We start from the raw sequence: 70,639 nt of genomic DNA on the forward strand, positions 1-70,639 counted from the left end.
AGTCCTCCCCCCCAGGACACAGAGACTCCCCCAAGACACAGCTTCCACCCCCAGGACACAGACTTCCCCCCCTCCCCCGACCAGGACACAGATTCCCACCCCCACAGAACACAGAGTCCTCCCCCGCAGGACACAGAGACTCCCCTCCCCCAGGACAGAATCCCCTTCCCCCTACCCCAGGAAACAGAGTCCCCCCAGGACACAGAGACCTTCCCCCCAGGATACAGAGTTCCCCCCACCACCACCCAGGACACAAGACTCCCCCCCCAGTACACAGGAGTCCTCCCCCCAGGACACAGAGTTCCCCCCAGATGTCAGAGTCCACCCCCAGGACACAGAGGCCCCCCCCAGGACACAGAGTCCCCCACAGAGTTCCTGCCTAGATCACAGAGTCCACCCCCAGGACACAGAGTCCACCCTCAGGACACATAGTCCCCCCAGATCACACAGTCCTTCTCCCAGATCACAGAGTCCCCTCCCCCAGGACACAGAGTCCCCCACGGAGTTCCCCTCTAGATCACAGAGTCCACCCGCAGGACACAGAGTCCCCCCAGATCACAGAGTCCTTCTCCAAGATCACAGAGTCTCCCCCCTAGATCACAGAGTCCCCCCACCAGGACTCAGAGTCCCCCAGGACACAGTTCCCACCCAGGACACAGAATCCACCCAGGACACAGAGTCTTCCCAGAACCCAGAGTCCCCCAGGACACAGAGTCCCCCCTAGGGCACACAGCCCCCTGTTGCCCCCTGACAGAGACTCCCCTGGAGGGGCATCAGGCTGCGGGTCAGTGTGGTGTTGGGGCTGCGGTGGCCGTGTCTCAAGTGTGGGCAGGGCTGCCGCCCAGAGGTCTGTGCTGGAAGTCAGGGCAGACCCCTGAGAACAGGAGGGAGGCGAGTGGCTCTGAGCCTCGGGCCTGAGTCCAGGGAGAGGGCTGTCGAGGCCCTGCGTTTCCAATGATGATAAGCATGTCTCTGCAGCTGGAATAAAGCACTCGGGCCGGAAGAAACGTCAAGAGCACAGCTTCATGTTTAAAATCTTCAGTATGAGCTGTTACACACGATGACGTGGAATAGGACAGTGTGAGGGGGCAGAGGCCAAGGTTGCAGACTCCGTCTCACTGACATCCGCAAAGAGGGGAGCGCAATGCTTTAAATGAAGGGCTGAGCCCTCCGGGAAGGGTGTTGGGCGGAGACAAAGGTGGGGTGACAGTGAGTTCCACACACAGACACACACAGGGAGACACAATAGGAGCTGGCACGGGCTTCCAGCCACAGTGGGTCTCACGTTTGAGTCCTGAGATCAAAAGGACGCAGTCATCCCTTGGGGACCACGGGCTGTGGGCAAAGCCAGCCGAGCTGGCAGAGCAGGCGGAGCCCAGCTCACGGATTCTCCCACAGGCTCTCCTGTAACCTTCCCACTGATGGATGTCAGAGCTCTGAGATAGGAAGGGAAAGTCCTGCTGAATGAAGGATCTTTACTCCTTTGGTTTCCATCAAGGCACAGATAGAAGCAAGTTTCTTACTTTAACTTCTGGGGAAGTCTCTGTCTGGGTGCCCGGGGACACACACATGGGGGATTCTCTGAACTGAGTGGGGGAAGAACATGTTCTTCATGATTCTATGAGAATTCTTCATTTCTTGTCTAGTTTAATGTTATTTTAAAATAGTGCTTGTGGTATAATCATTCTTTTTCTTGAGATCTTGCTACCAGATTTAAAAAATCTGCTGCTACGAGCCAAGATAATTTGCTCATGTAATTGTTTTTGAAACAGATCTTATGCAAGACATTTTGTGCTGGTGAAGCTGAGCTGTGTATCTGCTGACTTGTGGCCAGGTACCAAGAAGGACCCCAGCTGATGAGCAAAGTTGCACCCTTGCCAGGGCCTGGATTTCAGGCCATGTGGCCATCCTCATGACTCAGAGGAGGTGGGACTCGATGCTTGTGGGCGGAGGGGCTGGCGGGGTGCCGACTCTCCGCTGCTGAGATAAGCAGTTCCTCTCTGGCTGGCAACATGTGTCCCTAGTCCCCGGGGAGGGGGCCCAGCTTCCTCTCCAGAGGCCCCCCTCCTCCTGCCCCGTTGCTTGAAGGCTGTTCCCTGGAAGAAGCGCTGTCTACCCTGGGCTTCTGCTGCAGAAAACACTGGGTCTTCAATCTGGAGAAGGGACAAAGGGACTGACGGAGGCCAGGGAGGCGCCCGCAGACCCATCTCAGCTTGTGATATTCCACGTTCTTGGAGCCGTGAATCCAGCAAAAGTCGGGGCGGGGGGGGAAGATATTTTAATCAGAATCACCATCAGGTTAAAAACAATGTTCTCAAGTATGGCCACAGTGTGCTTGAAGTCGGTGGCTGGTAGGAACTTGTAAGAAAAAGAAACTGGTTCCTGTTTTCTTTTTCTTATAACTCAGCAGTGAGGACCGTGTAGGCCGCTGTTGACCAGAAATAAATGTCTAACTTGGATTTTGCACAATTGGGCCCTGCTCCACAGCACACTGCCTGCCCACTGGCTAGCCCGAGTCCTGCAAGCACAGCAGAGGGGTGCCGACCTGAGATGGCTACGGGGTCCCTCCAGGCCTGCCCTGGGAACCTGCTGGTTTGCAGGACCCCTGGTTAGCCAGCAGCCTCTCTTACTGCCTGTTCACTGTATTCCAGAACAAAAGCGCATCTAGTTTCTTTTTTTTTTCCTGGGGCATTTTATTCTTTTATTCCTTCTGCTTCCCCTCTTTCTTTCTCTTGTTTTTACAATCTCCTTGTAATGACTAATTGGCAGTGTTTCCCGGCTTTTTTTATGTTTCTCTTGCTCTGGTTACAAGTCGTACTAACCCAGCAGTATCCACAGGGACCAATAGACAGCCAACATTCCCAGTGATATACTGCGCTCCCTGTTCTTTAAAGTGTAGCACATTTACAGGGAAATGCACACGGCGCGGGGGCCCACTCCCGGGGTCGCTGGCGTTACGCTCGAGGTCCCCGCTCAACGCCCCGTGGGTGCGCCCCCTCCCCTCACAGCCCCTCCCTTCGCGCCCCCTCCCTTCGCCTCCCCCAGCTCCCCCTTTCCGCTCACCCGCTCTCCTGCGACCTCTCCCCGCATGGCCCCTCCCCGCGCGCACTCCTTCCCCATGCAACCACCTCCTAGCGCCCCCTCCCTGCGACCCCTCCCCGCGCGCCCCCTCCCCGTGCGCCCCCGCGGTCCCTCCTCCGCGCGCCGCGGTCCCTCCTCCTCTCGCCGCCTCTGTGCGCCCGCGGGGCCGCCTCGGTGCCCGTTTACTGCGCGCGGCAGCCACTCTGGAGCCGGCGCACATCTGGATGGAGTCAGGCCCAGCGCCCGGGCCGGCGCCCAGCCAGTCCCCACCCGCTGGATTTCCTGATGTAAACAGAGCAAGAACACAGCAACTCTGCTGAATGTGTCACGCGGCGCTCTTTATCTGCTTGGGGTCAAGACGGCGACTTAGAAAAACAGAAGCGTTGCTTTGAATTTAAACAGCTAAGAGCCAGAGCCTAGACTGGTCTGCAGGGGGGAGGGCGAAGGCCTCCAGACCCACCTCCCGCTTTTGTGCCTACTTGTTCCACTTTATGGTAATTTGGGGGCTAATTTCATTATCTACAGCCGAATTGGAAACAAGATGCTGTTTCTGCTAATGGTGCTGAAGGCGTGTATGACTTTCTGTGCAGTGGGTAGAACCTTCCACCCCGCTGCCCCCAGCCGCCCCCGCCGCTCTCAAAGCGCGTTATGACGCTGATTCTCGCAGCCGGAAGCCTCCTGCCCTGTTTCTGAGAGGGCCGCATCGCTCTCTGTCACCGAGCGCCGGCCAGGAGCGCCTTTCCTTCCTGGGTTCCCAGAAGGGCCCAGGCCGGGGCTGGAGGGTAGACTTCCAACCCCGCTCGGCGGGTGGACGTGCTTCCTTGGCCGGTTCTGGCCCGGTGGTCTGCGCTCGGGTGCCTGGCTGGCCCTCGTCTTTCCCTGGAGCTGGTGGTTCCTTCTCTCCTCTGGCAGGGAATAAGGGCTTAAGGATTTGGGGTTCTGAATATTCATCAGCTAGAAACCAGCCAGTTATAAACCAAAAGTCATTTTGAAAAGATGGTAAAGAGGGAAAATAGAAAATGATGGCGGAGCTTGTGTTGTTTTCACCAACAATTAACACGAAGTGTAGGCGGTTTCCACCTCAGTCCCAAACTGTTTCACCGCCGGGCCTGGAGATCTGGCCGGGGGCGTTGTCCTGGCCAGGGTTCCCTGGCCCCGAAGCCGGGACCTTTTTTTTTTTTTCAAACGTCCTTAAGTGGAACATAGAAGGAGCTGCGCTTGTCTGAGGGTAGGCTTGGCGGTGGGGATGGGGCAGGCTGACTGGGGCCGGTAGCGTTTCCGCAGAGCAGCTTCCGGGGGAATTTTGTCTAAACGTTTGAGGTCAATGGGCCCAGGCGGTGGCTGGACGTCAGGGCGGTGGCTGGACGTCAGGGCGCTGGAATGTTGAGGAGCCTCGGATGCATCACAGTGCTTTGAATAGGCTACCAGGGCACTGTTTCCTCCCACAGACTGTATCTTGATGAATTTGCCAGAAATTGGGCCAAGACTCACAGAGAAGACCGAGGTCCAATTTGGCAAGTTGGCTGTTAGTGGCTCTGCTTGGTGGTTTGGTTAAGAAGATGGAGCCAAAACCCAGAGTGAGAATGAGGTTCCTTTAGAGCCGCCAAAGGCAGACGTAAGGTTTGTCTGATTCGCCCCACCCTGTGCTCTCTTTACCTGTTGAAACGTTGATGGCAGGATTCTGCAGTGGCTTCCTGTGATGGAGGGGTCCTGCCTTTCAGAGGTCTGGCCGCGAGTGCGGGACTTCTCAGTTTATTCATAAAACAATTGCTTCTCCCTTTTCACACATAAGATTTTTACCGAAGTTTCAGGGGACAGACAGGAGGTTCCAAAGAGAAGAGACCAGCGTGGCCCCTCTCTTGCTTACTTATTCCAGCCTCAGTTTGCCCATCTCTAACGGATAAGGAAATCTCCTCCAGGTTAGCGGATGTTACCGTCGGTGATGCGTGTGAGGTCACTGCCTGTTAACCAGGGTTACTACACATGGGTTTGTAAGAAAGGCTTTTATGTTGCAGTTGGGTTTAGTGGTTCTGAATTTTTGTTAGTTCCTATTTATTATAGACACGAGGACTTGGGAAGACTTTCTGACCTTACGTCCTCCATTCCACACACTCACCTTGTGTTTTCCAGGAGCTCCTTGATTTAATGATGGAACAAAGCATTTGAAATCAGGAGCGCACCACATTTTCCTGCTGTGCTCAGGGGCCAGCAGGAACCTGTGTGTGTGTGTGTGTGTGCGCACGTGTGTGTGCACAACACTGGCCCTATCACAGCTGTTTTACTTTAATTGAAACTTTTATTAAGGAGGCTGCAGATTCACATGTGGTTGAGAGGGCTGTGTACTCTTTACCCAGTTTCCCCCAATGGTAACATTTTGCAAAGCCACGGAAGGATGCTCAGCCAGGACATTGATATTGACACAACTCACTCACCTCAATCCGGTGACTTGCACTCAGTGTGTGTCTATTTGTTCCACACATAGCTGTATCCATGTGTGGGTCGTGTGGGCACCACTGCAGTCCAGACACTAAAACAGTTCCACCAACACAGGGTCCCTCTGTGGCCTTTTGTGGCCACATGCCCCCCTCCTCCCGTCCCAGTTCTTGGCAACCACCAATCTGTCCTCTGTTTCTAAAATTCTACCCTATGCATGGTCCTTTGGGGACTGTTTTTCTTGCTTAGCATAATTCTTTGGAGATTCATCCAAATTGTTACACGTATTAGTAGTTTGTTCCTTTTTATTGCTGAAAAGTATTCCGTGGTATGACTTTTCTGCAGTTTTTATCCATTCACCTGCTGAATGACATCTGGGCTGATTCTAGTTTTAGGCTATTACAGGTAAACCTGCCATATTATTTGTGTACAGGTTTCTGTGTGAATGTTAGTTTTCATTTCTCTGCTACAAATGTCCAAAAGGACCATTGATGATTTGTATGGTAGTTTAATGCTTAGTTTCAAAGAAACTGCCAAATTGTCCTCAAGACTGGCTGTGCCATTTTACCTTCCAGCCAGCAATGTATGAATGACCCAGTTTCTCCACATCCTGTGCCAACTGTTGAGTGTTCTCATAAGTGTATAGTGGCCTCATTAAGGCTTAAATGTTCATTTCCTTAATGCTCAATGATGTTGACTATTTTTCCCTCATGCTTGTTTGCCATGTATGTATGTTCTTCAGTGAAATATCACTATGCTTCATGCTCATTTTCCGATTGCATTGTTATTTTTTTTACTGTTAAGTTTTGAAAGTTCTTTCCATATTCTAGATACTGGTCCTTTGTCGCATGCTGGATTTGCCAACACCTCTTCTCCATCTGTAGCTCATCTTTTCATTCTCTTCACATAGACTTTCACAGAGCAAAAGGTTTTAATTTTGATGAGGTCCAATGTATCGGATTTTCCTTGTATGGGAGTGCTTTTGGTGTCAAGTCTAAGAACTCGTTGTTTAACCTTCGAGACTGAGGATTTCTTCTGCGTCCTTTTTATGAAAGGTTTGTAGTTGTACATTTTACACTCAAGCCTATGACCTAGTTTGAATTAACTTATATATAAGACGTGTAGGGTGAGTCCCCTCCCCTCCTGTCCAGTTTCATCAGAACCACTTCTTGAGAAGGCTTGCTTCCTTCTCGGAGTCACTTCTGCACCTTTGTCAAACCTCAGCTGAGAATATTTATCTGGCTGTTTCTGGGCTCTTCTGTTCCTTAGATCCATGTATCTGTCTTACTGTCTCCCAATAGGACTCTTTGTGATTACTGTAGCTGTGTTATATGACTTGACGTCAGATTAACTGTTTCCTCCCACCTTACTCTTCTTTTTCAAGTGATTTTACGTTTGTGCCTTTCCATAACAATTTTAGAATTAACTTGTCTATCTACAAAAAGTGTTGCTAAATTTGGATAGGAATTGAGTTAAACCTATAGATTCATTTGGGACTTGACATTTTTATGATGTTGAATTTTCCAGTCCATGAATGTGGTATGCCACAATGTTTGTTTGTCTTCTTTCATTAGCACTTTGTTTCATTAGCATACACGTTGTAATTTTTAGCGTACACTTTCTGTACATGTTTTGTTACATGTATATAAAAGTATTATGTTTTCTTTGTAGTGATTACAAATGGTTATTTGTTTTGAATTTAGTAATTTAATGTTCATTGTTAGTATGTAGAAATGTTATTGATTTTTGTGAGCTGATCTTGTATCTTGTGACCTTGCTATACTTACTTTTTGCTTCTATGATTTTTTTTTTGTAGATTCTTTTGGACTTCTACAATAGACAATCATGTCATCTACAAATATAGTTTAACTTCTTCCTAATATCTTTTATTTTCCTTGCCACTGCAGTGGCAGAACTTCCAGTGCCATATTGAATGACAGAGGTAGAGCCTTGCCTTGTTCTTGATTTTAGTGGGAAAGCACACATCCTTTCACCATGAAGAATGATCGTAGCTGTAGATGCTAGATGCTCTTTGTCAAGTTGAGATCATTTCCCTCTCTTGCTGATTTCCCTTTATTATTATTTTTTTTTTATCATAAATGAGTGTAGTGTGTTTGTTGCTCTGTTGTGTCTAGCTCTTTGTGATGCCACAGACTATAGCGTACCAAACTCCTCTGTCCCTGGGATTCTCCAGGCAAAGATACTGGAGTGGGTTGCCATTCCCTTCTCCAGGGGATCTTCCTGAGCCAGGGATCGAAAGTGGGTCTCCTGCATTGCAGGCAGATTTTTTACCATCTGAGCCACCAGGGAAGCCCTAAATGAGTGTAATGTTTTATCAAATGCTTTCTCTGCATCAAATAATAGGATTGTTTTCTTTTGCTTTTTGATGTAGAGGAACTAAAAAGCCTCTTGATGAAAGTGAAAGAGGAGAGTGAAAAAGTTGACTTAAAGCTCAACATTCAGAAAACTAAGATCATGGCATCTGGTCCCATCACTTCATGGGAAATAGATGGGGAAACAGTGGAAACAGTGTCAGACTTTATTTTTCTGGGCTCCAAAATCACTGCAGATGGTGATTTCAGCCGTGAAAGTAAAAGACGCTTACTCCTTGGAAGGAAAGTTATGACCAACCTAGATAGCATATTCAAAAGCAGAGACATTGCTTTGCCAACAAAGGTCCATCTAGTCAAGGCTATGGTTTTTCCAGTGGTCATGTATGGATGTGAGAGTTGGACTGTGAAGAAGGCTGAGCGCCGAAGAATTGATGCTTTTGAACTGTGGTGTTGGAGAAGACTCTTGAGAATCCCTTGGACTGCAAGGAGATCCAACCAGTCCATTCTGAAGGAGATCAGCCCTGGGATTTCTTTGGAAGGAATGATGCTAAAGCTGAAACTCCAGTACTTTGGCCACCTCATGCGAAGACTCTGATGCCGGGAGGGATTGGGGGCAAGAGGAGAAGGGGACGACAGAGGATGAGATGGCTGGATGGCATTGCTGCCTCGATGGACATGAGTCTGAGTGAACTCCGGGAGTTGGTGATGGACAGGGAGGCCTGGCGTGCTGCGATTCATGGGGTCGCAAAGAGTCGGACATGACTGAGTGTCTGAACTGAACTGAACTGATGGTAGAATATATTGATTGATTTTCAAATACTGACTAGCCTTGCATATTTGGAATAATCCCAGTTGGTCACTTTGTATCGTTCTTTCTATACACTATTGGATTTAATTTACTAATATTTCTGAGGATTTTGTGTCTAGGTTCATTATTTATATTGATCGATAGTCTTATATCACTGTCTTTGTCTAGTTTTGGTTTCAAGATAGTACTGACATCAGAAAATGAGTTGGAAGTGTTTCTTCCTTTTTCATTATCTGGAAGAGATTATATAAGATTAGTTTTAAACTTTTCTCTTGTAATTTTCTTTGATCTGAAGTCTACATTATTAGCTATTAATAGAGTTATTACTCCTTATTTTTTTAAAAAATAATGTTTATATATTTATTTCCGTATTTTTTGCTTTCAACATGCCTGTGTCATTACATAAGAAGAGAGATTGTTTTGGTAAAAGCAATGTACATTTGGAGCATGTTTATTTTTCCAGTCTGTTAATCTGTATCTTTTGATTAATGTATTTGGACAATTTGCATTTAAGGTGGTTTCCTGGTATGTTAGTGCTTAAAAGGACTGTTTTATTATTTGTTTTCTCCAGCTCTTGATCCTGTATTTCTTTGCATTTTTCCTGGTACATTAGCACTATTTTAGGATTCCCAAAGTGATTTATCATTATTTTAGTGTGTGTCTAAAGGTTTTGTAGTGGCTGCTCTGGGTACCCAGATATACATATGTGACTTGTAACACTTAACTGGTATCAATGTTTTACTGTTTTCAGGAGTGAAAACTTCACATCCATTTAGTTGCTTTTTCCTTCCTTGCTTTTAAATAATTTGCTCTTATGAATTAGAACGTGTTATGATTTCTGGTTTATCATTGAATGTAACTGATAAAACTTGAGAGCAGGATAGTCTGTTGTGTGTGCCCATTTCTAATCTTTCTGTTGCTCCTTCTTCCTTCCCAGTTCTTCCTTCTATCATTCCCTGTCTGCTTGAAGGAGCTTGTTTAGTAGATCTGTAAGGGTAGGCCTGTTGTTCAGTTGCTAAGTCAGGTCTGACTGTTTTCGACCCCCTGGACTACTATTAACTGATTCATGAATGTTTCCCTTTCTGCGAAGTTTGTTTGAACTTGGTACCGTGCTTGCCTGTTTAGCATCCAGGCTTTTTTCATAGAGGCAAAAACATGCTTCTGGGTGGGTGCCTTTACTTTCATATTACAGCTCTGTTTTAATTTAATGGCCCGACACCCCGGGGCTATGATGGTTGTGTTACCTGCACTTCCCAACAATGTCGATGTTCAGAGAAGATTAACTGGAAATTTGCTGTGAGTTTCAATCTATTGTTTCAAAAGAAATTCATGTTTACAGCAAATTGCTTTTAAAAAGTCACTGATGAAATTCCTATTTGCCATTCAGGGAAAGACCTGAAGAAAAATTAGTGCATTGTGTTAAGAATTACCTTTTGCGGTGTCTACTGAACAGCTGTTAGGATAGAATTCATTTTGCCTCCCCAGTTTTTACTTTAGTATTAATTTTCAGTTATACAAGAGTCTTGAAGCAGATGATGCTTTTGGTTAAGCAATTCATGGGTCAGTGACCTGTTAAGTAATTTGTCTCTGAATCTTCAGTTACTTCAGTAACATTTCTGCCAATTCTGAGAAGGCTATTTAAACCAGTTAGTTTTTCTCTGAACTATCAGACTTAAAATTGCTGTAAATGAATGTTGCTTTTTACTCATATGAATGGAACCTGCCTTAAAACCCTCAACTGGTATCCACAATGTGATGTCCTGCGCGCGTGCACAGGACTCCAGACAGTGTCTCTATAAATGTGTTTTATTTTAAAAAAGCTGGAGACTTTTTCACTTATGGAGTTGTTTCCATGTTGTTACTGAAAGAAAATTCAGAGTAAGGCATTTCTTGAAAAACTAATGCTGGAACTGTATTAGTGATTTAGATAACTTCCCAAATAACTCAAAATGTTTTACAATATTTCTTTACCTGACTTTTTTTCCCACTAGAAAAATCAAGGCCATTGATCCTACAGAGAGACACCTCAGAGATCTCATGGGTTTGGTTCTAGGCGTCCCAATGAAGCAAATACCACGATACAATGAGGCACCCACGTGTTTCGGTTTCCCAGTGAATATAAAAGTTGTTTATTCTATATTGTAGTCTATTAAGTGTGCAACACTAGTACATCTGAAAGAACAATGTGTGTAGCTTAATTTAAACATACCTTCTTGGTAAAAAATGCTCACCATGAGCTGACAATACAGAGTGGCTGTAAATCTTCAATTTGGAAAAAACATAGCATCTTCCTTCGAGGCACAAAGAAAGTGCACTCGTGGTTCTTTCGTCCAGGTGGGACACGCCCATAACCTGGACATTCCATCCCGGTGGTGCAGACACACCGCGGTGAATTTCAGAGACACAGGAGAACCAGGAAAAGCGATTTAGGGCTGGCTGTCTAATGGTACTGCACGGTGGCTGCTGTGAGAGGCTTAGTCGGCCAGACAAGAGGCCTGAGGTCAGATTAGAGATGGAAGACATGTGTATTAACTTGGCCTTGAGGCCCCAGACAATGAGGAAGAGGTCCCATGGGTCAATTTCTGGGTGTATCTCTGTCAAAAGATATTTTTCATGAAAAGGTGAAAGCAAGATTCTCGTAGTGATGTAAACATCAACCCGAGTTGAAGATTTTGTCTTACTCTTTAACCACTGAGGGAACCAGGCAGGTGTTAAAAATGGTCCAAAGGAAAGGTGAAAAGCACAAGTTTATTTGGAGTAAGTTTGTGTAGGCAAAACTGATTTTTCTGCAGGAACAGTGAACTCTACTGAAATTCCACAGGACAGCTGCAGTTTGCATACCCACCCTTCTCCGCAGTTTATGAAGAGATGTAAAATAGCTGGCTGACAGCAAGCCAGGTGAAAAGTCAGGCTGTTTGGAGGGGTGTGCTGTGGACTTGCAGCGTTGTCATCAAAGAACATTTTTTCCTCTCGTGTCTGGGTTCATTCTGCTGGTCTACACTCAACCTGCCCCCCGCCCCCGCTCCGCCCTGCCAAAAAAAAAGTGAATTGAACCAGAGAAGGGAGCACAAGACAATCCTTCTGCTCCCTGGGAACAAACCAAACGAGTGAATATACATATTACATTGGAATGTGAGTTACAGTGGAGTGGGCATTCCGTTCTCAGTTATGCCATTTTATTGCTCTGCCAGCGAGACTCTTTCAAGCCCAGTGAGTGACTGAATGAATCCTGCCTGGTGCAGGAAGATAGAATCTGCCAATCAGAAAGTAACAAAGAAGTAGATAAAAGAAAGTGAGGGACTGAACTGAAAAGACAGTAACAGAAGTAGATAAGAGTCACAACGTCACATCCTGCAGAAGAAGAGTATGGACCACAGTATCTTTTCACTCGCCTTCTGATTGCAGAGTCTTCCTCCCTCCTCTCAGAACAGTGTCCTGCTGGCCCCTGTGGACGGTGGGGGAGGTGGACGCCCGCAGTGGAGGAAGGGACTTCACACCCTGGCTTTGCTGCCAACAAGCCACGAGTCTGGGCAACTGGCGGCTCGCTAAAGGCAGGTCAGACGGGTCATCTCTGAAAGGGGGCGTGTTCTGCCCCTCTGGTGAGGATTCAGAATGTCTTTCCTAAGCACCAGTGAAAACTAAACAAGGCCACAGATGTAAAGCTTGGACATGAGATGCCCGGTAGATGATGTCAGGGCCTCCTGGTTGGTGGTGTTACTGGTGACTCAGCGGCTTCCCACAGGGCCTGCGGCCGGGAGGAGAGAGGATGCTCATCCCACCCCTCCCACGGGTGCCCCGCTGTACCTGAGCAGGGGACGGGGAAGGGCCCTTGGGGGTCTGTTTGGGACCATTTACTGGAGGAAGATGTGGCCCGCCTGTTGGTGACCGAAGCCTTGTAAACACTCCTGCAGCCCGGGAGATGGGGGAACGTGTGACTCCTGGAGTCTCCCTGTTGTCACGATGAGATGACGTGTCGGTTTCATTTCAGACTCTTCTGAAGGAGACTGAGCCGAACATTCAGGGCCTGCAGGCTGGTGGAAAGGTGAGTGGGGCAACCCTGGCTTCCCTGCATCCATAGAACTCAGGGTAGAGTCTCGTGGCCAAGCTCGGAGAAGCCCCGGGCGGCTGAGAACAAGCCTCCTGCTCATCCCGGCCTGGCTCGGCGAGCTCCGGGGGAGGCAGAAGGGCAGCTGGTCCTCGGGGTGTCCCTGGGGAGCTGGCAACACTCCTGTTTCAATGTGTACCCCCAAGGCTTGGGGCCAAACCTAAGGAGGAAGAGCTTCTCCCCTTTGGCCTCAGCCCAGCCTGTGGTCAGAGATGTTGCTCCTGGTGTGAAGGACACACAGCCGTGGTTTCTGGACCTGGTGGCCTTGGGCTGAGGGCTGATGCGAGAGTAGGGGTGCCTGGGCTGGCAAGGCGGGCAGAGCCCCGTGTCTATCCAGAAGGAGGGCTGTGCCAGCGAGGCAACCCTGGATTTAAACTCGGGGACCAAGGTCCAGCTGTGGCCACCTGCTTGAGTGTCCTTTCTAGTGAACCCTGCCCTGCATGCTTGGCCATTCTCTCTGTGGTTTCCTTGTGTGTGGAGGGGGTTGACATCGGGAAAGATTGAAGGCAAAAGGAGAAGCGGGTGGCACAGCATGAGATGTTTAGATAGCATCACTAACTCAATGAACATGAATTTGAACAAACTCCAAGAGACAGTGGAGGAGAGAGGAGCCTAGCATGCTGCAGTCCATGGGATTGCAAAGGGTTGGACATGACTTTGTGACTGAGCAACAACAACAACAGCTGAGACAGTGAACCGAGCCCGGTGAGCATGCGAGTCCTGGGTGTGGACCGAGCCCCTCACTGCCTGACCCCACTGAAACAAGGAATTAGGGGGGAAATTTGTGAAATTACCTGGCACTGAGCAAGTGCTCAATGGAATTGAATTAATTTTTTTGACTTTGCCAATGCCCAGTGTTGATATGAGTTCTTCTAGAAATTCAGTTCTGAATTCCTAATAAATAGGACGTTTATCATTTTATCTATTGTATTGTTGTCCAGTTGCCCAGTTGTGTCCAACTCTGCAAGCCTGTGGACTGCAGCATGCCAGGCTTCCCTGTCCCCCACTATCGGAGTTTGCCCAGGTTCATGTCCGTTGCATCGGTGATGCCATCCAGCCATCTCACCTATCATATTATTTGTAAATTACTAACAACCAGTTCTTCCTTGAGAACCTCTGCCCACGCTCTGCCGAGACACAGAGCTGGAACCGGCACGACTTTGTGTTCCTCCTGATTGCAGAGCATGGTTTTATTTTTCCAGGAATGTCTTGCTCAAGCAAATGGCCTGACTGTTCCTCCTGGGAACTTCCGTGGAAGCATCCACACTCACACCGAGAGTCAGGCATCGCTCACTGAAAAGTCTGGTTCTCTGGACTGTGCAGTCAGGGTCCTCACCGGCCCTGCTCCCCCAGCCTCAGCTCTGGCCTGTCAGCTGGTCGAGTCTGCGGCATTTGGAGCAGGTATGATGTACTCTCCACATGCTGGATGGTTCAGAGAAGTTGCAAGATCTAGAATTTGAAAAAGTCTGGATTTTGCATTTTACATCTTAAACTATTGTTGCAATTCTGGATTAAGATTTATATATTTGAAAATATTTCAGCTTCTTGAGCTCCTTCTAAAGTAAGTGCGGCATTTTTTTCAAAGTTCAACATACACCTATTCTGTTTTTTAAGAAGTAGCCTCTAGCCGTTGACTGGCCACTGACGGATGAATCCCTCATGGTCTGTAGTCCTCACAGCCCCTGACGGGGTGTTGTCTTCAGTCGCACCTGGAGACCCTGCCCTCTGGACAAAGGCCTCCCTGGACAGGACGGGCCAGCCCTCCCATCTCCTCTGCCTCCTCCACAGACACGTCCTGGGCCCGGGTCTCCAGGGGCTGTGGGCTGCCAGCCCTGGGCAGTCAGAAGCTCTATGGGCTGGTCGGGGTCTCCTCTCCTGACCTCCAACGGCCCCCTTGCTGGCACCCCATCTTCCTGGTGGCGGTGAGAGGCTGTGAGCCTCAGCTCCCGAAGGGAGGGAGGGCACCGTCTCCTCTTTGCGAGCGTTCTCAGGCTTCGCGAGGCTTTCTCAGAAGCTCTGTGGCTGCGGCCCTTTCTTGGGCCAGCGGCCTCGGGCAGGGTGTGCAGGTGTCCCGTGTCCCCTGCCTGGAGTCAGGAAGTTTCCCTCAGGAGGTCCTCAGCGAGGTCGCCCAGTCCTTCTCCTTGTGGCTTCTCTCAGAGAAACGCTGCATTTTGGTGCCAGAGAACCTCTGCTGGTTCCTCTGGGTGCCCCGGGGAGGGGGGACTGAGATCCTGGGTGTCCGCCTGAGGTGACCTGGTTTTGGGAAATGCATTCAGCTCCCGCTCAAGTGGCCTTTCTTACAACCGTGAAGGCATCCATGTGCCCTTCCTGCCTCTCTGTCTGTCTCTCTGACTCTGTCTTTCTCTGCTCTGTCTCTGTCTGCTTCTCTCTCTGTCTTGCTGTTCTCTCTCTGTCTCTGTCTCCCGTTCATCTCTGTCTCCGTGCTTCCGGAGCCGTGTGCCCTGGAGGCAGTTATCAGGAGCTCTGCTCAAGGACATCTGAGTCTTAGGAAAGCAGGCCCTTCTCACCCATCCAGAGCCTCATCTGGGTCACATAACTTTTCGTTGGGCCTTGGCCAGAGATCACTTTTATTGGGAATAAGTTATTACTGCTAAGTACTGCTTTCCTAATCCTTCTGGATATTTAAGAATCTTCATCAGAAGCAAGTGGGCACTAGTAACTTTTGGTCTTTTCTAAATAAAATAACTTTGTCCAGGTGTAGCAAGTATTTATTTCAATATCAGGACAAGCTTTCATTGTGTTATTTACAATTCACTTATTTGCAGGTGATGGCTGGCAGGGGCGTGTTACTAAGTCATGTATGGAAAATGTCCCCATGTTTCGGGACAGAGGTGATTTCCACACTCTGGGTGGCAGAGTCAGGAGTTTGGAGATGGGGTGCCCCCAGTGGTCCTCCCTGGGCTCCAGGGGGTGTGATTTGGGGCCATGTGAGTAAACCAGGTGTGACCGTATATCGCAGAGGGTGTGTCCACCCAGCGAAAACAAATCTCTGTTTTGGGAACATCCTAAGTTATAGAAATCCCGTGACATTGAAAGAGAATAAAAATTCTTTAAAAATCTTAAATTGAAATATATTTCTTCCAAATAACATCTTGCATGATATCATCTAAACATTTTGGTTCAGGTTGTTCTTTGTGATGGAATTAACTTTATATTTTAAAATTAGTGGTTTTCTCTGGATCCCCTTCTTCCAGGTCATGGTATCATCGCTTTGATTTCTGTAGAATTTCAGAATTTCTAAGAATCTTCATTTCAGATCCAGGAGTTCTAGTTTCCTTCTTATAGAACAAAACAGCATTTGATAGACTTTTAAAGAATCTACTACTCATGGGATTCTCCAGGAAAGCATACTGGAGTGGGCTGCCATTTCCTACTCCAGGGGAACTTCCCCACCCAGGGATTGAACCCACGCCTCTTGTACCTCCTGCATTGGCAGGTGGGCTCTTTACCACTGAGCCTCCTGGGAAGCCCCTTGTCCTCACAAGCACATTCTTCTACCTTGAGTTACGTAGCTGGGTTGGAGGATGCAGAACCCCCAGGCCTGCTGTGCCCAGGGGTCACCCCTTCAGGGTAGGGTCAGAGGCCTGTCTGCTTTCCTCCCACCCCCGGGAGATTAGATTTGGTGTCTGGCCAAATCGTTGGCTAGAAATCTTGAACAACAGGGCCTTTGCACTAACTGCCAAGTGTGTGGTCTTCCCAGCAAATTTTAATGGACTTAACATGACTCTCACACCCCAGATGCCCTGCTGAGAGGAGAGTCTGGTTCATCAGTGGACACGTTGAATCAGAGGGGCTCTTTCAGCAGCCTTGGTTCATCAGCACACGTGTGGGGTCAGATGCAGCAAGACTGAGCAGTCTTGGCAGTGAAAGTGAAAGTCTCTCAGTCGTGTCTGACTCTGTGACCCCATGGACTTTACTGTCCATGGAATTCTCCAGGCCAGAATACTGGAGTGGGTTGCCTTTATCTTCTCCAGGGGATCTTCCCAACCCAGGGATCGAACCCAGGTCTCCTGCATTACAGGCAGATTCTTAACCAACTGAGCCACAAAAGCGTGGAGTTGGAGGTCTGACAATGCTGGGTGCTGGGATCTGCTGTGGTCTCTTCCCTTCGAGAGGCACTCCCACCCCCCACCCGCCCTGGGGACCACAGGCTGAACTTCCTGGGCTGTGCCCTGCACAGGGGAAGAAAGGCCAAGAGAGGCCAACCTGGCTGCCCTAAGCGCTGTCCCCCGTTGGTGGCCAGTGGCTCTCTGGGCGGGGCTGGCACCTGGAAATCCGAGGACGGCCAGGCGGGTGCGGCCGGGACTTCTGTCTGGGAGGACACAGCAATGGGTGTGACTTTCGGGCTCTGGACAGAGCAGAGAGAGGAGAGCGTGGCGGGCAGGAGCTCAGGACCAAACGGGAAGGAAGGATGTGCTTGTCAGCCCCCCTTGCAGTATGGACTGCATCTGTGCGTCTGAGCAGGGGGCTGACAAACAGCCCATTGTGCCAGGATGGGGTTAAGTCACCCGGGCAGCTGACTCGGCTTCAGCTTGGAAATGGCATTTCTCACCTCCTCCACACTGGTCTTTTCAGTTGCTTGCCAAGTTGAAGGGGGGAAAAAAATCCCTTAATTCTGGTTAGAAGTGTTTCAAACGTTACATAAAGAGGCACTTGGCTGGTTAACTGGCTCAGTTCTGCCTGGGTTTCGTCTCAGGAAGCATTTAAGCTCACTCCCCAGGACTGCACCCCTAGTAAACACCCTGCTTTAAGGGCCCTCCGCACACGTAGGCTCATTGTTCCTCCTGAGAACCACCAGTTTATAAAAATCACAAACACATTGTGTTTGCTGGAATATCCTAGTCTATGTTTGAAAAGGTGTAATACATTCCAGTTTGAAAACTCAAGTTCTCTAAGATGCTTCTTTTCCTGTAGGTTCTGCACTTTGGCCTCAAGAGAGGCTCAGTCACGTGGGCACGTGGAGAGCCAGCTTGCCCACGTGGTGTGGCACTCTGCATCTGATACATTAGGGGTTTTCATTCATCAGTGAAATTAGGAAATACCGTGACACTTTCTAATGTTCTCACTAGCTCACTTTTTTTTTTTTTTTTTTTTGCTGCATATTTATAATCGTGTAGACAGGACAAGTTCCAGTCTCCACTAACCACCTAGAGAGGATGTTGAGATTTTAAGCTGTAGAAGTTGCTCTTGGTTTAGCCAGGTTCTTGCAGTCAGAGGCAGTGCTGTGTGCCCTGTTCTGATGGGCTCAGGGGGTGTCATGGCCATGGGTCTCTGTGCTTGGTGGTGGGAACACAGCTCCACACCTGGTCTCAGAGCACAGGTGAAGATGTTCTCCCCGTCATGGGGGTAGTCCCTGGGGACAAGGTGCTGGGGTGAACCCGGCCGTGTTGGGGGTCCTCTTCAGCCACTGGTGCTTCGAGTTTGGAGTAGAACCTGCTCCCTGGTGGGCAGGTGGTGCCATGCAGGATTGTTGTGAAAATCCAGTTCCTTCTGATATTCCTCTCCCTCCCCTCCCCTCCCTCTCCCCTCTTCTCCTCCTCTCCTCTCCCTCTTTCCTCCCCTCCCCCTCCTCTTCCCCTCACCCTCCCATTCAGGAGTTTATTCTAACTCATTTTCTTGCTCTTTCATTTCAGGCATGATTTGTTTCCTTAGGAATTCCTTCTATAGTACTTGGAGCTTTGTGGATAAAGCACCAGTCAGAGCCGCCCTGTGGAAATGGAGCAAAGGTAATTAAAGACACACGAGTGTGCGCTCTTTCCTTTGGAGACTGAGTCCTGCAGGCCCTGCTCTAGATCTGTGTGCTCGGCTGTGACGTGGGATGTTAGCGGAGGCACTGCAGGGCCTTCAGAGTGTCGGGTCTGGGCTGGGCCTGGGTGGGTGGATGGACCCCCGCACCGGTGTCCTGTCAGTTCAGATGAACTGTTCAGTCCTGGTCCCAGATCCCGGCTCTTCAAAGCCCAGGGTCGGGTTACGTTTTATAAGAAGAAAGTCAGATTCAAAGACTGGCAGAAGATAACCTAGTCTTAACTCAGAGACACTCACAGACGTGCTTTTGATATTTATGTGCTGTATTTTCACAGCACTTTCTATAGGTCGGGACTTAAACCTGGGAGGGTTCCCGCTTGAGCCAGCCTGGATTCCATCCGGTCACAGGCTTAGTCTCTTGGCCTCAGGGTCCACGGCCGGGACCCTCAGCTTGGAGCCCAGCCCTCATGGGAGCCGCTGCAGGGCCTGTGAGCTAGGCCCTCTGGGTAGAGGCATCTGACGTGCTGCCTTCACTGAGCCTCTGGCCCAGCCACTTCACCGTGGACAGGACACTGTGCTGTGGTCCCAGGGTTCCCAGGGTGCACCTTGTCCAGTTCGAAGGTCCAGACTGCAGCCTACCCTGTCCCTTTGGATCCCTGAGCATGCAGCGGGCCTGGACCCTGTTGTCTGGCTTCTTCCTGAGAAGCCCAGGCGTTTCCCAGAGCACTTGCTGTGAGGAGCTGCCCCACTTGGGCGGCCTTGAGCTGGGCACAGAGCTGGGGAGGCCTGGGCGAGGGAGGGGCCAGGCAGCCTGCCGAACCCCTCCTCCTGCAGGCCCAGCCGGGCTCTGATGTCCATGGGGACGCTGCCCCCCTCCCCCAACCCCCGCCCTCATTAGGGAAATGACTGTTTTCCTTGCATTCCAGGCTCTGCCGTTCATGTGAGCCTTTGGGAATCTGTGGGGACAGTGGCAGATGGGGCTGAGGGCGGGGGGAGGAGAGTTGAGGGAGTAAGTAAGTGTCAAGGAATTCATTGTCTGCGCTCCACCTGTTGCTGCTCTGGTCCCAATCAACCTGCTCGCCAGGCTGGAGCCAGCGGACATCTGGAAACACTGCTCTGTTTATAAACTTGGCATGGAGCAGCGCTCGCGGCCTGACCTCCCACACGAATCTGGAAACAATTAGAGAAGATGATAGGCAGGCCCAAGAACGCTCCAGGGAGGAGGAGCCTGCAGGGGAGGGGTGCCCGGGGAACCCGCGGGGGGTGCGGGAACCGTCCTCGGGTGTGAGGAGCTGGGGTCTGGGAGGGAGGCCCGGGTAGGGGAAGGGCGCCCGGGGAGGGGGTAGGGAGCCAGGGTGGGTGAGGGGGCCAGAGATCTGGTGGGGGAGTGGGGTACGGGGAGAAACGAGGGTTGGGGAGACCTTGGGAGGCCTGGACTCCAGGGAGGTCTGGATGGGACCCCGGGTAGGGTGTTTGCAGCCCCAAGCGGCACCCCCACCCTGGCCCCCAGCCTGCCCTCACTGTGAGCTCAGGACCAGTCCATCATGGACACAGAGAATCCAGGCCTTTCTGGTCCCTGTAAGAAAAACATCACACAGTCTCAGCTCATTTTTTTTAGTTTCGGAAACACATTCTTGAAAAGCACTTTTTAACCACAGGAAGTTTAAGCAATGTGCCATTTTCCCGCAGAAAAACTAAGAGATACTTGAAGTGCAGGGGGCAGTTCTCTAAACAGGGCAACCCTGGCGGCCCGGTGCTGGGCCCTGTGGGGTTGGACCCTGTGGCACTGGGCCCTGGCAGACAGATGAGTGCCTCGCTCTGAGCTCCAGAGCCAATTTAAGCCAGAGTCTGCAGCCGCAGGAGGTGAATGAGTCTCGTCCTCTTCACTCAAGAAACACTTTTTTCTCTTTCTCCGCAGAGTTGAAATGTGATTCCCAACCTGGAGTGGATGCTCTTTTCACGCTCAGCTAGGTCTCTAACTCCTGAAATATTAATCTGTAAGAGCTGCTGGCAAACCAATCATTGGCACAATTAACAAGCTCCTGGTTGGCCACATAGCCTTGAGGAAGGGAGGTCCCAGGGGTGGGGGTCAGCTGAGCCACTGGGAAGGTGGCCTCCCCCAGGCCTTGGTCCCACTCTGCCTGGTCTCCAGGATCAACCCGAGTGTGTTTGCTAAGATTTCTGAAAGTTGCTCCAGCCACGATCACACGTCACGTGTCAGCTCACATCCGGGCACTCTCTACTCTCTGAGCACAGAACTTCGAGGCCCAGCCTGGTCCCACCATCCACCCCCTGCGCCTTTCTTCTTTGCATACATGTGTCCTTTATACTCCCTGCTTCTTATGCACTGGTTTCCATTTAGGACATAGGACAAGTACCATCCAGGGACGTGAAAAATCCAGCCTGAGGCCCCAAACAGAGTGGGTCCTGCTCTCTGGGCAGATCCAGAGCCCCTGGAGATGAAAACCTCGTAAGCCAACTGTGGACTCGGTGCTTTGCTGCAAGAGGATTCATTTGAGCTATAATAAAAAGTAGTGTGTTTATTTAACCCCTGTAAGCTGATCTCCTTGGTCTTCATGAACTGGCTGGGCAGCTAAGGACCCACATTCCTTCCACAGTTAATAAAACTTCATATTTTTCTCTGTATTCATAAATTTAATTGCACTCAGACCCACTTAATCTACATTAGTTTTTGAAACTTTACCTAGATTAAAAAAACACAAGCACTCCTATCCCTCCCCCCGACCCTCCCTGCAACATGCAGCATAATCATCATCTTTAAGTTAGACGATATAAATTGGAAATTTTACTGGTTTTGCCCTTAGGAAATCATCTCCCATCTTTACAATCTTCTGACCTGGGGATTGTAGCGATGTAAAGTGACTTGGTTACAATTCTTCCTAAAATAATACACTTAATACTTTAAGTGCTTCTATTTGTTCAACTGGATTAAAACCCCCCAAACAAAAGCAACAATAAAATCCCCACCAAGCCAGATCTAACGGACTTCACCCAGGACCTCTGTAAGTCCTTTGTGACGCCCGCACGTGCTGGGGGAGAAACTTCTTCCAGAGACCCGAGGAGGTGGGCTGCCCTCAGCCAACACGGGGCTTCCTTCTGCTCCCTCCACCCCCTCATGGTGGGTTTTGAACACCAGTGACATTTCTATAAATCATTTTGCTTTCTTTTGAGAGAGATAAATGTGGCTTCTCAGCCTGAGAGCTGGTCACCCAGCCTGGAAGCCTGGCCAGCGGCCATCACCCACTCTACTGCAGCCTCCCTTGTGCAGAATCTTCTCCAAACCCAGCAATTCGAAGGCATCTTAAAACTGCTTGTCATGAGGAACACCAAGCCCCCTCCTCCTCAAGAACCACAGCAAGGGTGGCTGCTTCTGGGCGCCTGCACAGGCGCGGGGTGAGCAGGATGCTGCCTGACCGTGTCCAGTGACTCCGCCAGCGTCTGTCGAGCGGCCGGAGCCCCTCACTTTGCTGCCTGACCTCCGGTGGCCTTGGGAGGCGCTGAGCCTTGCCTGCCTTGTTTCTGGACCCTGCATGCTGTAGTTCAGCCACATGTCGATGGGATACCATTGCTCTCGAGAAGATAGGGTCCAGAGGCCGTTGTGTGCCTCCTGACTGCCCGCCTCTCCAGCCACCATGGCCCCCGGTCACCGTGCATTTCCGCTAATGCTCTCCTCACTCTGAGGGTTTATGTTTGCTGCTCCGTCTGCTTGAAATGAGTGGCATTGGTGGTTCAGTGGTAGAAATCTTGCCTCCTACTTGGGAGACCTGGGTTCAATTCCCAGCCAATGCTTTGTGCTCACATTTCTTGGGCCTTCCCAGGTGATGCTAGTGGTAAATTATCCATCTACCAATGCAAGAGATGCAGGGGTCAGGAAGATCTCCTGGAGGAGGCAATCGCAATCTACTCCAGTGTTCTTGCCTGGAAGATCCCATGGACAGAGGAACCTGGTGGGCTATAGTCCGTGGGATCACAGAGTTGGACGTGACTGAGCATGCAAGTGCACACAGGCATGTATGCATTAATATTTGCCTCTGCCTGAAACACTCTTCCCACCACTTCAGGTTGGGTCCCTTACCCGCTTCAAGAAGCCTGGGTACTGAGGTTGGGTGACCAGCAGCCCATGGGCTCCTGTGTTTGCCCCATCAGGAGACTTCCCGCTGCACTGCCTCAGTCTTTCACCAGCTGACCCCAAGCTTCAGCTGCATCAGTCGTGTGCTCACCCTGTCCACCTGTACATGTGGGCGCTGGCTCTGCAGCCATGCGAGCCATGCTAGGACCGGGTGCCCAGGGAACAGGAGTGCATGAGGTCCAGGGTCAAACTTGTGTTCAACACCGTAGTTAATGGGAAGGCAACTGGAAAGAGAATCTTACTTGGTCCTCCCTGGAGGTGCTTTGACGGTTCAGTTCAGTTCAATCACTCAGTCATGTTTGACTCTTTGAGACCCCATGGACTGCAGCACACCAGGCTTCCCTGTCCATCACCAATTCCCGGAGCTTGCTCAAACTCAAAGCAATCGAGTTGGTGATGCCATCCAAACATCTCATCCTCTGTTGTCCCCTTCTCCTCCCATCTCCAATCTTTCCCAGCATCAGAGTCAGTTTTTTACATCAGGTGGCCAAAGTATTGGAGCTTCAGCTTCAGTATCAGTCCTTCCAATGAACATTCAGGATTGATCTCCTTTAAGATTGACTGGTTTGATCTCCTTGCAGTCCAAGGGACTCTCAAGAGTTTTCTCCAACACTACAGTTCAAAAGCATCAATTTTCCAGCACTCTGCTTTCTTTATGGTCTAACTCTCACATCCATACATGACTACTGGAAAAACCATAGCTTTGACTAGATGGACTTTTGTCCACAAAGTAATGTCTCTGCTTTTTAATATGCTGTCTAGGTTGGTCCTGGCTTTTCTTCCAAGGAGCATGTGTCTTTTAACTTTATGGCTGCAGTCACCATCTGCAGTGATTTTAGAGTCCAAGAAAATAAAGTCTGTCACTGTTTCCATTGTTTCCCCATCTATGCCATGATGGGACCAGAGGCCATGATCTTTGTTTTTTGAATGTTGAATTTTAAGCCAGCTCTTTCACTCTCCTCTTTCACTTGCATCAAGAGACTCTGATGGTTACCAGGCTCTTTACAGTTATAGGCACGAAACAGCCTTCTTTCCAATGGTGTTTCCTTCTATTATCATTAGTGATGAAAATTGGATTTATTTCGCATATTACAGTGCAGGATTTGATGTTGTTTTTATGTGAACGTAACTGCTCTGTAAAACCTCAAGCATTTTTCTCTCCGAGAATTGGCAGATGAGAGGTTATATAAACTTGTGGCCAGCGGAGAGGTTCCCAAAACATCTCAGTGGAAGCAGAGGAAACAGAGGGCAGGAATGCCGGTGTCTGGGTCCCTCCTGCAGATGGAGGGGAGTGCTGGCGCCTGCTCTTTATTATGGGGCTGCTCTCCACCGAGGGCTCGCTCAGGGGAGTCAGGCATTCTACTGGAGGTCACACAGCCCCTCTGGGGCCCGACTCCGTGTCTGCGAGCAGGAGTGGGTTTCTTTGCCGGGAGGCCCCTATCCCCATCCCTTATGCTCCTGGGCATGGAGATGGACTCCTGCTCTCTCAGCCTGATCAGCCTGGTGGTGACCACATGCCTGATGGTGACCACATGCCCAGAGGGTCACACTCTGTAAGGGGCCCGCTCAGGCACCTGCTTTCCTGTTTGAGCCTGTCCTGCGTGGGCACTGCTGGACTGATCTCTGATCCTTCAGTGAACGTCCGGGGATTCCTATGTTGGAGGGGGTCATGTCCTCACCAGTGACGATGAGATCAGGGGAGGCTGACCTAGGGGGTCCTGCGTCTCCATCTTATTACCATAGAATCCCCAGGGGAACCATCAGGCATGAGGTGCAGGGGCTCTAGGAACCCCTTGAGTGCCTCTGTCCCCCTGCCGGCCTCCTTCCAGTGCCTGGCCCACATGGACTGTGACCGCTGAGCCAGCACTGACCTTCAGGAGGGTTCTGTGCATAGAGTCCGGCCTCTATAGCCCCCCAGCCCCTGTGGGTATTTCAGCCTCCTCTGGGAACCACTTCTCACAGTGGGCAGGGGGGCTGGTAGTGGTGGCAGGAAGATGCAGGGTGGGAGGTGGAAGTGACTGCATGCAGAGTAAACACCCTCGTGACTGCAGACATGAGTGCTGGTGTCTAGTCATTGGTTTTTACGCCTGAATTTCTCCCGTGTGTCTCTGTGTTAACATGACTGTGTGGGTCACAGACAGCAGAGGGCTTGGGAAGCCGAGCATCAGCAGGAAGGGCCACCCCTGAATGACGCCCACCTCCTGAGGGAGGGTCGTGACCCCGCTCCATCCTTCCACTCTACTCGGGCGACACCCCCATACATCCTGTTCAGAGGCAGCTCAGATTCGGCCATTTTCCTCCTGTTTTTCATCACAGAGCATGAGGGAAGACCAGGAGGTGCCCGTCTACCCACGGGATCTGGAGGAGGCCTGACTGCTGCCTGCAGAGAGGGGAGGAAGCGTGGCCGGCCCTCGGGCTGCCCACGGCTCTGTCAGTCAGTGGCCTGGGCCCCACCTCGCTGGCCACCCGTCTGCATATATGATCCCAGCTAGAGCACAGGGCAGAGTCACAAGAAGGGAACTTGAGACATGGACGCCCTCTCTGGAGAGCCTGTCCCTTCTACCACCTGGGTCAGTGTGATCACCATGGTGCAAGCCCATCATCACTGCGGCCAGGACCCGAGAAAGGCCGAGTCCTGTGCTGGACACAGAGCTGGCCACACGCTTTCACACACACGTGTCAGGCAGGGCCCATGGCCATTCGCCGTTCTTCTGTGCTTGAGTTCGGGCTTTAGGTCTGCAGCAGGCTTCTCAGCCTGTCTGGGGCCTTGGTCCTGCAGAGAGGCACATGGACCCCCACCCCCAGTGGCTACAGGCGACAGAGACTGGGAGGCACAGCAGGAACGGGGGCTGCAGGGAGGGAGGGAGGAGGACCCGTCTGTTCACACTGCAGTCACAGAGGTGTCCTCTCAGGCCTGGGAGCCACATCCAGGATGAGTGAGGGCCTGGCCTCAGAGAACTGCCGCAGGGTGACTAGCTCCAGGGGAGCAGGGCCAGCCTGGGTCTTTGACCTGCGCTCCGAGGCTCTTGACTGATAAAAGTCAGTAGGCGATTCTCTTCAAAAAGGAGGGGCCAGCCAGCTCCGTAGGAAGCTCTGTAGGAAGCTGTGGACCTGAGTTCTGGGTCACAAATTATCCCTCAAAGAATATGTTTTGTAAAAAGTTTTTTATTGTAGTATAGTTGATTTACAATGATGTAATAGTTTCTGCTGTACAGCAAAAGAATTCAGTTAGACATATATATATATATATATATGTAAATATGTCCACTCTTTTTAAGATTCTTTTCCCTTATAGGTCATTATTGAGTGGAATTCCCTGTGCTATACAGGAGGTCCTTGTTAGTTATCTACATACACAGAGTAGTGTGTATATGCCTTTAAACTTTTTATGTGAGATGAAGAATCAGTGCAGTTGTGAGATATGATGCAGAGACACCCATGACCATTCACCCTGTCTCCCTAGGTAACACCCCATGAGGCTATAGACCGACACCTCCACGTCACAAGCTAAAGCTGAGTTTGTGCAGCTGCAGACTTGCCTATGGTGAGAGTCTGTTTATCTGTTTATTTATCCCTATCACCAGGGTCCCTGTGCTTCCCTCTGGGGTCACCCCCACCCCTACCCCTGATGAGCAGTCTCTTTTCCGCCTTCGTGTGTTGTCCAGTGTGTGTGGGAGGTGTCCTCGCTGAGCGTCATTCCTTGAGGCCGGTCCTCTTTGTCCGGTCTCTGAATCCTTTCCGTCTGAGCATCTTCCACAGTCTGGAAGGAACACCTTTCCTGTAACCACTCATGGCTGAAAGACACCTGAGTTGGCCCTTGTTTTTGGCTATTAAAATAATGCTTCCAAAAGCATTCACATTCCTGCTCCATCCTGGTTGGCGGCCGCCGGTCGAAGAAGAGCTTATTTCTGATGGCCCTGAGCAGATGCTGTCTTCAGAACACCTTCAGTGTAACAGAATCAAATTATCACCTAAGAAGGTCGTTCATATCTTTCCTGTGGCTCAGTATTTTCAAATGTATCACTCTCAAAATTTTAGCTGGTTACTTTGCAAAGGTTGGGGATGTAGACTTGGGATTCTGCTGTGCTTGTAACAGAAAGGTAGTATTATTTTATGATTATTTTATAGTCATACCTGAAACAAAGCGTCCTTCTCTTTCCTGATGATGTTGTACAAACAAGATGGTCCTCTTTGCTTCTCAGACCACCAGGTGAGTATTAGCACCATTCTCATTTCACAGGTGAGGTGGAGTCAGCTTCTGAAGGTCTCGGAACTGGGGCAGGTGAAGGTGAGTGGACCCAGGCGGCTTGGGGAAGAGTCCAGAACAGCCTCCCGAGCTGTCAGTCGTCTGAGGGGTCTGTGTGATGCCAGCAGAGACTTGCCTCTTGGATCCGACGGTGGGGTTCTCTGTGTAGATGCTGCCAGGTGGTTTGTGTTTATCCGCTGTTAGCATCAGCCCCGTCCTAATTGAGGACCGGGGTCATCTCTCAGCAGCTGTCCTGAAAGCACAGCCGATTAAATAGATACTGATACACAGAGCTCTTTGTCTGTGGAAAGGATATACAAGTCAAAACACTTTTCCTGCAGCTCTCGGTTGGTCAGCACGGACACATTGTGTTTCAGGACACGGCTCAGGGTTGCTTCCTCTAGCTGCCCACCCCCGTGCTGACCGCACACTTTCCTTCTCACTCACAGGAGGTGCTTCCTGTGCGACCCACCCCCCACCCCCCACCCCCGCCACGGCCCGCAGCATCTCCGCAGCCACCTGGTTGCCTACCGCGTCCTCCTCCGGTGGGGAGTCCCCGCCCCCTGCAGTGACCTCTATGCTCGGAAATGGTCTCAGCCACAATTCTCTCTTCCCTCTTGCTCTGCTGCAGTGAGAGGAGGCAAGGGGGGTTCTGAAAGCTGGGGTGTGGTTTTTGGCTGCCTGACCCATGTGGCCATGGGCAGCTACACACCAGTGCTCATGAAGGACCCTCCTGCCCCCAGGCCCAGAGACATGCCGCCAGGACTCCCCTCTCTTCATCTTGTGGTCGGAGGGGTTTGGGGGCTGCAGAGTACACCCACACGGCCTCTTCATGCCACTCACCCATGTCCTGCCTCCAGCCCTTCACACTGGACATTCAGCCCTGATTTCTGCTCAGGTTGAGGAAATGGTTTGTCAGTGTCTCTAGAAATCAGTCACTTTGCACCCCAAGATATGGCCTCAGGAGAATAAACATTCTTTATTTCCAAATCGTAAGAGAGTGGGTCCCTCCTGTGTGGAGGAAGGCTTGTGGACTGGGGAATTTAGGACCCTGTCCCGGAGGACAGGTAGCTGCTGACCCCCCAGGCTGCTGTTCACGAGGTTTCTGGGAGGCTCATTTATCCCGACTGTCCTGGGTGTTGTCAGCACAGGGGCTGGACATGGCTCTAATTTTGAGAACACGAAGAAGGAAGCTCTTGGCCAGATGAGTTTCTCAAACTCCTCTTTCCATGACCGAAAGTAGCTCTGCTTTAACAAGCATTCTTTGCTCGCAGCTCTGCTTCTCATCTGGCCCAGCCTCCTGTGAAGTCATAGCTGTGTGATATGGCAGCCGTTACCAAGATGGAAATGATTAGGACGTCATGGGAGCTGGCACAGGATGGCCCATGTCCTGGACAGGACCAGGATCCAGGGTCCCAGCCACAGCTCTGCCGTCCGCCCAGCCCTGCTTGGTGGCTGGGGAAGGCCGGTCCGCCTTCCCCGGGTCGATCCTCGCGGTCTGCTGGTCGTGGCCTCAGAAGCTTGGATGCCTGCGCCTGGACCAGCTGTTGCCTGTTGTCCCTGGGGATGCTAGGCTCCCCCGGGTAACGGGATGAGGCAAGCCTTTCTGGGACACCTTTCAAGTTGGGAAACTGGAGCACAGGCTCTGAGAGAAGGCAGCTGCAGGAAGTCTGGCAGAGGCACCCGTCCCCTCTGCTGAGAACAGGAATGAGCCTGGCCATGGGCTTGGACGAGCTGGAGGGGGAGGACATCCCGAAGCACTGAAGAGGGTGTTTCTGTATTGAAGAGTAACCTCGGGGCTGGGGGGAGGGGAAGGGCTCAGAGGGAGAGGACAGTGGTCACCAGACTTTTCCATAATCAAACTTTTTAGGAGACAGTTTAGCTGAATCAATCTAACCTTTGGGATAATGCTCTTTAGAAGAAAACAGAAGATGAGGTTTTCACAGTGAGGGAACGAGCAGTGTGAGACTTCGCTGCTCTTACTGCCCCAACCCAATCCGTCCTCACATAGTTCTCACCGTTCTCCTGGGAGACGGAAACCACATCAGTCTCCTCTTCTGGCTCAGGGAGTTCTTGTTTGTAGCCCCACTCATGGGCATGAGAAACTAGAGTCCACCTGCTGCCTGTGCTCAGCTGCTGGGGCTGTTGTCTGGCCAACTGGTAGACCTGTCACCTCCCCCCCCCTCCCCCAGCTTCAGGGACTTTCACAGGAACATCCAGTTGTCACCTGCCCCCTTCAGTGGAGGAGAGGGGTCTGGACCACTGTGGACAAGCGTTTGCTTCCCGGGTTTGGACAGATGAGAATGCACAACCTAAATGTGTTATTTGTGTTTCATCCGGGGACTCTACAGGTCCAGAGGTGGCCTCTCAGTAGCTCAAGGGACCATCCTGAAAAGGTCAGAGAGGAGCCAGGACATATGGGAGCTCCTGGCTGAGAAAACAATCCAGTTAACCCCAAGAGATGTCTGCGGATCACTGAAAACAGATACCACCAGTTAGCGATTTTAGTGCTTGTCTAGGTATGGGAAGATGCCAGAGTCTGATGGGCTGACCTGGCTCTCAGGGGTCCACCCACCATTGATCTCCCCCATCCAGGTGGGGGGCCGGCTCCCCAGAGCCTGGAGTCAGCATCTCAACCTCAGCTCACCCTGCCGCCTGCTCACCCTGCTTCCCCAGCCTGGCTCACCTGCCCCCACGTGGAGGGTCCTGTCCAGACCTGGTCCACGTCACTCAGAAGCCCCAGTTTGCCGTGAGCCTGTCCTCAGAGCCCCAGCTTCATGGCCACCTGCCCTCCAGGACACCTGCCGGGAATTTCAGAGGCAGCATGGCTACGACCTCAGTGGTGGTGCCCCCGCCTCCCCTGCAGAAATCCCATTTCAGGAAATGAGATTGCTGCCCACTCTGTCCACTGAGTGAGACAATGGGGGCCCCGTGAGCACTTCCGTCCACCCCCTGCCTGCATGCCCAGCTGCTCTTCCTGCCCATTTCCTCTCTCTGTGGCCCCCCTGGGGGTCCTCACCTCCCTTCCCACTGCTGTCCTTCGGTTCACCCCACATGGCCTATGCCCACCCCCCACCCCACCCCACCAAGTCTCCCTTCTTCCCTCCAGCCGGCCACAGCATCGTGTCCACACCCTGCAGAGAGCCCCTCCAAAAGCCTTCCTGAATCACAGACCTGCAGCTGGCTCACGTTTCCTGACAACTCTCGGCATCCTGGTCCCCTCTGTCTGGGCTTTCCAAGCTGTGGGCAGCCCCGACCTCCCTCCCGAGCATAAGACCGCTTCCTTTTCCCAAACATCAGCTGTCTCCTCCTTGGCCCTGGTGCCCCGCTCTGCTCAGGACGCACCTGCACGGCTCTGCACGGCTCTGCACGGCTCTCCACAGCCCGGAAGCTGCCTCCTGAGGGCACCACCTGGAGCCTTGGGGCACCTGTCCACTCTCTGCTCAGCAGGGTCAGGCAGGTTATTGCCCATCCCCTCTGTTACTCTCTATTCCCTTCAAAAGCATCTTCACACGTGAGCAGACAGGTGGTATCCATGACAAACCCAGCCCTGGACAGCACCTGGCCTTTCTAGAAGGAACGGTGAACACCTGCTGGAGGCCCATGCCCACTTACTCACCAAATGACCAGCAGGAGGGGCAGCCGAAGTTGGCATCTCCTCAGGGACAGCTGGCCAGAGCCCAAGGCTTCTGAGGAACCAGCTCCGGGCTCCCAGGACCAGATGCCACTTCTTAGGGAGGGCCCACAGCCGTGGGTGGTGGTTCCTTCCCACGTGCATGGCTGGTGTGAGCCGCAGGGTCCAAACTGCCAGCAGTGGGTCTAGGTGGGGAGCAGGTGGTGTCTGCCTGCTCCATCCCCTAAGCAGATGGTGGGGTCCAGGGAGCCCAGGAGAATCCCCCCGGCCCCTCTTCTTTGTGAGCCGGGACTTGCCCCTGGAGCTTTTTCCCCAAGGCAGCCAAGTGCTGACAGTGTGGCCCCGAGTTTGAAACTGGTGGCTCTGCCTCCACCCCTTCCATCCTCAGAGCAGGGAGAGGGCTGTACTGACTCAGGGGCACGCACTTGTCTGTGTGACACACGGGCGTCTTGTGTGTGACCAGCTGCCCTGTGCTGAGCACAGCAGGAGCTCTTGCCAGCCTTCTGCAGCCTCCGGCTCTGCACCAAGGACTGGGTTCCTACTGTCTGTCTGCGGCTGGGCTCCCTGGCTGAGCTCCCCATGTGGATCCACCAGACTCCACCCACCCTTCAGCCTCAGGGTCTTGCCTTTCTAGGTCTCCTTCTCCTGGGCCCAGTGTCAGCCTCCTTCAGATTGCACTGACCCTGCAAGCCCCTCTCTCCACCTGTGTTCCCCCAACTTCCATGACTCGTTCATGGGACTATTCACTTCCCCAGCCTATCTGATCCTCCCCTTCCCCGGCCCTGAGCCTGTGACCCTGGGCTCTACATCCAGGTCAGACCCTGGCCAATCCAAGCAGAGTTGCTCCTTGGGTGTAAAGATGGGCCTCATTGGTAATTTTTGTCCCTGTCCCTTGGACAGCAAGGAGATCAAACCAGTCAATCCTAAAGGAAATCAACCCTGAATATTCATTGGAAGGACTGATGCTGAAGCTGAAGCCCTGATATTTTGGCCATCTGATGCGAAGAGCATTGGAAAATACCCTGAAGCAGAGAAAGACCGAAGGCAGGAGGGAAAGGGGGTAACGAAAGACGAGAGATGATTGGATGTCATCACTGAGTCAATGGACATGAATTTGAGCAAACCATAGGAGATGGTGAAGGACAGGGAAGCCTGGTGTGCTGCAGTCCATGGGGTTACAAAGAGTCCCACAGGACTGAGCTACTGAACAACAAAGTAAATTTTGTATCAGTTATGTGTAGAGTTGGTAATATTTTAGATAAATGGGGTGAAAGCATTTTAAACTGGTTTCACCTATTTTTTTTCTTAGTCTCTTAGTGTGGCTACTGGAAAGCTTAGGTCACACCATGGCTTATATTGCAACTCATGTGAGAATCTGCTAGATGGAGCTGCCTCCATCAGGCCGGAAATGTCAGCCGGCTTCTCTGCCCACACTCCCATTCTGTGTCCCCTCTGCTTGAAACTCACTCCCATCCTTTATTTTTTGCCTTTTTGGGGCCTAAATTTCTCCCCTTTCAAGAGTTAAGAACCTCTGTTTGAGTTTCCAGAGACTGTGAGCTTCCCTTCATCACAGCACACAATGTATCTTTCTTTCTGTGAGAACAAGAATGGGTGTGATTTTACTTAGGTTTATCCCTAATGCCTGCTGTATGTCCCTGACAGGCAGGCGATACGTGATGCTGCACTGAGCCACAGAGCAAAGCCCGTCTTATGTGGGAAGCGGGCAGACCGATATCACTTGGAGGGTCGTAAAAGTTAAACATGGATGTAACAGGCCTCTGCAATCATATTCTCTCTAATGTGTAAGTAAGTTCGCACTGACTCATGAGAAATCGGTATGAATTGATGAGCCAGTGAAGAGACTAAGGTGCAGATTGTTTATTCAACAAGTAAGCCGGGCGTTTGCGTTTGTCCAGAGTCCACACTGTACATGCGCGCTTCCCGACTTTGACATCCTTCTACTTAGAGCTCCAGTTGATTGTGAGGGTGGATTATTCCCTCAGATAATGTTAATTCCATTTTTATGTAAAGCTTGGTTGCCATTAGGTAATAGTCATGTAATAAAATTTGGAATTCTTGATAAGGTAAAGGTGCAACAGTATGAAAAATATTTAAAAATACAAGCTGGTGTCTTCCAGCTGAAAGCCCCGGCCTGTGAGGTCTGCTCAAGGTTGGCCTCCTGTGCTCTGGTCTTGGGGGTGAGTCTGTGCTTCTCCCAAACCCGACCTCCCTGCCCGACCTTCAGACGCGCTGAGCTTTCAGGTGGGGAGGCCGGCTTCCCCTGCCTCCTCCTCTTGGAGGGACCCCGACTTCAGACCTTCCCAGCACCACAGGCCACTCCCCGCTCCCATCATGATGTTCAGTTCAGGGACAGGCACAGGGCCCGAGTGTGGCCCGAGGTGGTGCCGCAGACTCTGAGGGTCAGCCTGGGGCCTCCACAGCATGGTCCTGGCTGTTTCTGCTGGTTTGAGTGGGTTTCTGTCTGCTTTAAACACAGAGACTCGGCAACAGGCAGACAGCAGAGCAGTCAAGCCTCAGGCTTGCAAACTCAGGCAGTCTCCTCACCTCTGAAACTCAGTTTCCCCATCTGTAAACAAGGGGTAACCCAGCACTGCCTCACAAGGTTTCCTTGGGGGAGTCCACAGGCCCATACATGGAAGAGCACAGCCATGCCGGCTGCAGAGAGACGGAGTGGGGATGCTCTGACCCCTTCTTGAAAGAAACCCCTGGAGCCACTCAGTTTGAGAAACCGCAGTCTCCTTCCCAGAGTTGCTGAACGGCCTCTTTGTCTTAAGTCCTCCGTCTTGATAAAGTTAGGCAGGAATTCAGATCTTCAAGGGTTTCATGTCTTTATCTTTGGAGTGGCTGGGGACCTTCTGGAGTGTGTGCCTGGCATTACTCCCTGAAGGCTCTGCGGAGCCTGTCCTCTGCTTATCTCCCTGGGAAACGTCAGCTCGGTTTCTCTGGGCTCTGGGATCCCTCACCATCTACCAGGCATGGGGCATAATGTTCAGCACTGCAGGCTCTGTTGTTAATCCCAAAGGCCCGGAGCGCCAGCCTTGAGGGGCCATGGCAGCACCATGCAGCCCTGGGCCTGGACCTGAATAACGTGGCAGGGGCGTCCTGTGACCTCCTCATCCCACGTCCCTGAGGTGGGCCCCTGACAGGCACATTGGACGCAGCTCCCGGCTGCAGGGCCAGCCTGCTACGCACATGAGGCTTTAGGAACATTTCCTGATAGGCAGAAAGAAGGTGGGGGGTGGGGGTGGGAGGAGAAAGGATAGATGCTACTTTCAGAAGGAGCAGAAGGCAACATTGGTCACTTCCCCAGGGTCTGCAGTGTTGCATTTTCTAGAGCATCTCTCACTTTCCAGAGGGGAGTGCATCTTCCTCCCCTTTGGGAATGTGTGCAGAGAGCACAGGGTAGCTGGGCAGGAGCCCCTCTGGGGTGGCGCAGTCTTGTGTGTTTCTGTGTAGGACACAAGTTAGCTTACTACCCACCAGGCTCCTCTGTCCATGGGGATTCTCCAGGCAAGAATACTGGAGTGGGTTGCCACGCCCTCCTCCAGGGGATCTTCCCGACCCAGGGACTGACCCGTGTCTCTTGTGTCTCCTGAATTGGCAGGTGGGTTCTTATAGCACCACCTGGGAAGCCCCTGCCTTACTATACACTTCATGCTAAAGTTAATTCACCTTATCGGATTCTGTTTTCAGCTTTTTCTTAAAATGCAACTGCTGGGACAGAAAATATATTTGCTCAAGCTCTGAATTCATTCAAACTTCATAATAAAAGTCTAGAACTAAAGTGAGAATAAAATTACAGAGTTTTGAGATTCTTCAGATGGGTCAGTAGAGAGTAAGGGTATGCTCCTGACATCTGGGCCCCTGGTTTCTGAGACAGAAAGCAGCTTGGGGGAGAATGGACGAGAGCTCTTCTACCTGATTCAGGTGAGCGACCTTCAGTGTGAGAAATCCAAGGAACAAGCCTTGATTTTAATGAGTGATCAGAGGGTGGATGTGGCTGGGGGCTGAGGGTTGCTCAGAGGAACCCCACAGAGAGCAGGCTGCTGCTACACTTTAATACTGGGTTCCTCCTGGGTTTTCTTTTCTTTGTTTTTTCCAACAGATTGCTTCTGCATCCTCACTTCACTCCTGGTCATGATCATAATGTTTGCAAAATACAATTTTCACCTTATAGAATACTTCCACATGTTGTTCACTTAATTCTTATGGGGGCTCTATAATGTAGGTAGTTTTAATCTTATTTTACAGATGAAAAGCAGGATTCAAAGAGAAACATGGGTTAGGAGCACAGGACACAGAGCCGCAGACACCTTCTGGGCTGGTGATTCAGCAGTTCTTCCAGCGCTTACCGCGCCCAGACCCACAGGCAGTGATGACAGCCTCTGCCCGTCAGGCCGGTACCCTCTGTCTGGGCCCCAAGCTTGGGGAGGGCAGCTCTGAGCCTCCAGCTCTTGAAACAGTGACTGCTGCTGCTAAGTCGCTTCAGTCGTGTCTGACTCTGTGCGACCCCATAGACGGCAGCCCACCAGGCTCCGCCGTCCCTGGGATTCTCCAGGCAAGAACACTGGAGTGGGGTGCCATTTCCTTCTCCAATGCATGAAAGAGAAAAGTGAGAGTGAAGTTGCTCAGTCTTGTCCGACTCTTAGCGACCCCATGGACTGCAGCCTACCAGGCTCCTCCATCCATGGGATTTTCCAGGCAAGAGTACTGGAGTGGGGTGCCATTGCCTTCTCCAGAAACAGTGACTGGCCCACTGCTTATCCTGACAGGGGTAGATAGGAGGGGAAGGTGACCAGCAGTCCTAGAAGAAGTGAGCCCAGGCCAAGTGACCGATGGGCCTAAGACAGGGAGGAAAGCACGGCATGGTTAGGTATGAGGCAGCCAGGGTGGAGTGTGGGGGACCTTGGGGCAGGTAGGAAGGGGTAGGGGAGGGACAAGCTGGCACCTCTTCCTCGGGGAGGTGGGAAGAGCAAGGTGGGCAGGTGCCAGTCATCCCAGGTGTCCCTTCCCCAATCCCCTGCCCCATGACCCACCATGAATTCCCACACAAAGAGATCCCAAGAGCTTTGATGACAGCCTGTCATCCTCAGGACCACACCCGGGCCGTGGTGTGTGTGTGCGCGCACAGGCCTGTGTATGTATGTGTAGGCATGTGTGTGTACATGAAGGTGTGTATACACGAGGTGATGACACGGGAACACGGGAAAGTCTCAAAGCCGGCGAGTTTGCACATCTGTTCTGACTCCTGCACTGTCCTCTGGCTGTGGGAAGGTGATCACTGGGCACAGATGCCCCCTGACAGGATGGGACCGTGGGCCCCGGAGCCTCAGGCTCAGTCGGTTCCCCACCTCTCCTGCTCTGACCCGCTGGGCAGCTTGTGCAGGAACCCGGGCCCCGCCGGGTGAGTGCTCCCCAGCTTTCCCTCGTGGGGCTGGCGTGTCTGCCACATGTGTGATCCTGAGAGCAGGGACCTCGCCTCTGTAAACAGCCGACATGTGGAGCACATTTACAGAGAATCCGCACAAAGACTTGGAAGGCAAGCCTTCAGTTTTGCATTTGAATTGCTTTTCTGATGTTGTAGGCATGTGGCTCTCGCATCTGCTGTTATATTTAGAAGGTGATGTCATGTTTGCGGGACCCTCTACCACAGCGCGGCTGTCAGGAGGCGCGTTCTCGGGGGAGGTGGCGGGTTCTCCAGACGGGGTTGGGGACAGAGGGACCCATGAGCCGTGGTCCTGAGGAAGCAGCACAGCAGGTCTCCTCCTGTCCCGACAGGATGCTGGTATCACGTTGACTCTAAGCTCATGTCCCTCTCTTTTCAGCTTCCTCTCTTTCTTGATGGTTTCAGGGGGTCAAAGCAGACCCAAAGTTCTTCAGAAATGCCAGGAAGAGAAGCTGTGAGGCCCACTGCCCACTTCATGGCAGGCTGGTCACGGTAAGACTGTGGGCAAGGAGTGCAGTTCCAGGGCTCTTTCAGCCTTCAGGATTCATGAGAAATTTAAAGTCACGCAAGAAGGATGCTTACGGGGTAATCCTGACTTACACTGACAATTGTTCAAGCTGGGAGGCGCTTCCCAGAAACAATGGCACAGCCTTGGAGCCAAGAGGAGCCTAGAGCTGTTGCTCTGTGTTTGAGTTACTCCTCACATTTGCTTGAGCGGTGGTGGTGCGGGTGCAGGGTGGGGCCGGGAGGCCAAGAACAGACACCGGGAAGCAGGGGGTGCTGTGCTGCTGTGCTCTTATGCAGAGTCGAGCATGCCATGTAGACTGCTAAGGCAGGGAGGAGAGCTGCTCTGTGTCCTCGGGGTAGAGGGTGTGGGGGAGTCTGCAATTTGTGTGGACGGATGGAGCCGGGAGACTGGCAGGCGGGCTGGCCAGAGTGGGAGGCCCGGGGCTGCAGGTGGTGGGGCGTTATCGGCTTCCTGAGTCAAGGTCAGCAGGTGGCCGCTTCCTGGTCGATACTGGAACCCAAATATTTCTTTTTAAAGGAAACTTTCAAAGACAAGTGGGTTTGCTCCATGCCCTCTGACGGCCGGTCCCTGCATGCTGTTTGCTGCCGACTTAATCACACAGCCTCACGACCTGCAGCACAACTGTTTGATTTGTTTTGACTCAAATTTCCCCTCTCTCAACAGTCTGAGTTTTGTTAAAGGAAAGGAGCCGGACGGAGTCCAAGCCCTGCGATTCGGGGTTTGCAGTGGGACATGTGGGGTCTGTGTGCACATGTGTGCACGCGTGCCTGCCCACTCCCCACCTTTCAGACAGCTCTGGAAACTGGGTCAGAAAATGTTTACTCTGATCATCTTGAGGGGGCCGGGGGGACAGGATGATGAAGGACCAGGTGTCTACAGTGGCTGCAGCAGGCTGCCTAGAGCAGAGGAAGCGGGGCATTGAGGGGAGTGGGCCCATGCTCTCTGGGGTCCTTTCCTCCTGCCGTCAGCTCTCCAAGTCCTGCTGTCGCCTGCTGACCTCTAGGCGGGTCAGACCTCGATAGGGACACAACTGCAGCCCATACTAGGGTGGTGCCCTGAACACTGGATTTGGCCACGGATTCAGGAGAGCTGAGTGTCACGGAGACCCTGCGGACGCACTCACTGCTGGGGAGAAGGTTGGGTCCAGACCAGCCTTGGAGTGGGCTGGTGGCTCAGCCAAGCTCAGGTGTGGAGGCTTCGCAGAAAGGTGTATGATGGAGCTGACACCTGGGACAGTCATGAAGGGCTCTATTTTTTAGTGGCTCAAGTTATCGGCACAATTTTATTATCTGGACTGTTTGCACATTCCAAAATGTGTTTGAGGGAACAAGACAACTTCCAAACAGCTGAGATTTGGTGCCAAATTACTAAAAGGGGAAAATGATTGGGAATTTTAGAAGAGCTGCCATAAAGCAGTCCTGTAACAACTGGTTTTATAAACCAACTTTGCTCAGAAAGAAATAAGTATACAGGGATCCCAACAATAAATTCATTGTTTTGAAATAATGTATGGTTTCTCTACCTACTTTTAAAATATATCCAAAGGCAGGAAACAAGGTCCTCCAGAGAGAAGAGAGGGTCAGGAAGCTTTTCACAGCATCCATGGCCAAGTAGACCCCCTAAAATCAAAGCATAAAGTGAGTAATAAAATTGCTAATATTTGCATTCTGCTTAAGAGTTAAAAATCTTTAATATACAGACAGACTTGGGTCCAGAAACCAAAATTAAATCATGGATCAACTTCTCTTCCTTTGTGTAGCAGTTTTTGGTGATGGCTATTTTTTTGACTGTGAAAGTAACATATACTACTGAAAGGTTAAGGAAAGAACCATCAAAAATAAGTGCAAATTCCATTAATGATTTTGAGAAAAATGTACATTATTTACACTGGGGAGTTTTGACTGTGGTCATGCATATAAGAGTATTTCACGAGTGCTGTGCCCAAGTGTGAACAAGTGTGTGTGTGTCTAGTCACAGAGTAGGAGATGTGCTTTCTCCACCACATCCTGGCACAGAGTCACCCAGGTCACCGGATCCCATCCATGGTTGGGGGTAAGAAGCCGGCTGGTCAGGACTCCGCTTTGTGGTCCCACCCTGCCCCAAGCTGCTCCGTGTCGCACCGTCCTTGTGACGTGGGGCCTTGTCCTCGGTGGTTGTGAAGATGCAGTGTGGATGGCACGAGAGGCTCAGGTCAAGCCCTGGACGCTGCTGGCCACGGTGACGGACTCAGGGGACCACACTCAGTCTACCGCATTTCATGGGCCTCGTTTGTTCTCCCTTCTCCAAACCCCTGTCTGTTTCTGATGTTTTTTTTGCTGAAACAAACACACTCACAGCTTTTTTTTTTTCTTACTTACCCAGAATGGATTCTTGTATGTGAAGCTGTTGCATCAGAATATATGGTGCTTGAAATGGTTCTGTGGTCTTTTATATATATAATTTTTATTTATTTATTTGGCTGGGTCTTTGATGCTGTGGGGGCTTTTCTCTAGTTGCAGAGAGTGGGGGCTATCGTCTAGTTGTGGGCTTCTCATTGCGGTAGCTTCTCTTGTGGAGTATGCGCTCTAGGGTGTGAGGGCTTCAGTAGTTGTGGTTCCTGGGCTCTCGAGCACAGGCTCAGTAGTTGTGGTTCATGGGCTTAGTTGCCCAGCAGCATGTGGGATCTTCCTGGACCAGGAGTAGAACCTGTGGAGTAGAACCTGAGTCTCCTCCACTGGCAGGCAGATTCTTTACCATGGAGCCTCCAGGGAAGGCCACAGCTCTGTGTATTTATGAACTGATGATTTTCTAGGAAGCTTCTCCATTTGTGAGGACTGTCTTGTTGCTCCACATGATCACCAGGGCTCCTTGAGATCCTGTTCAGCTCAGTGAGTCATGGTGCAGTGCGCAGGGAGCACCAGGAGCGTCTCCCCGCTTCATCTGGAGGAGCACGTGCTCGCTCTCCCTGGACTGGAGAGAGGCCACGGGTGGCTGGGTGAAGCTGCTGGGCTCGGGTGCGGTGCAGAGCTGAGCGTCTTCTGCCTGTCACCTTGGCTGTCCCGAGGAACACCACCTTTATCGAACTGTGTGCTTATGGAAACTAAACATCCCATGTAAAACTGGAGTCTCTTTTATCACTTTAAAAATACTGAATTTTGAATCCCTGGCATCTGGTCTGTGATCTGTAAACACTGTTTCCTGACAGGAGACCAGAGCTTCCTGGGGGTTTGGCTGACTCCTGGTCTGGGGCAGGAATGGCCCATCTCATCACTAAGAAAGTCAAGGACAGAAAGCACCCTGGAACTGTGTCTGGGGCTGGCCCAGCCTGAAGATGGTGGCTTGTGGGCAGCTCGGGACAGTAACTGTGACAGATCGGAGCAGATCGGGTATGGCCCCCACCTCCTCCCAACACCTGGGCTGTGACAGAAAGTCTTACCTGCTGGCTTGGTGGCTGAACTTCTTCTCCAGCCTCTCTTGCCACCCCTGTCTCCAAATTAGCCCAAGAGCTCTGAGGAAGGGGGCGCATCACTGGATCCCACACAGGCACTCAACAAACATTAGCTGAAGGATAAATACGCACATAGACAGAATAAGCCAGGATGCACTGAGGTGCTGGCATTGCAAGGGTCAAGGGGCTCTCAGTCTTCCTTCAGTCAGGGCACCTCTGGAGACCTGCACATGCCCTTCCCTGCAGAAACTTCTCATGTTTACACACAGACACAACGCTCCCTCCACACCCACAGAATGCGCAGGACTGCTGTGATCCATCTCCAGCACGGACCCACCAACCACTTCTATTAAACAAGAATCAGTGTGTGGGGAGCTTTCCTACCTAATCAGGCTGACATGTAGACAAACTACTGAAAAAGAAAGAACATTTGGAACCTAATCATTTGTTGTATGATTAGAAAGCATTTCATAAACCTGTTACACTTTACTTTATCACATTTGGTGATAAGGTAATTCTTATCACATTTGGTGAACAGTTTAAAACTTGGAGTCTATTTAAGTAACCAAAAAACCCATTGATCTAGTGTCATTATTATTTTTTTGCAATAAGATTTACTGTAGTTAAGGCTGAAGTTGAATTTCAAATGCTAGTCCAGAATGTTTTAGCAAGTTCTGTTTCAGAGAGACATTTTAAAGCTACAAAGCGATCATGTCTCAAGTACATTTGTAGGGTACAACACACACTTAGAAACAGAGTGCCGTGTGACTCCCTAAGCAAGTTGGACTCATTCCATCTAAATGCACCCTGTTCCTCCTCTTTCCCCACATCTTGTTCAATTGTCCCTTTCTCTTTTGCATCCTACATGCTGAGTCGCTTGAGTTGTGTCCGACTCTTTGTGACCCCATGGACTGGAGCCTGCCAGGCTCCTCTGTCCTTGGGATTCTCCAGGCAAGAATACTGGAGTGGGTAGCCATTCGCTTTTCCAAGGGATCTTCCCAACCCAGGGATGAAACCTGGGTCTCCTGCCTGACAGGCAGATTCTTTACCACCTGCACCACTATAGAAGCTCCTTTGCATTCTACAGGTTGTTGCTTAATTTTGATCTTGAGGTTTCAGCTGTGTCTGACAGCTGAGTCTTGTCGTGCAAAATTGAAAGTGTGTCTCATTGCCAGGTTCGTGCTTACAGAACTTTATCTGCATTCTAGCTGCTGCTGATGGCCGTGGAAGTGACATCAGAGAGAAGGGCTGACTCACATCCTCGAGACTCCAGCAGGAGATTACATGGAGCCGGTGACCCCAGGGTGTATGTGCAACACCCAACAGCTGGGCCCTCGGGTTTGCATTTCATTCACATCAAAGGCACCGCCAAACCCAAATGAGGTTCTCTGGGAGGATGGCTGTCCTTTGATAATGGGCTTACGGGGCGTGTCCTTGGCTGTTACAAGGGTCGCGTGGGGTTTCAGTTCTGTGTGAGGAAAACCATACTAGAACATTATACAAAGTGATTTCAAGTTGCATTAGAAGATTACAACTTTTCTGGTTAAAGCTAACATGCTTTGGGAGGCCCTGAGCCCAGGAATTGGTGGGGGGGGCTTGCTGCTTCCATGAACTTTCACCACTTAACAGTGACCATGACCTTCCCCTTTGCATGCGGTGTCCAGGTCACTTGTGTCGGCTTCTCTGTCACAGTGTCCCCTACAGACTGTCCTGGGAGATGCGCAGTGTTTTGAGGGAGAAAACTTAGATGCAGACATTATCAGCACAGTGACTTCCCATTGCTCTTTTGTTTGGGGGCACAGGGGTCCAATGGTAGAGACCCACCTGGTTCGGAGGCTGTTCTATGCTGGGGGGAGGGCGGAAGCCTTAGTGTGAGGCACATTTAAATGACTTTCTTGCTCCTTGCCTGACAGTGGGTCAGGTTCTGGGAAGAGGGGACCGGCCTACTGACCCAGGCTGGCTGCCCATCAGACGAGAGGAGCCTCTGGTTTCTTCACCAGACACTGTCCCCTGATGGCCAGAAGGATGGTTTTTCTAAGAACAAGAAGACAGGAGAGCAGCCCACTGTGCCACGAATGAGGGATGTTCCTGTGTCACAAACAGGACACACGGAGCCCATGGGGTGCCTGCCCAGCTCCTGGTGATCCCTGGCCTCACACTTACTTAGATTTCTCCAGAGTGAAACATTTCAGCTGAAAATGTGAAAATGGTGATGGAGTTATTTGGGACTGAGGGGAATGTGAAGTTCTGAGAAAAGGAAGCAGTGACAATATAGCAGGTGGGAGGTTGGGGGTTGTGTTGTGGGGACATCTTGCCTGTCCAGTCTTTGGGCCCCTGGGGTGCAGATATGGCAGGTGGGGGGCCAAGGGCTGCTGGGACCTCATCACTGTGCCCCTGAGTCCATGGTCATTTCTACAACATAGCATGGAGGGCCACACGTGGTCCCGGTGTGTTTATTCTTAAACGAAGGTTGTGGATACACAGAAGATGCATTTCCAGGCGCCCTCCCTGGGTTTCTGCCGAGACCCAGCCCAGGTTCCGTCTCAGGATGTGGAAGTGACTGCCGGGGCCTCCATCTCAACTATCTCTGACCTTTGACCTCTAACCTTTTGACAGAGGAGGGAGTTTTCTGAGTGTCAGGACTGTCAGGGCCAGGGGTTATGCCCGCCCCCCACCCCGCCCCTATCTGCTCTCAGAAACAACCTTTGAAGGTGATTAATGATGGCAGAAATTGGAGGGGTGCAGAGTACAGTCGGCGTGCTGAGCCATTTGTCTATGAGGGCTGTTTTCTGGCTCTTTCTCTCGTGTAACACCTTCATGCCAGGCCCAAGAGAGTGTCTTAGTGGCTGGACAGGACGGCCGACGGCTCCGGGGGCCTCAGCCGACGTCCACGACCTCGGGTGGGGTCGGGCGCTCCCTGGATGGCTGGTTTTGCTCCAGGACAGACAGAGCTGCTGAGAGGTGTTCAGATTCAGTTTGTGTTGAAATGAGGGGGATTTTATGTGCAGTGTTCTTGGCTATCTTCGGGGGTCTGGGCAGTGTCAGGGAAGGGGAGCTGGGCCTGCAGGCTGAATGGGTGGTCCTGCCTCTGAGCCCACCTCCCCACGTGTAGAGGGTGCAGTCTGTCACGTGGCACTTCTGCCCTTGGCCCCAGATGCTGTGGGAAAGAACCAACCTTCTCTCCACTATTCTAATTTTTTCTTTCATGTTCAACGATTATACTAGCTTTCACTTCGACTTTGCCAAATGAGCCTTTCTGTTTTCCTTCAAGGAAGATGTCTTACAGAGGGAAGTAAACTGACTTCTCACTATGTCACCTTTGTCTTGGGGGTGGGGGTCTGAGGGGTTTTTTGGTTACTTATTTGCTTGGGCAACTTTTGATCTTTCCTCTTCCCCAATGTCTGCCCCAGTGAAGACTGACGAACTACAGGGAAAAGATACATAAAACTTCTAACATTAAATTCTGAGTCTTTTTCCTTCCACTTAAAAATCTTGGGATTGTTATTTTTCATGGGTTGATGGCCAAATAGTTCTATAAAATTATAGCCTTTGCTTCCTGTTTTGCAGGGTTATCTGAAATCAAGTCCTCGGATATAGACCAGCTGCAAAACACACGCTTGCATTAGCCGATTCAGGGCTCAGGGATAGGACTGGTCTGGTCAAGTGACCTGGCTCTTGCATGAATGCAGTTGCTGGACTGTGGGTCCCGCTGTGACCTGCCCGGGGCTTCGTCTCTGGCTCTGACGCAGTAGCTGACTGTCTCACCTGGACGGGAATGTCCCCCCTCCTTCCTTGACCATCCAAGTCTTTGCTTCTGACCCCTGGCCCATTTCTGGATGAAAATCTCAGACCAAGAGGCTGGGCATAAGCTGACCCCATGTTAGGGGGGCTGCCAGGCCATGGCTGCTCCTGACTCAGCCTGCCTGCTCCAACCCTGCAGATGTGACCCCCTGTGACTTGAGTCAGGAGGAGGAGCTGGTTCCTTGGACGCCTGCCTGGAGGAGGAGGCATTTCCTTTCCTCCGTCTCCTTCTCACCTGCAGACTGCCCTGCCACCTCCCAGGTCCCAGCTCCGGGGGATTTGGTGGCCAGGCAGGAAGACTCAGGAAATCCTTGTCACTCCTCATCTCTATTATGTGGTCCATCTCCTTGGAAACACACTTGTGTTGGACCAGATAAGCTGTCAGCCTCCGAGGGTCCTTTCACTGATGTGCATGGCCTCTCCCCTGTTTATTTAAGCCCAGCCCGATGGTCAGATTCTGTCAGACCCCGTGGTTCACAGGTTGTCTGCAGCCCCTGGTCACCCCCACCCCCTCAGGTGCATCCTTGAAAGAAATAATTAAGGAAACACTCAGGGATGTGCAGGTTGGCTGACCTCACAGCCAGAAGGGAAGAAGGCTGTGCCGTCTGGGCCGGAGCTGTGGGGGGTGGTGCGGGGAGCCCCCTGCCTCCTGGGGCCTGCTTTCTTCTGCAGATGGAGGAGGGCAACCACCATCTGGGAGAGAAGCAGGCCGTCTGCTGTGTTTACACAGAGAAGGGAGGCCCATGCAATGAGCACGGGTGTTAGGGGAGAGAAAGGTGCTTATAAACATCATAGCGGCATCTCTGTGGTCCGGCAGTTTTTCCATTATAAACTCGTTGTCAGGGGTTTAAAATCTGCTGTGAAGACTCCAGGATAGAGCTCAGTATTGGGGTGTACTGGGAGCAAAGCTCTCTCCTCCGGGTTCTTACAGCCGCACGTCTGCTCTGCCAGATACTGTCTGCATCCCTGGGGAGCCGGGAGGCCAGAGGACCCAGCAGAACCCCAGGGCAGGGACGAGGCTCTGGTCCCTGGGGAAGGGGAGTCCAGTCAGCAGTCCTGTACTGGGCATGCAGCTTGGTCTGCATATAATGCTTCCTCAGCTGGTGTAAGTGAAGCCTGGGATCCAGAGAGTAAGTTCAGATACCGCTGGACAGGGAAGCAGGTAGGTAAGTGCACTTAGCATTAAGGCTGGTGTCTGAGAGCGGATGTGCTGTCAGGCCAGTGACTTCAAGCCCGTCACCAGCAAGGCTGCCATCCCGAGACTACGTTCAATGAGGAAAGCTCGAGGTTTCTCTTTGATCCAGAAAGTGACCGGTCAAAACAAAAGTGATCAGCAAATTCGGCTCGGGGTTACAGGAAGATAATTGAAATACAAGCAGAGAGTTTTCAGAATTAATCTGCAAACAATCGTAGGCTAACAAAGCCACTTTGGACGGAAATGCTTTCCTCTCATTTATTGATAGCACCAAGTGGGCAGTTTAATGGATGGGCTGTCTTTGATGGGTCTCAGCCTAAACTGAGGACAAAGTTGATGGTTAGCAAAGCTTCAGCCTGTTGCCAGGGCCGGCTCTCTCTTGGGGTGGGCCTGCAGGTGACCCGCTGGGACCCCCAGGGCTGTGTGAGGTGTGACCCACCTTCCCCTGTGATGTTAGCTCCTCTGGTCCCAATGACTTCTGCTCTTTTGTCATTAAATCCTCCCCAATTCACCACTAATTCAATGTTGTCAGGAGCAGGGCTTGACGGATGCATAGGAGACTGACTGAGCTCCCTAAGGAAGGAGGTCACTGAGAAAACTGGCCCTTCAGTCTCAGCAGAGGCCAGAGCCTCAGAAAGTAAGAAACCCAAGGTGAGTGTCCTCTCCGTGGCCCCGGCCAGTGTGGATCCTGGGGACTGAGGACTGGAGACTCTGTTTTAATGCACAGTTACCTTCCTCCCAGAGCCATGGGTGGGAGCCCGTAAACCAGGGGAGGTTCAAAATGTCAGCAGTGAAATTTACAGTTCCCTTCCCAGCCAGGGTGTGATGTTTGGGTGGATCAGAATACTTGAAAAGAAAATCAAGTGCCCTGAAGCACCCTCGTTATCTCATCTGGCACAAGGCTTTCTGGAGCAGTGAGACGTTGTCACTCACAGTGAGTGGCAAGAGGCTGGGCACTTGAGCAGTGGAGTGTCTGCTTAGTTTTGTTTAGGAGATAAGTGGACACACAAGGGGGAACCTGGGGGCTTGCCGGACCCTCCTTTTGATGGCACCTCCTGCAAGGGGGCTTCTTCCTCGTCCGCTCTGCTTTGCAGCCCCTCATCATCCCATAGGGACCACAGGAAGCGAGACCCATATACAAGTGTATGTGCTCAGTTACTCAGTCGTGTCTGACTGTGACCCCGTGGACTGTAGGCTCCTTTGTCTACGGGGATTCTCCAGGCAAGAATATTAGAATGGGTTGCCATGCCCTCCTCCAGGGGATCTTCCCAACCCAGGGATCAAACCCAGGCCTCCTGCATTGCAGACAGATTCTTTGCCATGTAAGCCACCAGGGAAGCCCAAGAATACTGGAGTGGGTAGCCTTTCCTTTCTCCAGGGGAACTTCCTGACCCAGGAATCGAACTGGGGTCTCCTGCATTGCAAGCAGAATTTTTAAATCAGCTGAGTGAGACCTGTAAACACACCTTAACTATTACTTTCAAATGAAACAACAAGCCAATAAACAAGGAGATGCCTGCTCTCCCGGGCTGCATGCAGGCCGGGCACTTTACAGTCTGCACTGCTTCCTCCTGTAGTGTCGGGGGCCTGGGACTGGAAGAGCCCCAAGAATTTAAGACCCTTCACTGACTTGGAGCCACGGATGGAAACACAGCATCACTGCACTTCCTTTATAATTAACACTCTGTTGAGAAGCTTGTTGCTCGTTCTGAATGAATTCTCTTCAGGAGGCACACTTGAAATCTTTTACTTCATTTTGAAGTCTCACAGACTTATGTTGGCTCCTTGCAGCCGTTAATTCTTTTCTCCCAAATTAAACAGGATACGCAAGTTACTCAGCACAGCACCCAAGAATACATAGAGTCCTCCTGTGAGCGGAGGTCGACACAGCTTTCAAACAAGCCTACACTGACTTCTCTTACTGAGGTTGCTGATTAAGCTTCTACACTGTTGCTTTCTTTCTGTGTTCAACTTTGATCCTGAAGTGCCAGGGCCTCAGGCTGTCCACAGTAGGAGGATCCACTCAGGACAGTTTTTAGTACATTTTTTCTTGCTAAGTTGCCAAGTTGGGCACGAGGGGTTAGTTTTATCAGTGTGTAAATTTTTAGCAGTTGTACATCTGTGCACAGTCAGGAGTAATCACTTCTCTCCAAGTGGGTGATGGGGGTGGGGTGGGGAGAACCCGCTGACTTTGGGCTTGGGTAAGATTCCACAGTTTTCACCTAAGAATTGGGAGGGTGAGGAGGGGGTGGGTGGGACATCCCGCTGCTGACGGGAGGGGACTTGTGGGTGTCACAGAAGAGCAGTTTTCTTACTCGAGGGTCACAGGAGATGATAAGAATTCTGTCATTGGAAGACAAAACCATTGTTGTAGTAATAACAATGGAAAAGTACACTTTTCTTACAGAAGTCATAAAAGCTGGAAAACTGCCAGGTACCTGTTAGCTGGGGAGGAAAGCTAACCTCGGGGCTCACTTCCTGCCCTCGTGCGTTTCCTGCAGAAAGAGAGACGCTTCCCACTGCGGCCCCTGGGCTGCTGGGCGGCCACGCTCATCATCAAGACCAGCGCAGGAACTGGGATGAGGCTCTGTTTGTTGATTTCTCTTCATCAGTGATGGCCAGTGGCCAGAAGGCGGCCCTGGCGACGCACAGCAACACAGGACATGGTCTGTGTAAACACCTCCTGCCTGGTCCTGCTCAGACATCAGCCCTGACTAGGGTATGTCCGAGACACTCTGGTGAACAAGCTGGGCAGTCTGAGACGCTCTGGGTCTGTCCCAGGGGTGTCACAAAAGTAAGTTCTTGTTTCCATTACATTTAAAAAATTGATAACAAAATTTAAAACGGAACACCTACCTTAAAATATACAGAAATTAGGGACTTCCTTGGCGATCGAGTGGTTGAGACTTTGCCTTTCAATTAAGAGGTTGAGGGTTCAATACCTGGATTGGGAGTTAAGATCTCACATGCCTTGTGGCCAAACAAGCAGAACATAAACAACAGAAGCAAATTTTAACAAATTCATTGAAGACTTCAAAAATGATCCACAACTCTTTAAAAAATATACAGAAATCATCCACAATTTCAACATTCCTTAACATTGTCCTTTTTTTTTTTTTTTAAAGAAACTTTAATGTCAGAGACAAAGTTCTGAAGACAAGAAAATAATAAAATAGCTCAATGTTGGAGAAAAATTGTGTAGACGTCCTATGGACATGGATATGGAAGGGCCAGGATAGGAGAGCCGCTAGCCTGGGCTGTATTATGTCCTGCTCCTCCTTGGTGTCCTGGGCTGGCCAGGCGGCCGTCCTCCAAGCTCAGGTGTCACTAGACTTTCCCAGGCGTCAGGGCTGTGATGGAGCGGGAATGAATACGGAGTCCTCGGGGGACGGAGAGCCACCCAGACCCAAGTTGGACTAAGGCTGATGGAGGCCACGCAGCCAGTCCTCAGCATCTGTCCCCGAGGATGCACAGACCACCTCCGACTAAAGGAATGGGGACAAGATCGAGCAGCTGGCACGTGGGTCTGAGGAATGACTTCCAAAGAGTGTAGCATGTATGGAGAAAAACTCGCACGTCTCTATTGAGGCTCAATTAGTAATATTCTACACAACTGCCTTTCTTGTTGAGGCATGTGAAGAAATGGCTATTTTTCTTTACTGATTAGGGATCTGAAATTAAATGAGCCAATAGTTTTCAGGGGCAGGCGTATTATCTTGTGCTTCCTCCACTTCATCCTACCGGAAAGCCAGAACCCTTGAACAGATGTTGCTCAGATTTTCCCAACATGTGAATAAGTGACCCCTGGAGAAAGAGAAAATCCTAGCATGGGAAGTTTTCAGGGAAAATGCTTTGTTTTTCAGAAAATTGTACATAAAGAAAAATGAGATAAATGGGATTTAGGGAGGAAATATTTATGCAGCTTTAACTGTTTCTTCCCAGCAGCAAGGTGATAGTAAGGATATGTCCTTTTGCAGTTTTTCCTGTTGTGATTTTCCTCATCAGAAGCTACTCTGTGTTCATTTGTTTCTGGCTTGACACTCTGCTTTACTTTGTACTAAAAGACTTAAAAGATCTCTTCCTTTTCACCATATTCCTGTTTCCATGACTACATAAGATTTCTTAAAAAACAACCAACCAACCACAGTATTTCTAGAAGTTGTAGAGTGTTTTCAATAGCACACCTAGGAAGAAATTGGGCTTCTTTGGTGGCTCAGATGGTAAAGAATCAGCCTTTAGTGCAGGAGACCCAGGTTCGATCCCTGGGTCACGAAGATCCCCTGGAGAAGGGAATGGCAACCCACTCCGGTATTCTTGCTTGGAGAATCCCATGGATATAGGGGCCTGGCAGGCTACAGTCCATGGGGTCACAGAGAATCAGACACAACTGAGTGACTAACACTTTCACTTCAGGAAGAAATTATTATTTCGGGAGATGATTTGAGGCTTAATCTACCTTAATATTTGCCGTTAGACTTTTAAATATAATTCACTAAAAGCCTTAGATTTTATTTTCCCCATCCTACATATAATTTTACGCTGTAGTCAAAATCATATCCTCTATAACCTGCCAACGCACTTGGTCAGCATCTCATCTGTGAAGAGATGCTGGCTTGTAAAAACCTGGGAAGGAAATAGGAATTTGGAAAGATGAGCGACAGTGAGCCGCCCTCTGACCGATTTGTAACAAAGTGATTCTGATGATCTGAGCAACTTTCATCTGTCCTCCCACCGCCCCGAAGAATCGGGCCACAAGGAGATGGAGATAGCGAGTCCAATTAGGAGACCGGAATTTGGCGCTCAACCCTGACCACGCTGCCCTCGCCGTGGGTGGTATGCGCCCCTCAGGGGTGGAGAGGCAGGGACGATGGGGAAGTAAAAGAGAGCAGCAGAGATATAAGAAGGGAGGAACCAGCGCAGACGAGCAGGACGAACAAACCCAGTTCAGACCAAGTTGGCTGCCCTGGGTCTCGCTGACCTTGGCAGACTCAGAGGGTCATATTTTATGTGGACAAAGCTCGTCAACTCCTCCTACATCTCTGGAACAGGCAAATGTTTTTCCCTGATGCTTGTTCATTACATTCTTTATATTTTATTGTATCGATAGATGTTTAGTGGTGTGTTTAGTTGAATTCATCCTGACACTGTATCTTTCATCCTTAAAGAAAAATGGATTTTTTGTTTTTTGTCCAGTTGATCCTCTGGCCTCTGCTGTTGAAGCCCCAGCCCCACCATGGTTTAGAAGTAGAACAATGTAACTAATCGGTTTATGAGACACATGAAGTCATTCTCAACAAATGCATCATTAAACTGGATGGAGGGCCCTGGGCACCATTTTACTGTTGGATTCCTGCTGGGGGGGGGGGCGGGGTCACCCTGTGGTGAGCCCACGTATGCACAAGGCAAACATCACAGAGCTATCTCATCCTGATCTCTGTTCCTTATTGAGAGTTTTATTAATTTAGAAAAATGCACTCAAATGGTGCTAAACAGGAGAAGGGAATGGAAACGCTCTGCTCAGAACTTCTTTTGTGAGCAGGGGCAGGGTGGGACAGCTCCCCTGTGTCGGGTGGCCCTGGCCTCACCGTGCTGTCCCGGGAGCCGTGGTGGCATCACAGGGGCCACTCTTGCCTGCCTTTCAGGCTGGGAGCTCTTTGCCCGACAGTGACAGGCAACACTCCAGATACAAACCCACTGACTCTCAAAGGATGCCTTTGCTGGCTCTGCTGGGAGCTCGCAGCTGTGGACAGAAGTGATGGTGGGCTGGTGTTTTCCTAGTGATGCAGCATGGAGGCAGAGGGGAGATACGGGGTGGGGCCAGACTTCATTTGTCCTTGGATGGGACATGGCTTCTCTCCAGATGGATTGGCAGGGGGGCTGGGGGCAGTGGGCCCCCATGTGTCTTGCTGCATCATGGTGTGATGGCCACAGAAATGCACACCTTCAGGTCTCATTTGCAACATAAAAGTTTTCTTCTTCTTTTCTTCACTTGGGACTCAAGCTCTGATCTGTGATGTTTGCTGATGTCTATGGTGTCAGTACCCCAGCTCGGACCAGCTCATTCACCTACGAGATGTGAATGAGCTCAGGCAGGACTCCACATCCAGGAGCCTCTGACTTGCTACCTGCTGTGATCCACACGTGGCAGGGATGCCAGACACAGTGAAACAGTGAATATTTAGGAAGTGATGAGTTTTGAGTTCTTACCATTTTTACACTGAATATAACTTATTCAGGTGCAAGTTTATATAATTTAATATTCAATCATTTGAAATTTAACAAACAGCTAAAACATTCCTGAAGATCTAACATGGGAGTTGCTTTCAAGTCTGCCTGAGCTTATGTGAGACCACCTCTGCTCCTGGCAAAATGTGTGATCTCCACAGATACGGCTAACCACCCAGCTGAGTCTGGTGACTGGCTCAACAGTTAAAGTTAAATATAAATTTAAAAGGCCTCCCAGATGGCGCTAGTGGTAAGGAGCCTGCCTGCCAATGCAGGAGACGTAAGAGACGAGGGTTTGATCCCTGGGTCAGGAAGATCCCCTGGAGGAGGAAATGGCAGCCACTCCAGTATTCTTGCCTGGAGAATCCCTTGGACAGAGGGCTACAGTCTATGGAGTGGCAAAGAGTCAGACACTACTGAACCTACTTAGCATGCACACATGCATAAGTTTAGAAAAACCTTTTAGAATAGAAATACTCTTTTTGCAGTGGCTCCTGAGCAGATCAGTCCCTTACACTCCTTTCATGGAATCACCTTTGAAACTCATGATGTATGTGGTGACTTAATTGAAAGAGATCAAAACAGGATACATATTACAATAGTGAGCCAGTAAATTGACCTAATATTAGATATTGGGAATTGCATATTGACAGTGAGCATGGCATTACTCAAAACATGGACTCTACATCCATGAGTGTGGACTGGGCCCCTCTAAATTCTTATATAGTAGCAATGGCAGCCCACTCCAGTGCTCTTGCCTGGAAAATCCCATGGACAGAGGAGCCTGGTGGGCTGCAGTCCATGGGGTCGCTAAGAGTCGGACACGACTGAGTGACTTCACTTTCACTTTTCCCTTTCATACATTGGAGAAGGAAATGGCAACCCACTCCAGCGTTCTTGCCTGGAGAATCCCAGGGATGGGGGAGCCTGGTGGGCTGCCGTCTATGGGGTCGCACAGAGTAGGACAGGACTGAAGCGACTTAGCAGCAGCAGCAAGTATTATTCTGATCATTTGTATCTGAGTCATATTCTAGTCTATCACTAGGCTAATGTGTTGCCCAGATTTATACCATGTAACAAAGGTAATACCAATCTTGAGGTTAATATATAAGGAAGAACTTGGACCCACACAGCAATTACTGCATAAATACCAATACCTGGGTGAATCTAGATATGAAGGCAGCACAGAATATGTCATTAGTGTGAAATCTTTGGGTCTCTGGGTCACTGCTCAAACCTTCTAGGGGATTTTCTATTCAAGTGAAACCAACACAAAATAATTCTTTCAACCTCTGCCTTTGTTATGCCGCCACACAGATCTTTGCTGCCTGATGCTGAATCAGGACGACATGTGCCCTGGTGCGAACGCCCTGTGCGTAGCCCTGCCAGTTAGCACACGTCTGTGTGACTTTCCAGAAGACAGGAAGTCATAAATAAAGCATACAGAGCAGGTGAACCTCAGGAGGTGTGGCTGGAAAAGAGACAAAGGGGAATCCCGTGAGTGGGGCAGAGACTCCCAGCAGTCCTGGCCAGGCCCCTCACAGACTCCTTCCAGGGCTTGGTGGGGTCTGTGCCCTCGGCAGCTGTTTGGAGTGTTGTTGCCTCGTCACCTAGCCACCCGCGTCCTGCCCAGTGGGACTTAATATCCATCTGACTGTTTAAGCAAAGATAAAGAACTTTCTCCCTAACTCAAACCTGTTTTTCCCCACACGATCTACTTATATTTATAAAAGTGGGTTTCATCTCTATCTGTGGCATGGGAAGCACTGAGCAGGCTTTCTCTGGGCTAGGGGGCCTCTTGGAAGACCTGGGACTGGGAGCTGCCTCTTTGAACCCGAGGAAAAAGGCTCTGTCACCAAGGTGACACAGGGGACAGTTGATGAACCCCTGGTGCCATCCACCTGCAGCTCCATCACTGAGAAGCCCAAGCTGCCAGGGGTCCCCATCCCTCTACCAAGGGTAGCAGCTCCCCTCCCCGCCCGGGCCTGCACGTGCATACAGCACACAGTCCAGTGACGGTCACGGGAGGGAAATACGGTGCCTTGGCGGGACTGGGGTCCTGACCTGGAGCCTGCGACTCCCAGACTGTGACAAAGCCCACACAGCAAAATACTGGCCCCCAAGCTCAGGCCCCGGCACACGCAGGTCCCTGCAGCCCTGCAGAGTCATCTAGCTGGGCAATGGCCACGTTTTAACACACTTCATTTGATGACTGTGGTTTTTCAGTGGAACTAATAAAGAGAAGGTTTGATGACTTAAACTTGGGCGAAACATAGAATTAACAGCCTCCCCATGAAAACAGCATAAAGGTATAGGAACAGCATGTAAGGAGCTGAAAGAGCAGAGAAAACGCATCAGGACACGGTATGCTGATAACATCAGTGGTGATGCAGACAAGAGCTAATGCAGGCACTGTGCTGCGGGCACTGTGCTAAGGGCACACAAACCAGAGCATCACTGACTCTTCCCTCAGAACAATCCTGGCAGCTCAGGCTCGTCTTCCCAGGCTGCAGACCGGCCTGTGCGTGCGGCCCTCTTGAAGGCTGGATTACATCCACTGTATGAGTGAGCCACGCTTCTCTCTGCTGACGGGTGAGAGGCTGCTTCCACAATCAGCACCTGTCACCTCTTTACCCGGCTGCCCCTGTGGGTGTCCACACAGGAGAGCTGATGTCGGGTCCACAACACGACCACGGCCGGGGCCCCAGAGTGGGGTGGGGGTGGGGGAGACTTTCAGTCTGTCCTCCTCCAGGTCCCACTGTGGCTGTCTTGCTGCGGAAGCTGTCACATCTACTTGGGGTTTGTTCAGAAGATGCAGGAGCAGCCCAGGGCTGGCCCTGCAGGTGGGGCTGAGGCAGGCTGTTCTCTGCACGGAAGTATCCCCCCCCCGCCTTCCCCTCTCCCAGGACGGCAGGATCCCTCACCCACACCCTGCCCCTGGGTGCTGCATGCTGCTGGGGAGGGGCCAAGGCTGGGGTGACTGACGGGGCCACTTTGTGGGAGGTGTGACAGGTATAGACCCAAGACTCAGCCAGCAGCCCGTCTTCTGTGTCCAGACTGAGGCCACTATCCTGGGGCTGCTTGGTGCAGATGCTGGGCTGGGTCAGACCACAAGCTGTTTCAGGGGACTGAGGGGGGGTTGTCCTGCTGTGATGTTTATCTGCTGGATCTGACCTCAGGCTCCTTACCTGCAGAAACAGGTGATGACGGGACCTGTCTCTTTCCCGTCAGGCCCGTGGGCATCAGTAGTGTGAAGCTAGGCCCTGCTCTCCTAACCCCAGACGACAGCTGGCGATGTCTTAGTGACCGTGACACGTGTGGAAGCACTGCTCGAGACCCTTTCCGGGTGTGTCACCCTCCAGTCTGCAGGAAGAGGCCGTGACAAAAGCTGGCCCTGCCAACGTGCTTGTTGTTAATATTTGGACTGTTATTTAAATTTTTTGCTGTGCGTGCTTTTTTTATTTTTTTTTAATTGTTGTACTTTCAGAGCCTTTTTGAGTTCTGCAGATTTTCTCAAGTTCCTGAGCTAAGAACCAGGTCCTTGGATTCCACAGCTGCTGAAGTTTCCCTTCCATCTCCACACGGAAAGGAAGAGCGAAGCACAGAAGCTCGGAGCCCCTCACCAAGTGGGGCTCTCCATGACATGCTGCTGTGGGGGACCCCTCCGTCCACTCCTGGGAGCCCCGCGTGGTGGGGGACACCCTCCATCCACTCCCAGGCCCGCATGGCCCGGGGCGGGGGTCTCAACTTTATTCAGACAGGGTCTGTGCCCACTCCCCCTCGATTATGGCAGGCTTGTTTTTCACTTAAAAGACTCTGGGCACCGTGTCTCGATGAAGTTTTGTGAGGGTGCTCCTTCTGAGGAGGTGGACGTGAGAAGAGGACCGCGGAAGCTGACAGAACGGGGAGCAGAGTCTTCGTCAGGATGGTTTCCGCAGAGAAGGCTTGTCTTCACGGCCTCTCCTCCCAGCAGGTTGCTTATTAGACAGGTGTGTGTGTGTGCATGTGTGTGCACCTGCACAGGCGTGCGTGTGTGTGCTGTATGAGTGTGCACGTGTACAGGACACACACTGAGCGTTGGGGCCCCACCTCCAGGAAGTCTCCTCACCCGCCGTGGCTGATGCAGAGGGAAAGGAGCCTCAGGTCAGCTCTCTGGTGGACGCTTGCAGCCCTCAGCATCCGTGCTGGTGATAACGACGCAGCCAGCTCTTCAGCCTTTGAACTCTCCACATCCCTTTGTGTTTTCCTGGCCGCTCCTGGTGGGCGGGTGGGTGGGAGGAATTCGGGCAGGCTGGTGCCTGCTCCAGCCGCAGGTTTGAGCAATGGTTAGCCGCGTCGTCCAGCTTCTCGCTGTGTGTTTTTCCTGGTGGTGGCAGCGAGAAGTTGGACGAGTTTCTGGGTACATCTTGTTCTCCAGGCAAATGAATGATTTCCTTTCAGCTGGGTAGGTTTGCAGTGAGTTCCCGCCACGGGCTCCGAGTCCGCAGGGGAGCTGACGTCTGTGTGAGGCTGGCAGTTCACCCTTCTGCTCTGCCTGGTCCCCTGGGAGCTGGCCACCCCCCGGGAGGGGGGCTCTCTGCCCCACTTCCCTGCCCTCAAGACGTCTCAGGTCACCTTGGCTCCGATGTCCTTGGACACGAGGGGGATGCCCCTAGCAGGAGCTGCTGCCGCGTTTGACCTGTGTTAGGGCTGTGACCAGGCCTAGTGGGCCCGTGGCCAGAGATGCGGCTTTGTAACATTGGGCATTGCCTCTGCCAGGTGGGAGCTAAAGGCCGCGTTAGGGTAATTAGGCCTTTGCACCAGAGCACGCAGCATGCCGTGAGAACAAGCACAATGACTCAGTGCATGTTTCAAAGCTGCTTTCACCCCCAAAGCTGCCTTGCTGGGGAGGCTCTGTGTCTTTTGCGCTTGAGCCAGGCCTCTCTTGGCGCTGTCTGCGCTCTGATACATGCCGCCTGTGGATTCTGTTGATCCTGAGAAGCTGGGGTGACTTCGGGCTGGTGCTGGGACCCTGTCCATGGCACCGCCCGCTGAGCACCTTGCAGCTGAGGTCTGACCTCTCCCTGCCTCGGTTTGCTCACCATTAATCACCCTGTCTGCCCGTTCACTTCCGGGATGGCTGTAAGATTTCATGAAGTCAGGGGTATAAAAGTGATTTGCAAAGTATAAAAGTGCCACTTAAATAATAAAAACCCCGCAGGCACAGGGTCAGGGCATGGACACCAGGGAGCCAGCCTGCCAACTGTGACTCAGCGTGTAGCTCCTCGCTGAACACTTCGGGGAACGGGCTCTGAGTCCTGGTGGCCGGGGGGCCTGTGTCAGGAGTGATGGGGCTGTGCTCTGGGGGCTTCGGCATCCTCAGACTAGCGGTCAGTGCTCTCTCATTGCCAGCATCCATGGGACACCTGGTTCCTGGAGGGCAGGTGCCTGTCGACGCTGAAACGCGAGGTTGCAGGGGCCTGTGGGGGTCTGTGGTGAGCTGCAGAGGTGTGCATGGTGTGGAAGGTCAAGTGCAGTGGGATGGGCTTGAGAGGCAGCCGCTCAGAAGGCTGTGTCTGGAGGGTAGAGCCGTCAAATGGAAGGTTCTGGAGGAGGGGGTCCCGCAGTGGCCAGGCTGTGGTGTGGCTGCTCCTGGAGGGCGTGAGAGGCTGACAGAGATGGACATCTGTCATTCACAGGGCAGGAGATCTGAATTCTGGGATCTGTGGGGAATCACCAGAGTCCCCCTTGGAGTCGGCGAGTCTGGTCTGAGAACAGTTGTCATGCATCCATCACCTGACTGGGGATAGTCACCTTCCAGACAGGGGCACTGCAGTGAATTATGGGCCCCGGGCCCAGGGGAATCGGCTGAGGAGGGGGCAGGGCAGGGGTCGGGGCTGAACTCTCAGCAGAGACCGGGGAGGTCTGCAGGTGGTGGACCATCGGAAAGGGAGGGGGAGGAGGTGTGAGGCCATGCAGACAGCAGGGATATCATCTCCAGGGCCCCTCGTCCTGGTAACGTTGAGCCAGGCAGCCAGCAGCCTCTTGGAAGCATCACGTTGCCAGAACACTTTCTAACAGGCCCAGATGGTGCCCGTTTCTGAGCCTGTAACACATAGCTGTGGGGAAAGAGACTTCTCAGGATCGTGACTTCCCCAGGTAGCTTTTTACCTTGTTGACCTGCACATTCTCAGCCTATAAAAGTAAGATCTTGGTGGCTAGCCATGTGCTGAATACACGTGAGTTTTGAAACCCTCAGTCTTATAATTTCACTCTGGACTGGGTAGAATCCTGCAATGTCCACCTGCAGGGACTCAACTCAGGAGTCAGAAAATATCTGATGTTTAGGTTTCACAAGGATGTCAGTTTCTTAGACTGTCTTGGCTTGATCTAGCCTCATCAGCAGGACACTGTATTGAACTCCAACCATACTTACTCCATGCTTCAAAAGGAGTCTGTTTACATTTGCTCCCTTTTTGAAGACATATTTGATGTGATAAATTTACTCTGTGAACATCAAGTAAAGATGCTGAATCAGCCGTGGGCAGAGATGCACTCATGTCAGTGACTTTCCAGATACCCAAGTAGCCCTGGTTCACTGTTCTTTGTCTTAGAGGGACATTTATATTGGTGACCAACATAAAAGGCCAACACTGATGCCCCTGAAATGATGGGTGGGTGGACTGCTGGCCAGGCTCCTGGTCTCCTGGTGAGTTGCAGGCAGTCAGGGCCTTGGGGAGCTGATCCTCCCACTTTGTTGGGCACGTGCTGTGGCCTGACAACTTTCTCAGGAGTCATCATTGCCCTGGGTGCACAGACTAAAACAGAAAGGGGTTTTCCCACGACCCAGCCTTGGGATTCAGTCATCAACTCACCTAGCAAACATTTATTAAGTGCCAAGTATATGCAAAGGCAGGAGAACAAGAGTGAGTAAAAGTGGCCAGACCTATGTGTTTATGAACCTACGTTTGTGTAGAATGAAAAAAACCATAAGACAAATAAATAGAAACTGAGAACAAAGCAGAGGCTGGCAGCAGGGTGATGGAGGCTGTGCTAAGTCCCCTTCCCTTGGGGTGAGGAGCGTTAGTCTTAGTGTGGCTGCAGTGATGGGATGGCTAATGAAATGCTGTCCTCCAGGACTCCAACCCTTAGCTTAGCACCACGTCTCCTATCTCACAATGCAACTGATAGAAACAGTGAAACCAGTCTGAGGATCCAGGTCTTTGGAGGAAGCAGAGGGAGAAGGTGTGTCAGGACCTGGGGACCCTGTCTGGTTTCTGAGGTCACATTAGGGAGGGGGAGCCCTCCCAGGGGGCGGAGCAGTCCTTCAGCAAAGAACTGGGAGTCCCCTCCCCATGGTGGGTGTGAACCTGCCAAGGAGACTCAGGCGGCAGCTGGAGACTCAGAGAGCCATGTGCCCAGGGACGGCCAAGGGTGGACAGACAGGGTGCCGGTGTGGGGGCAGAGGAGCAGCACTGAGTGTCCGGCGAGGCCTCTACAGAGATGGTTCCCTGGGAACCCCCTTGACCCACACCCGCTCCCAGAGGTGCCCATGGGCGTCACCCTAGCTGTCCAACCCTGGGCCTCCTGGACCCCACCCCCACTGCACCCTGGGACCTGCAGACGGAGGGTGCTCAGAGACTGGGGCGCCGCTGGCTCTGCAGACTCGGGCGTGCCCTGACTGCACCTGCAGGGCTCCTGTCCCGGGGCCGCGGGTGCTGGCCGAGCTGCACCTGCCGTGGGCGCGCCCTCCTCGGGCCGCATACCTGGCGCTGGGCTGCAGGCCCTGGCCTGCTCACATCCTGCTGTACCAGCGGAGGCGAGAATGCACGGCCAGGATTTCCTACCTGATGGGACGAGGCGGGCTCCCCACCTCCCCTTCCTGCATGGCCCAGGTGACCTCACCCTCGTTCCTCTGCTGCCGTCGGCTCCTCTGCTTATCAGGGTTTCTCAGGAGCAAACTCACCATGACACCCGTGGGTTGTAACTGTGCAGACCCGAGGGGTGACCTTGGAGGAGGGGACAACGGTCATCAGGAAAACTGGGCTTTGGTGAGGCTGGAAGGCTCCTTGGAGGAGGTCGCTAGTCATGTGTTCCTATCAGAGCCAATGTCAAGCTTTCTGTAAAATCAAGTGCTGTTTGCTCCTGGACTTTGAACACTGTAGTAATGTTTCAAGCTCTGAGAGGCAGCTGCAGGAACAGGCTTGTTCAGAGTGACCGGGAGAGGGTGCTGAGAAACCCACATCGGGCTGTGCCCCCACCCCTTCACACCGTTCTGGGCTGCAGATCCTTCCAGGTAGAAGGGATTACAGGACCTCCTGGGGTGACCCTGTGTTTCCTGAGCCAGGCTGGCTCTTCCATGCTCTCTGCCTGTAGCCCCAGGTGCTCTGAGGCTTGGCCGCCTCCATCCCAGGGAAGCAAGCCACAGCTGTGGGGTGCTCCCAGGCCCCAAGGCTGTGTGCCCCTTGCCGTCACCCTCTCTTGAGAGGGGGACACCTGTGCCAACAAAGAACAGCAGGGGAGGGCAGTGCAGGGGGAGCTGACGGCAAGGGCGCCTGAGGCAGAGGGAGGCAGCCCGTGTGTATGTGTGTGAGGGCGTGTGACAGTGTGTGTGTGTGAGAGTGTATATGTGTGAGAGTGAGTATATGTGTGTGAGGCTAAGAGAGTGTGAGTGTATGTGTGCGAGAGTATGTGTGACAGTGTGAGGGTGAGAATGTGAGTTATGTGTGAGAGTGTGAGTGTGTATGAGAGTGTATGTGTTGTGTGAGAGTTGTGTGAGTGTGTACGTGAGAGAGTGTGTGTTTGAGTTGTGTATGTGAGTGTGAGTTGTGTGAGTGTGAGAGTATGTGTGACTGTGTGAGAGTGTCTGTGTGAGTGTGTATTATGTGTGAGTGTGTGTGAGCACAGATGCATCTACACACAGACACAACCACAGCCCACAGTGGCATCAGAGACAGCGTTCTGCCCACACAGCAGTGACAGCGTCAGAGGGCAGCAGCAGGTGCAGGATGTTGTCCCTGGGCCTCACCTGTCACCTGTGAGCTCCTGGGACTTGGTGGTGCTGAGGAGGGGGCCTGGGCAAGAGAGCGTGCCCCCTGTGTCTTGATTCACCATAGTACCCCCATGTGATCATAGCATCCCTGTGTCACTGTGCCCCATGTCACCATAGTGTCCCCGTGTCACCAGTATCCCCGTGTCACTACAAGCTGTGCTGTTTTCCCTTGAGTCCAAGGACACGACACTCCAGCGCCTTCCGTGACCCCCCTAGACACTCTGTCCCTGGAGGCCCTGTGAGGGAGTCTGCCTGCTGAGGGCGCCAGGGAGCCCTGCCTCACTGCCATCCGAGCACCTTCGGTCTGGGTCTTTGACACGTGGCCAGAGCACCAGGTCTTCACTGGAGGCCGTCTGGACGACTGAGTCTGGGGCTGAACCGGGTGCCCTCCAGGTGCCCCCTTCCCCATCTGTCCCTTCCTGTGTCTCCACACGCTGCGGGTGGGCATCTGGGTCGCCCACACAGGGCACGCGGTGTGAGGCCCAAAGGACCCTGGGCGCTTGGCTGAGCCCACCTTCCTGCGGGTGCCTGGCGGCGGGGCGTGCAGAGGGGCCGGACCAGAAGCAAGCCTGCTGACCCTGGGGAGGCAGGGTGGGGCTGGGCGGGGGGCAGCTCAGAGGCGGGGCTGAGCGGCACCCGCCCCCTCCCCCGCCCCCAGACCGGGCGGCACCGCCTGAGGTTCCGCGAGCTGCAGGAGCCCAGTCTCGGATCACAACCTCGGGGGCCTGAGTCCCAGAATATCCTGACTCTGACTTTCTGTGACTGCTCGCCCCGGCAGCACCTGAGGGACGTGACCGCCGGCCTTCCTCCCCCGCAGCAGCAGGTCCAGGCAGGGCACACGGTCGGAGCGGCTGCCCCGGGGCAAGGGGGGCTGTGAGTGCCAAGAATGCAGGGGTGGGGCCACTCTGAGTGTCCGGCGAAGCCTCTGCAGAGAGGATTCCCCAGGAACCCCCTCTGCCCACACCCCCTCCCGGAGCTGCCCGTGGGCGTCACCCGAGCCTCCAGGTCCATGACCCTCCCCTGCACCCCCCGGGCCCCGCCCCACTGCACCTCGGGACCTGCAGGCGGAGGGCGCCGCGTGGCTCTGCAGACTCGGGCGTGCCCCGACCGTACCTGCAGGGCTCCTGTCCCGGGGCCGCGGGCGCTGGCCGAGCTGCACCTGCCGTGGGCGCGCCCTCCTCGGGCCGCATACCTGGCGCTGTGCTGCAGGCCCCAGCCTGCTCACATCCTGCTGTGCCCGCGGAGGCCAGACTGCACGGCCAGGATTTCCTACCTGACGCGGGCAGGAGCGAATGCCGCTCTTAACTCTCCATCTTACCTGTTATCTTAAAAAAAAAATTCATGATTTAAAAACCATGCCGCCAATCAGAACATCTCTTTCTTGCTACCCCGTCATCCCATCGCCCTCCCCCTTCCTCCAGGTCCTCCCCTCCCCCTACCGTGTACTCCTGCAGGTGGGCACGGCCTGCAGTTCCAGTCCCCTGGCCTGTGCTCTGCAGACTCTGCACACCGGGGCCTCTGTGCACAGACCCAGACAGGATGGTGCCCTTGGCAAGAAGGAGGTGTCCACCCTTCCTGGCCGTCAACTGACCCTGGTTTCCTGAGGTCGCTGTGCTCTTCTGCATTTACACGCCTCAAAATCAGCAGAAGGTAATTATTTAGAAATTCAAAGAGGCAAGAAGCTTGTTCTCCGCTTAGTCAAATGCACAGTGTCACATTCAGGAACATGGCAGGCACACCCAAGGGTGGACTGGGCTTGCTGGAGCTCACATAAACTGGATGCAGCCCGTTTGCTCAGTAGCCGTCAGACGCCTGTGCTTCCACACAAAGCCTGTACCTACTGATGTCTATTTCAGCACCAGGGGCCAGTGCCACAAGCACTGGAGCCTCGAGCGGGGTTGACAGGAAGACAGACGGCAGCGGGACAGCACCAATGGCTCCGGGATCAGCAGGGTTGTGACAAGTGAGAGATAATGGTCGTCTGAATTACATTGCCCATTATGGTCCATTTTGGTTCACTGAGTACTAAAATGTTGATGTTCACTCTTGCCATCTCCTGTTTGGCCATGTCCTTGATTCATAGACCTGACGTTCCAGGTTCCTATGCAATATTGTTCTTTACAGCATTGGACTGTACTTTCACCACCAGACACATCCACAACTGGGCATTGTACCCGCTTCGGCTCAGCCTCTTCATTCCTTTTGGAGCTTTTTCTCCACTCTTTTCCAGTAGCATATTGGACACCTACAACCTGGGGGGCTCATCTTTCACTGTCATATCTTTTTGCCTTTTCATATTGTTCATGGGGTTTCAGGGGACTCGAGTGTGTCTCATAAACAGAATAAAATACTGTGTGTTTCTGTGAGTCTGTGGGGAGGATGCATTAGTGGGTTAACAGGGAGGAACTTCACAAAAACAGACCCCAAGAGTGTCACATTTGTGAAAATCCTAGTGACACTTTCTTTGGAGCTTTATCCTGCTTTCATGAGCTCCGTTTCTCTAAATACACTAGATGACTAAAGGAGTTCTAGGGAACCCCTCACAAGACTTCGGCTCCGCCACTCAGATGACACTCCACACTTGTCAAGGGGAGGACCCAGAGCCAGATCTTCAAGTCGAGTCCACTGTGTCCTTATTTTTTCATCAGCTACGAGATCCTGGTGAGGACCCTGCCTGCCTAGACCCTCACATCTATGGTGTAGCCTTATTTATCTCGGATTTTTGTCACACTTCACAGTTTACAAAATGGCATCATAAACTTATTCTCACTCATTCTCAAAGTCCCTAAGAGAGGAGGCAGAGAGTGGAGGTGTTTTCACATTTTATATGAAACACACTTTGTAGAGTGTTTATAGCCTATGGGGCTTCCTTGGGGGCTCTTTGGTAAAGAATCTGCCTGCCAATGCAGGAGACGTGGGTTTGGTTCCCTGGGTCAGGAAGATCCCCGGGAGAAGGGAATGGATATCCACTCCAGTGTTCTTGCCTGGAGAATTACATGGAAAGAGGAGTCTGGTGGGCTAAAGCCCCTGGGGTTCCAAAGATTCAGACAAGACTTAGCAATTCAATAACAATGTTATAGACTGAGAATACGTGACTGTCCCACTGTGGCCACAACTTCTCCGCGCAGCCCTAATGGATGGTGCGTATTCTAGTCCCCACCAGCTCACAAATCACCTTTCACTTATGTCGGACTTTCAAGTCCATGTGGCCTGTGTCAGGCAGTCAGAGCTGGACCGAGGTGGGAGGGCCTGGTGCAAATCCATGCCCCCGCCCCATGCTGGGGTCCTTGGGCTGGGTCCCTCCCTGCCTCTGAAAGGGCCACACGGTCACTTCTGTGTGTGCTGCGGGATCATGTGGCCTCTGCTTCTCCTTCTCCACACGGAAGTCTGTGTCTGGCACCGCTCTATCCTCTGTGTGAGGGTCCAGCTCACCCTCTCCGGGAAGGACTTCCAACATGCCCCCATGACTGCCCCTCACGGCCTCCTTGTGGCAGGGCAGGGCCCAGCCGTGTCCTGAGCTCCGGGCTAATCGCTCCCACCAGGAGGCAGTGGCTCCACTCAAAACACCACTGCAGGGAAGACGTGCCCACTCCCGGCCTGCCTGGGGCCCTGCTCCAAACCTGGCTTTCTGTCCCGGCTCTGAGACCCCGAGCATTGTCCACGTCGAGACCTGGGGTGGGGACAGGAGACAGTGTGCACAGGCCAAGGGCAGGACAGCTGGGACCTCACCTGGTTTCTGCAGACACCTCCATGTGGACTGTCTCTCCCGTGGAGATGCCAGGGCCGGTGGGTCCATCCCAGGGCCAGATGGGCAGGCAGGGCAGCAGGAGGTATAGGCAGACAAGAAGATGTGGGTCTTGGGGAGGAGTGTTTTCCTGGCAGATATGGTGGGAGGCTTGGGCCACAGGAAGCTACCCTTAGGATGATGGGACCTGGAGCGGTGTATCCCCATGGGGCTGGGATGGGGAGAGAGTCTCCTGGGCTGGCCCCACCATGGCTGCCCTTTTCTCTGCCAGAAATCTGGCGTCTAGGGGCCGATTCTGGTTCCGGGGTGTGTTCAAGGTTGGCTCCTCCTTCACTGGTGACCAGACTGGAGCCACTTCAGGAGGTCGTGTGCTCCAACCAGAGGGAGGGGTGGTCCCCCAGGAGGGGGACACTCGTGACTTCTGCACTTTCTGGGCATCACCAGGCAGTTGCACAGTTAGTATATCATGACCAACACATGATCTGGGGTGCATGTCTGTTCCTTTCCCCGGTAGCTGCATGTGAACCCCAACGACTGGGAGGTCAGGGATGCTGAGAAGCGCTGCTCAGAAGACCCTTCTCTAGAAGGGCTATTGGTACAGTTTCTGAGCCTGTGTGATGGGAATTCCCTTGAACCATCTCCACGACAGGACTCTTGCTGGGGGAGGGGAGGAGAGACTCCAGCAGAGGGGGACAGCAGGGGCGTCGCAGGGGTGCCGCAGGGTGCAGAGCCTTCGTCTACACCGCGGACCGGGCAGGGGACTGATTTAGGCTGGGTTACCCACCTCCCCCGCCCCTGCCAGCTTAGCCCGAGGTGGGACTCATGAATGTTTTGGATGATTTTATGATGCAGGCAATTGCAGGCTTGGCTTCTCACAAGTGCAATCTTGTTCCCAAAGATATTTGCAGGTTAAGAATGCAGGACTACCAGTTTTCAGTGGTAGCTTTTAAATCCTGTGGCTGAAAAAAAAAAAGTTACTTGTTTCCCAAACAGAGTCTCTCTGTGCTGCTCAGGGGCTGTGCAGCCCTCCCAGAGGGGCCTCCCAGGGCGTGGAGGGGGGAGCGTGTTGAGGAGCCAGTGGGAGGGAGGCTCCGGGTTACAACTGTTCCCCGCAGCCCCAACCCGGCCACCCCGGGGCAGACGCAGTGTTGAGCCCCGCTGAGCCTGGAAGGAGGAGGCGGAGAGGCACCGGGACCCACTTGGAGCAGGAGGAGAGGCTGGTCCTCAGGGGGACTCGTGTGCTCGGAGGACCTGCTGTGAAGCTGAGTGAACCCTCGGGGGTAAAGTCATTCACGAGCTGCCACAGAGAATCTAGACATCTACAGAAAGTCACCGGAGGGAAGAACAGGGCAGAGGTGTGGGACCCAGCGTGTCCTGGGCTGTGGGGAGCTCCAGCCGCTTCCCTTGGGTGCCCCACCCTCAAGTCCCACCACAAGTGTTTTAAAGGCTTTTTTAGTTTTAAATGAAGTCAAGTAGTAAAACAGGGTTATTCACATGGAGGTTGACCTACAGGGAAAGGTTCAGGGACAGATGTATAAAATCAGGGCTTTGCATGATCCATTAAAATCACAGTCGATTATGGCCCACATGCTGGCAAAGAAGTAAATAGTGTGGTGCAGGGCAGGGTTGGTCCTCATGCGCCTGCCCTGCCGGCCTTCCCAGGACCGTGTAATCACACGTGCTGGAAATCTCCAGAGATGCAGGCCTGGAAGCCAGCACTCCCACTCACAAAGTCACCCCAGGTAAGGAAGTGATGAAGCTTGTGAGGAGATTTATCTCCGAGGACAGTTCATCTGGAGAATTATTTGTAACAGCAAACGTGGAGACATTCAAATTGTGAAGGGCAGGGAAAGAGCCTCCCAGGATGGCTCTGGACGAGGATTTCCTGACCTGAGGGAATGTTCCTGACACAGTGGTTCATTAAAAAGCAGCTTAGAAGAGGAGGCTCAGTGGTATCCCCTAAAAATATGGGCGACTGTGCAAAAACATAGGTGTCCTCACAGAGGCCTTAAGGAAGCCTAGAGAGTCTATACCAGAATATTAATGTTTTAGTTTCATCTTAAAATTTCTTAAACTTCTGAAATATTTTTCAGTGATTATTATTTGTAATTGGAAAAATACAATAAAAATTACAAGTATATTGTGTTGCATTTTTTATATGCCAACTCAAGACAGAAAAATTGTATCAAAGTCCATCTGTATGAGAATCCAAAACTTTAAGAAAACACTTGGACAGTAAAATGTCTTCTATTTCATGAAACTGGATATTCCACTTATTTATAGCACTTCATTTTTAACACTAGGTATTCTTTTGCTAGAATGCAATAAAGCATATGCAGTAACAAGAGGAATTTGATAGGCTGTGTGGCCTTTACATGTTTGCACGTGGACCAGGGGTTCCCACTTGATGTCCCGCGGCTGCCCTGGAGTTCGCAGGAGGCAGACGTGGCTCGTCTTTCTTGAGCAGAATGAGGCCCGTCTTTCTCGAGCTGTGTCCGATGCCCTCAGCACCCACTGGAAACGGGGGCAAGGGAAGGCAAGGCCAGCTTTGGGGATACCCGGCCAGTGGGCACATGTGACGTGGCCCCGGACGAGGGGCTGCACAAGGGATGTCTCAGATGGGGTGATGTGGACTAACAGTGGGGTCCAGGGGGAGATCCCAGGGGCAGAACAGAGTGGGGGCTTTGCATCTGACCAGAAGGGGGCCGTCCGGGCTGACTCACACCCAGACCTCATCCCAGACCCAGGGAGGAGCATGCCCCGCCCCTGCCCACCCACAGATGGGTCAGCCTCGTGGTGCTGTCTGTCCCTGGTGTTTGCTTGGGGCCCCTCCGGGCAGCAGGCTGAGCCCTCAGGCACTTCAGACAGTGACAGAGAGCATATGAAAACAGACCCTGTGTCTCTGACTGTCACCCAGGGCACAGCAGGAAGGTGTCTCAACACTGAACACTGGAATCATCATTCTTTGGAAGCCATCTTGGTTACTGATTGCTCCAAAGGGAATTCAGTAGTTTTAGTGATATTCAGATGGGTGCCCACCATCTTTCCGTCATGAAAAAAACAACTCACGATTACATTCTCTCTATTTGTTTCATTCATGGAGATATTTTATGATAGTTTGTGTCAACAGATGCTCTAGGTGATTAACTCCTCTCTGCAGTGATAACCCATTGGGCCAAACCCAACCACAGCTAATAAGGAAATCTGTGTCTGTGTCTTACTTGATCTTATACCAAAGGTGACGATGTACATTAGTCAACCCTGACCCTTTCCCCCTCAAACACACAATTCACCAAATTCGCCCGCACTGTCCAGGCTAAGCAGGAAGAACACGCAGTATGCGTGAGCCTCCCTTTTTACTCACTTGAGATGACATTTAGGAATTCACACCTCATTAAATTCATTTGGATCTTTGAATACTTGGGCTTCAAATTCACTCTGGCTCTGTAAAATGAAGGTGCTCAAATTAGTACAGACTAACAAAAAGCGTTCTGTGTGTCTGCCTGACGTCCGAAGAGCCTGGCAGCGATGAGGAGCGTGAGGTGGGGGCCTGGGATGGGCTGTGTGCTCATTCTCAGGTGCTGACTCTGCTCCAGCCCAGCGCTGGTTCAGGGACCACCAGGAGGGCGAGACCTGGCTCCCAGGGGCCCCTGCCCACAGGCTTAGGGCCAGAACAAGGGGCTGCTTCACAGGCCAGAACCAGGGGCTCAGCTCACCGCAGCGGGGCTGCAGGAGGGCGGGCACCCTGGGGATCCCAGTAGGCTCATCATGGCACAGCCAGGCTGTGGTGGCAGCAGAGATGCTGGAGGGAGACCTGGGGGTGGGGAAGGGACAAGGTCGAATAAGACACGAGCCCAGCTGGAGATACAGATGAGACACTGGGGTGGGAGTATGGCAATATTCATGTATCACATCACTCCACCTGCCTAACACCTTTCAACAGATCCTCATGACCTTCAAGACAAAGGCCAAGCTCCGAGCTCCATGCACTGGGCCCTTCCGTGTCCTCCAGGCTCATCATCAGCCTCACGACTCCAGATGCTCTTTTAATACTGTCCCCCTTTCCCTCTCACACAGGACACTCCCTCTGTGTGGGCCCTGCTGTCCCCGTGCATCTGGTTGACCACTGGGTCCACAGGACCCACGAGCCTGCCTTGTCCCTCCAGCTGCCCATCCAACTCCCTGCAGCAGTTTCCACGTCCCCTCTTGACCACACATGCCCCTCTGAGCCCCAGCACCTGGGTCCCGGGGACTCTGTAACCCATGATCAGTGAACCCCGGCAAGTGGCCTACACTCTCTAAGCCTAGGTTTCCTCATCCATAAAATAAGGACAGTGATATTGCCAACTTCACAGGGTTGTCAGAGGACAAGTGAGGCCACACGGGGCTGCCAGCACTGCTCATGGTACTGATTAGCATTACTGCAATGCTGCTATAATAATTATTATTATCATGTAATCATTTTCATGTTGGTTTTTTTCCCTGCTCTGGAGTGCAGCCCTAGAGTTTTTCATCTGGGTTTCTGGCCCACATTACGCTTCAATAACAGTTTCTTACAGGAACAAACAAGTTAGTGAAAGAAAAAGTCACAGCGGACTACACGAATTCAAAGACATGGACCAGCCCTATTTCTCGTCTGCCTTTCTCTTTTAGAAGCTGTCCTCTGCGGGTGAATGTGACTCATCTGATCACTTGCCAAACCAGGGAGTCCTGGGCTGCTGCTCCTATAGGATGTTTTGGTCTCTGTTCTGTGAACACACGCTGTTACCTTTGGGTCAGGGAGACATGGCCCAAATGCTTCCAGTAGAAGGTTCTCCTCCCTCACGGCCTGTTCATAGTCCGCGAAAGACAGCTTCCCATCGTGATCATGGTCCTGGGGGCAACCGCCACACGGCAGTTAACATGAAAACACTGATCACAGACACACACTATCTTCTCGTGGTCCATGGTTCAAAGATAGATGTTAGAAAAGTAAAAGACTAAGTGCTGAAATGGAAAAGATCCTTTAATACTACGGTGAAAGAGAACAAGCTGGCGCTTTCTTTCACCAGGCATGAGACTGATTCTTGTTTAGTTGCTAAGTCGCGTCAGACTCTTTGTGACCCCATGGACTATAACTCATCAGGCTCCTCTGTCCATGGGATTTCCCAGGCAAGGATACTGGAGTGGGTTGCCATTTCCTTCTCCAGGGGATCTTCTTGATTCAGGGATTGAACCTGGATCTCCTGCATTGGCAGGCAGATTCTTTACCACTGAGCCATCAGAGAAGCCCAGGAAAAGAGTTTCTGTAATTTGAATTCTTATTTCTAGCCCATCTCTGGCCTGTGAATTTCAGTGAACACTAAATCACTCAGTTGTGTTTGACTCTTTGCAGCCCTATGGACTATAGCCCTCCAGGCTACTCTGTCCATGGGATTCTGCAGGCAAGAATACTGGAATGGGTTGCCATTCTCTTCTCCAGTGGATCTTCCCCACCCAGGGACTGAACCCATGTCTCTTATGTGTCCTGCACTGGCAGGCAGGTTCTTTACCACTAGTGCCACCTGGGAAGTGAATTTCAGTAGAAAAGTCTGAATGATCCATCTCACCATTTTCTTCAGTGTGATCTCCACCAAGTCCTTGATGCCTTCATCAGGGTCTTCCTCAGACGGCTGCTTCAGGAGGCTGTTCTTCAGCATGTGGAACATCTCCTCCTTGGAGATGAAGCTGTCCCCGTTCAAGTCAAACACTTCAAAGCAATCTTAAAAAAACAACCAATACAAAAGTGCTGCCATTAGCAAGGTAGAGTTTGCTCTGATGGTTTTCAAGGCCCAGGGCTCTAGGGTGATGCTCTTATCAAGGCCCAGGACTCAAAGCAATCAATTCCCATAATAGATGCTCAACGTCCACTTACTGAATATACTCAACAGTCCTAGAAAGGCTTCTTACACTTACCTACAAAAAGCAGGCCAAGGAACAACAAGTTGGCAATTTCATCTTGGAAACCTTGGAAAACTGATTGAAATGTGCCTCTTAAACAGAGTTCACTGGGGGTGAATTAGGAATTAACTAAGAATCAGAAACTTGAATCAATGTTTTTGACTTTTACGATTATAATTCAAGTAACAAAATATGTAAAATGCTCACTACTTTCATACCTAAAGGCATGCGTGTATGGTTATCATGTGTGCTACATGCCTGTGTGGTCTTGCTTGGCATGATTCCTCCTTAGAGTGTCCTGATTTGTCTGTTTATTACCTTTTTCCACTCTTATTATTGACTTGAATTTGCTCCCTACATGAGGTCAATGGGAGTTCAAATCAAGCAAACAACAGACAAACCCACCACACTAATTCACATTCTTTGCACCTGCTTATCATAAAGTACAAACCAGTAGGATGACGTGAAATCTTACATTTCATTTTTTCTTCCAAAGTTCCTCGAAGAAACACTGATAATCCATAAACCCACTCTGCTACAGTTATGCAACCATTGTTGTCTTTATCAAACCCTCGGAAAACTAAAAAAAGAGAGAGACATACAACATGACGCTTGTGCTGAGCTTGTATTCTTGGTGAAGGCCTGTGCCACACGGCTCACTCTTAATGTTTAAGCAAAACTTCAGGACCATGTGGCCCCATGTTCTCATTTGACAAAACAAGAAACTGAGACGTCATAGCACTG

The 70,639-nt window shown here is 51.7% G+C and overlaps 1 protein-coding gene and 1 long non-coding RNA gene across 4 annotated transcripts in view; one reads left to right on the plus strand and one right to left on the minus strand.

Annotated features, from left to right (window-relative positions):
• Positions 1-3,306: 3,306 nt before the first annotated feature.
• On the plus strand, positions 3,307-21,127 carry LOC129626670 (uncharacterized). Of its 2 annotated transcripts, XR_008702140.1 has the most exons (5): positions 3,307-3,575; positions 12,644-12,697; positions 18,415-18,507; positions 20,445-20,523; positions 20,889-21,127. It is a non-coding gene; the product is annotated as an uncharacterized LOC129626670 (long non-coding RNA). The 2 variants fall into 2 exon arrangements; XR_008702139.1 differs by lacking the exon at positions 3,307-3,575 and having other exon boundaries at positions 12,247-12,697.
• Positions 21,128-67,360: 46,233 nt separating this feature from the next.
• CLXN (calaxin) overlaps positions 67,361-70,639 on the minus strand; it is an 8,136-nt gene continuing 4,857 nt past the window's right edge. For both annotated transcript variants that reach the window (XM_055545954.1, XM_055545953.1), the window contains 4 exons: positions 70,371-70,475; positions 69,565-69,716; positions 68,745-68,849; positions 67,361-67,420 (listed from right to left, as the gene is read on the minus strand). In XM_055545954.1, the coding sequence (XP_055401929.1) occupies positions 67,361-67,420; positions 68,745-68,849; positions 69,565-69,716; positions 70,371-70,475 (422 nt within the window). The remainder of the gene's footprint in view (positions 67,421-68,744; positions 68,850-69,564; positions 69,717-70,370; positions 70,476-70,639) is intronic.

This window comes from Bubalus kerabau, chromosome 14, assembly GCF_029407905.1.
Source record: "Bubalus kerabau isolate K-KA32 ecotype Philippines breed swamp buffalo chromosome 14, PCC_UOA_SB_1v2, whole genome shotgun sequence".
Taxonomy (NCBI): Eukaryota; Metazoa; Chordata; class Mammalia; order Artiodactyla; family Bovidae; genus Bubalus; species Bubalus kerabau.